Source organism: Triticum aestivum, chromosome 2B (genome assembly GCF_018294505.1).
Source record: "Triticum aestivum cultivar Chinese Spring chromosome 2B, IWGSC CS RefSeq v2.1, whole genome shotgun sequence".
Taxonomy (NCBI): Eukaryota; Viridiplantae; Streptophyta; class Magnoliopsida; order Poales; family Poaceae; genus Triticum; species Triticum aestivum.
The window spans coordinates 533,819,440-533,891,314 of record NC_057798.1 but is presented as its reverse complement, the minus strand read 5'-3'; the positions used below and the strand labels follow the sequence as shown (position 1 = coordinate 533,891,314).

The 71,875-nt window shown below is 45.1% G+C and overlaps 2 protein-coding genes, 1 long non-coding RNA gene and 1 pseudogene across 5 annotated transcripts; 1 reads left to right on the top strand and 3 right to left on the bottom strand.

Annotated features, from left to right (window-relative positions):
• Positions 1-34,467: 34,467 nt before the first annotated feature.
• LOC123039283 (protein NRT1/ PTR FAMILY 4.4-like) lies at positions 34,468-37,837 on the bottom strand (annotated as a pseudogene).
• An 839-nt stretch (positions 37,838-38,676) lies between these two features.
• Positions 38,677-43,576, bottom strand: LOC123045878 (protein NRT1/ PTR FAMILY 4.5). Of its 2 annotated transcripts, XM_044469105.1 has the most exons (7): positions 43,203-43,576; positions 42,515-42,558; positions 41,962-42,100; positions 41,610-41,827; positions 40,013-40,453; positions 39,787-39,911; positions 38,677-39,678 (listed from the first exon to the last, which is right to left on the bottom strand). In XM_044469105.1, exons 3-7 carry the CDS (start codon positions 42,047-42,049, stop codon positions 38,871-38,873), a joined length of 1,680 nt encoding a protein of 559 aa, XP_044325040.1. In that variant the 5' UTR covers positions 42,050-42,100; positions 42,515-42,558; positions 43,203-43,576; the 3' UTR covers positions 38,677-38,870. The 2 variants fall into 2 exon arrangements, with proteins under 2 accessions (XP_044325040.1, XP_044325039.1); XM_044469104.1 differs by lacking the exon at positions 42,515-42,558.
• A 452-nt stretch (positions 43,577-44,028) lies between these two features.
• Positions 44,029-51,725, bottom strand: LOC123045879 (protein NRT1/ PTR FAMILY 4.6). Of its 2 annotated transcripts, XM_044469106.1 has the most exons (5): positions 51,546-51,723; positions 46,740-46,954; positions 45,719-46,159; positions 45,231-45,349; positions 44,029-44,979 (listed from the first exon to the last, which is right to left on the bottom strand). In XM_044469106.1, the coding sequence occupies exons 1-5, from the start codon at positions 51,631-51,633 to the stop codon at positions 44,190-44,192; spliced, it is 1,653 nt and encodes a 550-aa protein (XP_044325041.1). In that variant the 5' UTR covers positions 51,634-51,723; the 3' UTR covers positions 44,029-44,189. The 2 variants fall into 2 exon arrangements, with proteins under 2 accessions (XP_044325041.1, XP_044325042.1); XM_044469107.1 differs by lacking the exon at positions 46,740-46,954 and having other exon boundaries at positions 51,546-51,725.
• On the top strand, positions 47,018-49,928 carry LOC123045881 (uncharacterized). Its single transcript, XR_006421636.1, has 2 exons — positions 47,018-48,530; positions 49,550-49,928. It is a non-coding gene; the product is annotated as an uncharacterized lncRNA (long non-coding RNA).
• Positions 51,726-71,875: the final 20,150 nt, after the last annotated feature.

The following is a 71,875-nucleotide window of genomic DNA, read 5'->3' as shown; positions in this document are numbered from 1 at the left end:
CAATACAATTTGTGCTCTATTTTATCAATTGCTACCTTGATGTTTTTTATTGTTCTTATTACAAAAATCAATACCTACTATCCATCTTACACTTGTATCACCATCTCTTTGCCGAACTAGTGCACCTATACAAATTACCATTGTATTTGGTGTGTTGGGGACACAAGAAACTTTTTATTATTTAGTTGCAGGGTTGCTTGAGAGAGACCATCTTCATCCTATGCCTCCCACAGATTGATAAACCTTAGGTCATCCACTTGAGGGAAAATTGCTACTGTCCTACAAAACTCTACGCTTGGAGGCCCAACACGTGTCTACAAGAATAAAGTTGCATAGTAGACATCAAGCTCTTTTCTGGCGCCGTTGCCAGGGAGGTGAGTGCTTGAAGGTATATCTTTAGATCTTGCAATCGAATCTTTTACTTTCTTGTTTTATCACTAGTTTGGTTTATAAAAAGAAAACTACAAAAAAATGGAATTGAGGTTGCATCATATTCTTCATCTTTGTAATGTCTTTCATGAAAATGATGGAAAGGAAAATTGTGCTCAATTGATAGAAGAATAATTCTATAAAATGTTTGACAAAAAACCTTTGAATTATGAGCATGATTGCAATGTTGTTGGTATGAATTCTTTGAATATCCATGATGCTAATGATATGCAAAGCCATAAGCTTGGGGATGCTATATTTGATGAAGATGGTATTTTTAGTTCCCGAAGATTTGATGTGTAAATTTTTTAAATGATTGCATGCCTCCTGTTTATGATGATTATATTGATGAAAGTGGATTTGGAGAGGACATGAGTTTATTTAATGATGAATCCACTATTTTGGAAGAGGTTTCAATTGACTATGATAACAAACTTGCTACCTATGATGATTATGGTGATGACATGTATGTTATAAATAATAATGATATCCATGAAACTTTTCATGGTGATTTTAATTTTCACTCTCATGATAGTTATTTTGTTGAGTTTGCTCCCACTATTATTGATGGGAAGAAATTTTCTTGTGTGGAGAGTAATAAGTTTCTATGCTTTTGTGTCATGAAAAGAATGCTTTATGTGATAGTTATATTGTTGAATTCATTTATGACGCTACTGAAAATTATTATGAGGGAGGAACATATGCTTGTAGGAATTGCAATAATATCACGTTTCCTCCCTATGTGTTCAAAATTTTTAAGTCACGCTTGTTCTGCCTTCCTATGCTAGTTGATTCTTGCTCCCATAAATTATTTTCTCACAAAATCCCTATGCACGGGAAGTGGTTTAGACTTGAATGTTCTTTCCATGTGATTCATGATGCTCTTGTTATGTTTCAATTCTTATCTTTTATGCAAGCATCATTAAAATCATCATGCCTAGCTTAAAAGGCATTAAAGAAAAGCGCTTTTGGGGAGACAACCCAACACTTTTACCTACTGTTTTTATGTGTTCACATGATTAATATACTGTATTAATCATGTTTAATTGCTTTTGTTTCAATAAAGTGCCAAGTAAGCCTTTGGGATAGCGTGGATGATAGTTGACTTGATTCTGTCCAAAAACAGAACCTTTTGCGCTCAGTCCAGGAATTTTGAAAATTCACTGGAACGTTATTTTGATTTGAATGTTTTATAGGTGATAGATATACAAATGCCCTACGTTGTCCTAATTTGTCAGAATTTTTGGAGTAGCATAAGTATGGTTGGAGTACAGATTTCTACAGACTGTTTTGTTTTTGACAGATTCTGTTTTCAATGCATAGTTTGCTTGTTTTCTAGTTTCTATGGCTTATATTGCTCAATATAAATTGTGGAAATGATATGCTACAGTAGGAATTGTGTGGAAAAAATTATGAATCTTGTCTTTGACAGTACAAAAGTGAAATGGTTTGCTCTTTATCGTACTAACCTATCTCACGAAGTTCCGTTAAGTTCTGTGTGATTGAAGTTTTCAAGTTTTGGGTGAGATATAGATATGAGGAGAATAAGGAGTGAAAAGACCCTAAGCATGGGGATGCCCAAGGCACCCCAAGGTAATATTCAAGGAAGATACAAGAAACTAATCTTGGGGATGCCCCGGAAGGCATCCCGTCTTTTGTCTTCAACATTGTCGGTAACCTCACTTGGAGCTAAGTTTTCATTCGTCACATGATATGAGTTTTACTTGGAGCGTCATTTTATTTTGTTAGGATTTTCTTGCTGTTGTTTGGAATAATGTTTTGCATCTTTATTTTCAATAAAAATGTCAAGGATAACCTTCACCATGCTTATTTTGCATGTATACATGTTGCTGTTTCAAAACAGAAAGTTTATCGTTGTTGCAAAAATTCCCTAGAAAAGTCAGAATGTGATAAAATGTTATTTTTTCTTGAAAAATAAGATCTGATAAATTTTCTATAGTGTGGTAAATTTTCATTAATTTTGGAGTTAAAGAAGTATTGATACTCTTGCCTTCTTTCCAGACTGTACTATTTTGGCAGATTGTTGTTATGTTTGCATACGTTTGCTTGTTTAATGATTCTATTTGAGGATAGGAGTATTAAATATGCATATACATTTAGTATGCAATGTTAAATAATAATTTTAGTGATTTGCTACAGTAGAGAATGATAAGGTTTTGCATTGGTTTATACTAACTTATCTCACGAGTTCTTGTTGAGTTTTGTGTGGATGAAGTTATTTAAGATTTAGGGAAATTGTGATATAAAAGAATAAAGGAGACACAAAAGCTCAAGCTTGGGGATGCCCAAGGCATCCCAAGATAATATTTCAAGAAGTCTCAAGCATCTAAGCTTGGGGATGCCTCGGTAGGCACCCCACCTTTCTTCTTCAACAATTATCGATTAGTATCAGTTGAGCCTAAGTTTTTGCTTCTTCACATGATGTGTGCTATTCTTGGATTGTCATTTTATTTTATTTTTCTTTTTTATTGATGTTTTAATAAAACACTTAGATCTGAAAGTTTTTTAAATAAAAGAGTGTCGGCGTTCTAGGAATGGGGGTACCCAGACTTGCCTGCCTGCGGCCTGATACGTCTCCAACGTATCTATAATTTTTGTTTGTTCCATGCTATTATATTACCCGTTTTGGATGTTTATGGGCTTTACTCTATACTTTTATATCATTTTTGGGACTAACCTACTAACCGGAGGCCCAACCCAAATTGCTATTTTTTGCCTATTCCCGTGTTTCGAAGGAAAGGAATATCAAACGGAGTCCAAACGGAATGAAACCTTCGGGAGTGATCTTTTTGGAACAAACATGATCCATGGGACTTGGAGTGGACGTCAAGCAACAAAGGAGGCGGCCACGTGGGTGCCCAGCGCGCCCCCCACCCTCGTGGGCCCCTCGATCATCCACCAACCTACTTCTTCCTCCTATATATATATCCATGGACCCCGAAAACATCCAGGAGCACCACGAAAAACTATTTCCACTGCCGCAACCTTCTGTATCCACGAGATCCCATCTTGGAGCCTTCACCGGCGCTCTGCCGGAGGGGGAATCGACCATGGAGGGCCTCTACATCATCTCCAAGGCCTCTCCGATGAGTTGTGAGTAGTTTACCACAGACCTTCGGGTCCATAGTTATTAGCTAGATGGCTTCTTTTCTCTCTTTGAATCTCAATACAAAGTTCTCCTCGGTCTTCTTGGAGATCTATTCGATGTAACTCTTTTTTGCAGTGTGTTTGTCGACATCCGATGAATTGTGGGTTTATGATCAAGTTTATCTATGAGAAATATTTGAATCTCCTCTGAATTCTCTTATGTGTGATTAAGTTATCTTTGCAAGTCTCTTCGAATTATCAGTTTGGTTTGGCCTACTAGATTGATCTTTCTTGCAATGGGAGAAGTGCTTAGCTTTGGGTTCAATCTTGCGGTGTCCTTTCCCAGTGACAACAGGGGTAGCAAGGCACGTATTGTATTGTTGCCATCGAGGATAAAAATATGGGGTTCATATCATATTGCATGAGTTTATCCCTCTACATCATGTCATCTTTCTTAATGCGTTACTCTGTTCTTCATGAACTTAATACTCTAGATGCAGGTTGGAGTCGGTCGATGTGTGGAGTAATAGTAGTAGATGCAGAATCGTTTCGATCTACTTGTCACGGACGTGATGCCTATATACATGATCATGCCTAGATAATCTCATAACTATGCGCTTTTCTATCAATTGCTCGACAGTAATTTGTTCACCCACCGTAATACTTATGCTATCTTGAGAGAAGCCACTAGTGAAACCTATGGCCCCTGGTTCTATCTTTTATCATATAAGTTTTCCATCTACTTTTATTTGCATCTTTTATTTTCCAATCTATATCATAAAAATACCAAAAATATTTATCTTATCATATTATCTCTATCAGATCTCACTTTCGCAAGTGGCCGTGAAGGGATTGACAACCCCTTTATTGTGTTGGTTGCGAGGTTCTTGTTTATTTGTGTAGGTGTGTGGGACTTTTGAGGAGCCTCCTACTGGATTGATACCTTGGTTCTCAAAATCTGAGGGAAATATTTACGCTACTTTGCTGCATCACCCTTTCCTCTTCAAGGAAAACCAACGCAAGCTCAAGAAGTAGCAAGAAGGATTTCTGGCGCTATTGCCGGGGAGGTCTTCGCTCAAGTCAAGGCATACCAAGTACCCATCACAAACTCGTCTCCCTCGCATTACATTATTTGCCATTTGCCTCTCATTTTCCTCTCTCCCACTTCACCCTTGCCATTTTATTCGCCCTCTCTTTCCCAATCCCCTTTCTCTTTCGCTTGCCTTCTTGTGTGCCTGTTTGCCCTTATGGCTTTTCCTAAGAACACCGACCTTCATCTTAGAAGGTTGGAAGAGATTGAATTAAACATTAGAAGCTTTATGACTTTACAATTCGAGCACAATAGTTTCTTTAGAAAAGAGCTTAAAGAACAAAAAAGTTTTATGGAATACATTAACAAAGAGCTTGATGATATGTCTAAAGAATTTTATGGTTTGAATCCTCAGATTGCTCGTCTTGAAAAATCAATAGCCCAAATTTCTGACAAGCAAGCCACCTTGGTCAATAAGATGGCTGCCAAACCAGAAGGGTTCGGGGAAAATAATGATGAAGATCTAAAAGTTATTGATGTATCCCCTATTAGATCCTTGTTTTTCAATATGAATCTTGATAATGATGGGACTGGAGATGAGTCAACTTCAGTTAAAAGGCGTCCCAATAATTCGGAGTTTTTAGATCTTGATGCTAAATTTGGTAAAAGTGGGATTGGAGAGGTCAAGACTTTCAATAGCATTGAACCCACTATCTTGGATTTCAAGGAATTTAATTATGATAATTGTTCTTTAATAGATTGTATTTCTTTGTTGCAATTCGTGTTGAATTCTCCTCATGCTTATAGTCAAAATAAAGCTTTTACCAAACATATTGTTGATGCCTTGATGCAATCTTATGAGGAAAAACTTAATTTGGAAGTTTCTATACCTAGAAAACTTTGGGTAGGAACCTACTATAAAGATTAAAATTAAAGATCACGAGTGCTATGCTTTGTGTGATTTGGGTGCTAGTGTTTCCACGATTCCGAAAACTTTATGTGATATTCTAGGTTTCCATGATCTTGATGATTGCTCTTTAAATTTGCACCTTGCGCATTCCACCGTTAAGAAACCTATGGGAAGGATCAATGATGTTCTTATTGTTGCAAATAGGAATTATGTGCCCGTAGATTTTATCGTTCTTGATATAGATTGCAATCTTTCATGTCCTATTATTCTTGGTAGACATTTCCTTAGAACGATTGGTGCAATTGTTGATATGAAAGAAGGGAATATTAGATTCCAATTTCCATTAAGGAAAGGCATGGAACACTTTCCAAGAAAGAAAGTTAAATTACCTTATGAATCTATCATGCGAGCTACTTATGAATTGAATGCCAAAGATGGCACTACTTAGATGTATCCTCGCTTTTATGCCTAGCTAGGGGCGTTAAACAATAGCGCCAGTTGGGAAGCAACCCAATTTTATTTTGTTTATTGCTTTTTTCTTCTATTTAGTAATAAATATTTCATCCAGCTTCTGTTTAGATGTGTATTCATGTTTTAATTAGTGTTCGTGCCAAGTAGAACCTATAGGATAACCTACGGTGATAGTTAATTTGATTTTGCTGAAAAACAGAAAATTTGCATGCACGAAAATAATCTATCTATACCTATACTAATTACAGACTCCCAAGAAATTACCATGTTAATTAGAATTTACGAGCCGTTCATCTGGTGGGGCCGAATTATTACGGTGTAGATCTACTGGTAAAATTGTGGTCATTTTTTCCCCTCGGTTGTAATAAAAACTGAAAAGAAAATAAGTCCCGTGTCAATCTAGCACGGTTGTACCTTGCAAAAGAAAAAAAATATCTCGCTTAAAAGCAGAAGAAAATAAAAACTACGATGTCAATCTATCTATAGCTTGGCTAACAGAAAATATGAACGCTAACAAACCACGTTCTCCTGATTTTCTGGATCTATACGCAGCGAGATCACAGAAATCCCGCGATTCCGCTGCCATCAACTCATTCGTGACGCTGAGGGTGGTCTGATAGGACGGCGCTTGGCCGCCAGTGCTGTCCATCATCGTGCCTCAATGCCTTCAGGTGCGCCCCGGCCCGGTGGCTGCTGCCGTTCAAGCAGGAGCAGCCCCATAGCCGCATCATAGGATGAGTGGATATTCCCATCGCAGATGACGAACTCAGATGACGAGTAGTTTTCATCGCAGATTACGAGCTCAGATTTATGTCAATATAATAAACATCATGCATGTAATGGATGCACATGCATATGTGTATAGTCTGTAGTGGTGTTTGTTGGATGCGGGCGTCCCTACTTTGTACATCTACATCTCCCAGTAGTACTAAAGCCTGTAATCAATCCAATGATTCAGCGTGCGTGCGTTGTGTGTTGTCTCTAGCCAGAATTGATCAATCTGATGGTTAGCTAGCTAGCTATTGTGTTTTTTATGTGTATTTTTTGTGGTTGGGCTAGCTATTGTGTATTGACGCAGTGCTGATCGACTAAAATAGATGGATTTTGCTTTCTAAAGGATTATATCAAAGAGGAACTGCCAGCTTGCTTCGTTGTCGTCATTGTCGCCCCACTTGAGAAAGTACTTACGTAGGCAAGGCAATGAATCGTGATCAGCAAACTAGGATTTCCTCCCGTGGGTAATTAGTTGCTGCAAACAATATCTTTCTACTAATAATGTATATATATGCATGGTCTACAATCTACGTGCACATGGTAAATTCTCCTGGAAACTTGGTATGATTTTGATCAAGAATTCTCATGTACTTTCATTTACGCTTACCTTATACAGTGGAGTCCCCAGCATGATAATGACCTCACCTGCTTTGACCTTGACATACATGGAGAGAAAGTTGTATCGAAGAGCACCCTGATACGCTGGTTTGGCTGCTTTGACCTATAGAGCAATGAGAAACTATACTGCAGTTGAAAAATTTGTCCACACAGACTAGATCATAGGATGACAAATAAGACTAGCGTCAACCAATAGCAATAACAGTTTATGCGTTATTTCTCATGCTTACACTGTTTGGCTAAGAGTTTTTTCCACTTCTGAATGTTGGGTACTTGCACAGAAATCTTATTGCAGACCAGATTCGGGATTATGTGCGGATTCAATGCTGTTATTTGTTTATATTAAAAAGCACCAAGGTGATTATCCTAACTGTTATAGTTACACTAGCAGAATTATCCTAGCAGTGGACCCATTTATTTTCTGGTGATTAGACATCATATTTGAGGTAGTTAATTATATTTGTACAGTTTACCATGCCAGGTTTTTAGTTTCTATGTCAAGATGGAACTTTGTAAGATGAGATATTATGGCCTGTATCGCTGTCAATACTAGAAGAAAGAGCCTCTAGGTTTTCATTCAGAATGCAGAAATTAGAGTATGTTCATCCTTTGATAACAGAATTATGAATATATGAGGTAATCACATGTTACAAATATTTGTGGTACAACCTATTCTCTTTTCTGATATAGTTGCGGATCATGTCCTAATATTATAGTCTCTCTGTAACTAAGTGCGACTATTTCAAATCGTGCCAGTCATTTATCACAAAATTCCAGGTAAACTAACATCTCCTCTTTAATTATGTGTATTACAAGCCCGTTCTATAAAAAGTTTTCCATTTGTCCTTAAGAATTTTTATCGGACTAGCTGAAACATTCGTTTCTTTCTGAATAAGATTTCTATCTATGGATTTATATAAATTTGAGATCAGACATAGTTGAATCAATATGCGGTCTTTTAGAATTGGAAAGGTAATACTTGTGTTGCAATTAAGCGTGCATCATTGCATTTTTGCGTGGTTTCATACTACTATGTTCTACGTCCACATTCAAGTCCAATCAAATATATTTTCTCACGATCAAGGATATGAATTCAGAATCTTCCCACTTACTGAGGTAATGTGTCTTTCAAGGGGAAAGATCTAAATGTTTGACAAAACATATTGAATTACAAAGTCATCAAAGCTGGGGGTTCTAATCGGAATGAGAAACAAGAGGAAGTAGCAAGGATGTAAATCCTCCTACTCTATATTGCATTTGTTTTGTTCAGATTGCACAAATCCATGCATTTTGTATATATTTTTAATTAGTTTCAGCCCTGCAAACATTTTCTCTTACTTGCGTATAATTGTCGACGAAACAGAGCTACCCTATGGAATAGTTTTAAAAATAAAGATGCCCGCCTATGTACCAGTCAGTCACATTTTTACTACTATTGTTGTGCCATTACATTTATTGGTACAAAAAAATTGGGCTATCCCGAAAAATTGGTACAAAAAAATTTACTACTATTGTTGTGGCATTACATTATTTACTACTATTGTTGTGGCATTACATTAATTGCTCCATTCTTGGGCATGATGAAGAATGGGAAAAAAGAGCTATCTTTTTGTTATGAAAGATTGGGAGCTGCTAAAGATTCTGCCAATATGGTATCAAAGACATCTAATGAAGAAGGCAATGTTCTCATGCTGTCCTTCCATATATCTAAGCTCATTTTCAAGTTCAAATCAGAAAATAAAAAAATAATCAAATTCAAAACATATAACTCTATCTTAGGCTGTATTTGCATTATAATATTGAACAAGTGTATACATTATCTTAAATTCACCTACAACCAATATTGCGTAAAATAATGTATCAAATAAAGTGTATATGCATAGATGTATAATATCATGAATTTGATAGGTAAACGACTGAAAAATGACTATCCCGTGCAGATGCACGGGTTGACGACTAGTTTTACTAATTCACAGAAACATGCTTTTGTGTTGATTCTTTTTGATGTAGATCAATAGAAAAATTGCCCAAGACTTCCTATTTTGGTAGGATTTTTAGAGTTCCATAAGTATTCTAATGTTACAGATTGCTACAGATTGTTCTGTTTTTGACGGATTCTGTTTTTCATGTGTTGTTTGCTTATTTTGATGCATCTATGGCTAGTATCAAGGGGTGTGAACCATATAGAAGTTGTAATACAGTAGGTTTAACACCAATACAAATAAATAATAAGTTAATTACAGTACCTTATGTGGTGGTTTTTCTTTCTTGCACTAACGGGGCTTATGAGATTTCCTGTTGAGTTTTGTGTTGTGAAGTTTTCAAGTTTTGGGTAAAGATTTGATGAACTATGGAATATGGAGTGGCAAGAGCTCTTTCGTGTTCGTCTATCGGTAACTTTACTTGGAGCAATATTTTTATTTGCCACATGATATGTGTTTTGCTTGGAGTGTCATGTATGATACGAGTCTTTGCTTTTTAGATTTCCACAATCATCCTTTCTGTACAAACCTTTTGGGAGAAACCCACATGATTTACAATTTATTAGAATACTCTATGTGCTTCACTTATATCTTTTGAGCTAGATAGTTTTGCTCTATGTGCTTCACTTATATTTTCTAGAGCACGGCGGTGGCTTAATTTTGAAGAAATTGTTGATCTCTCATGCTTCACTTATATTACTTTGAGAGTCTTTTAGAACAGCATGGTATTTGCTATGGTTATAAATTTGGTCCTAGAATGATGAGCATCCAAGTTGGGTATAATAAAAACTATCATAGAAAGTGCATTAAACACTAGGATCAATTTCATGCTTGATAATTGTTTTGAGATATAAAGGTGGTAATGTTAGAGTCATGATAGTTGGGTAATTATGAAATTGAGAAATACTTGTGTTGAAGTTGGCAAGTCCCGTAGCATGCACGTATGGTAAAAGTTGTGTGACAAATTTGTTGCATAGGGTGCTCTTTTAATTGTCTTCCTTATGAGTGGAGGTCGGGATTGCGCGATGGTTAACTTCTACCAACCCTTCCCCTAGGAGCATGCGTAGTAGTACTTTGCTTTGAGGGAAACTAGACTTTTGCAATAAGTATATGAATTCTTTCTGATCAATGTGAGTCCATGGACATACGCACACTCACCCTCCCACTTTGCTAGCCTCTATTATGCCGCGCAACCTTCGCCGATATCATGCACCCATTATTTACCTTCCTCAGAACAGACACCATACCTACCTATTATGGCATTCCCATAGCCATTCCGAGATATATTGTCATGCAACTCTTCACCATTCCGTTTATTATGACACGCTCCATCATTGTCATATTGCTCTTTGCATGATCATGTAGTTGACATCGTATTTGTGGCAAGGCCACCTTCATAATTTTTCATACATGTCACTCTTGATTCATTGCATATCCCGGTACACCGCCGGAGGCATACACATAGAGTCATATTTTGTTCTAAGTATCGAGTTGTAATTCTTGAGTTGTAAATCAATAAAAGTGTGATGATCTTCATTATTAGAGCATTGTCCCAAGTGAGGAAAGGATGATGGAGACTATGATTCCCCCACAAGTCAGGATGAGACTTCGGACTTTATAAAAAAAAGAGGCCAAAGAGCCCACCAAATAAAAAAATTGAGAGAAAAGAGAGAAGGGACAATGCTACTATCTCTTTTCCACACTTGTGCTTCAAAATAGCACCACGATCTTCATGATAGAGAGTCTCCTATGTTGTCACTTTCATATAGTAGTGGGAATTTTTTATTATAGAACTTGGCTTGTATATTCCAATGATGGGATTCCTCAAAATGCCCTAGGTCTTCATGAGCAAGCAAGTTGGATGCACACCCACTTAGTTTGTTTTGTTGAGCTTTCATACATTTATAGCTCTAGTGCATCCGTTGCATGGCAATCCCTACTCACTCACATTGATATCTATTAATGGGCATCTCCATAGCCCGTTGATACGCCTAGTTGATGTGAGACTATCTTCTCCCTTTTTGTCTTCACAACCATCATATACCACATATAGTGCTATGTCCATGGCTTGCGCTCATGTATTGCGTAAGAGTTGAAAAAGCTGAAGCGCGTTAAAAAGTATGAACCGATTGCTTGGCTGAAACCAGGGTTGTGCACGATGGGAGTATTTGTGTACTTAAAATGAAGCATGGCCTAACTATATGGTTTTGTAGGGATGAGATTTCTTTGGCTATGCTATTTTGATAAGACATGATTATTTGTTAGTATGCTTCAGGTATTACTATTTTTATGTTTTATAAGCTTTTATCTTGAATCATTTGGATCTGAACAATCATGCCACAATAAAGAAAATTACATTGAGAAATATGCTGGGTAGCATTCCACATCAAAAAATCTGTTTTTATCATTTACCTACTTGAGGACGAGCAGGAATTAAGCTTGGGGATGCTTGATACGTCTCCAACGTATCTATAATTTTTTATTTTTCCATGCTATTATATTACCCGTTTTGGATGTTTATGGACTTTACTCTACACTTTTATATCAGTTTTGGGACTAACCTACTAACCGGAGGCCCAGCCCAAATTGCTGTTTTTTTGCCTATTTCAGTGTTTCGAAGGAAAGGAATATCAAACGGAGTCCAAACGGAATGAAACCTTCGGGAGCGATCTTTTTGGAACAAACGTGATCGAGGGGACTTGGAGTGGATGTCAAGCAACAAAGGAGGCGGCCACGAGGGTGCCCGGCGCGCCCCCCACCCTCGTGGGCCCCTCAAGCGTCCACCGACCTACTTCTTCCTCCTATATATATATATATATATATCCACGGACCCCGAAAACATCCAGGAGCACCATGAAAAACTATTTCCACTGTCGCAACCTTCTATATCCGCGACATCCCATCTTGGAGCCTTTGTCGGTGCTCCACCGGAGGGGGAATCGACCATGGAGGGCCTCTACATCATCTCCAAGGCCTCTCCGATGAGTTGTGAGTAGTTTACCACAGACCTTCGGGTCCATAGTTATTAGCTAGATGGCTTCTTTTCTCTCTTTGAATCTCAATACAAAGTTCTCCTCGATCTTCTTGGAGATCTATTCGATGTAACTCTTTTTGCGGTGTGTTTGTCGAGATCTGATGAATTCTGGGTTTATGATCAAGTTTATCTATGAGAAATATTTGAATCTCCTCTGAATTCTTTTATGTGTGATTAAGTTATCTTTGCAAGTCTCTTCGAATTATCGGTTTGGTTTGGCCTACTAGATTGATCTTTCTTGCAATGGGAGAAGTGCTTAACTTTGGGTTCAATCTTGTGGTGTCCTTTCCCAGTGACAGCAGGGGCAACAAGGCATGTATTGTATTGTTACCATCGAGGATAAAAAGATGTGGTTTATATCATATTGCATGAGTTTATCCCTCTACATCATGTCATCTTTCTTAATGCGTTACTCTGCTCTTCGTGAACTTAATACTCTAGATGCAGGCAGGAGTCGGTCGATGTGTGGAGTAATAGTAGTAGATGCAGAATCGTTTCGATCTACCTATCACAGACGTGATGCCTATATACATGATCATGCCTAGATAATCTCATAACTATGCGCTTTTCTATCAATTGCTTGACAGTAATTTGTTCACCCACCGTAATACTTATGCTATCTTGAGAGAAGCCACTAGTTAAACCTATGGCCCCGGGTCTATCTTTTATCATATAAGTTTTCCATCTAGTTTTATTTGCATCTTTTATTTTCCAATCTATATCATAAAAATACCAAAAATATTTATCTTATCATATTATCGCTATCAGATCTCACTTTCGCAAGTGGCCGTGAAGGGATTGAAAACCCCTTTATTGTGTTGGTTGCGAGGTTCTTGTTTGTTTGCGTAGGTGGGTGGGACTTTTGAGGAGCCTCCTACTGGATTGATACCTTGGTTCTCAAAAACTGAGGGAAATACTTACGCTACTTTGTTGCATCACCCTTTGCTCTTCAAGGAAAACCAATGCAAGCTCAAGACGTAGCACGGCCCATGGTGTCCCGATACGGCTCAGCTTCAGCATCAACAACTCAAGACCCTTGCAAGGGGCCGAGCCTCACGAGGGGGACAACTTCAAGACCTCCACAAGAAGCGGCCTCCCCAGGCTGGCTCCCGAGGAGCAGAGATTCCTATGCAAGCCTCACCTCGCGAGGTCCGTATGACGTGAGCCATGATGACCAAGGCCAAGCGGGCGCCAGCAGGTGCAGGACATCAGTTTCCTCTTTGGTGCTAAAGAGAAAAGCACAGGTGCGGAGTCCCGAGGAATCAGCCAAAGGTTTCCATTCCGGTGCAACGAGACCAAGACCGCTAGGAGGCAGGATGGAGGTCTTCACCGAGCCCACCATGACGTCACGACCAGAGGCTTTTGTAGGCGAAGACTGCTTTTGTCAAAATAGTAGTACTAGTTGTCTCCCTTCGAATTTGGTCGTTGTGGGATCCCTTCCCGCCTTACATTTGGGAAGAGGACCAAGGCCACTATAAATAGAGCAGTAGCACCACCGTAGAGGGAGAGACTGGATCGGATCCATTCCATACTCACACTCACCAGCCCACTCGATCCCAAGAACACTCCTCCTCCTGAGGTTGTTCTCCCACTGTACTAGTTCATCCTCAACCCCTCGAGGCCAATCCACCACAAAGCAGGAGTAGGGTTTTACACTGCAAGGTGGCCCGAACCTGGGTAAATTCTTGTGTCTCGTTTCCTTCCAGTCCATCGAGCTAGACTGTGAGATTGGTGTCGGTGTCAAAACCGGCAGATCTCGGGTAGGGGGTCCCGAACTGTGCGTCTAAGGCTAATGGTAACAGGAGGCGGGGGACATGATGTTTACCCAGGTTCAGGCCCTCTCGATGGAGGTAATACCCTACTTCCTGCTTGATTGATCTTGATGATATGAGTATTACAAGAGTTGATCTACCACAAGATCGTAGAGGCTAAACCCTAGAAGCTAGCCTATGATTATGATTGTTGTTGTCCTACGGACTAAACCCTCCAGTTTATATAGACACCGGAGGGGGCCAGGGTTACACAATGTCAGTTACAGAGAAGGAGATCTACATATCCGAATTGCCAAGCTTGCCTTCCACGCAAAGGAGAGTCCCACCCGGACACGAGACGAAGTCTTCAATGTTGTAGCTTCATAGTCCAATAGTCCATCTAAAGTATATAGTTTGGCTGTCCGAGGACCCCTTAATCCAGGACTCCCTGAGTAGCCCCTGAACCAGGCTTCAATGACGATGAGTCCGGCGCGCAAATTGTCTTTGGCATTGCAAGGCGGGTTCCTTCTTCGAATACTCCATAGAAGATCTTCAATATGAGGATCCTGTTCGGCTCTGCAAAACAAATTCCACATACCACCACAGAGAGTACAATATTTCACAAATCTAATCTGCTGACAACTTTTCATAGCGTGACATCACGCCACGGCCCGATCATCATGCGAACCGTTTTTCTCAACCTGCCACCGCACATATCGCGAGGCGGTTTTATTGGCACGTCTTGTCGAAGCAGAGATCGTGTCCCCTTATCACGGGATTCTAATCAATACGGGTGTGGGCAACCCAACCGCGCCATCAGCGCGGCGCTTGGGGAATAAGCGAGTCTACCAGGCTAGTGGGGAGGCACAGGATCCCTGCTACCTTTATAAGGGGATAAGGACTCCCTTTTTCACCCATGCCTTCTTCTTCCTCTACTCATCCATTCCCCCTCGCTCGAGCCCTAGCACCCAAGTGTTCGTCTTCTCCGCCCAAAAAGGGTCTTCCGAAAATGTCCGGATCCGGAGAAAGAGGCAAGTGGATGGCCTCTACCGTCCGAGATAAGGATATCAAAAAGCTTCGGGAGGCCGGGTATCTGGCTAAGAAAATCGGCCACCGCCTTCCGACGTCAGGACAGATCGTCCCTACTCCGGAACCCCACGAGAGGGTTGTATTCCTCCCTCATTTTGTCTGTGGGCTAGGGTTTCCCCTCCACCCATTCGTTCACGGCATCATGTATTATTACAGGATCAATTTTCATGATCTATCCCCTAATTCCATTAACATCTCGACATTCATCGTCATGTGCAAGGCGTGTCTCCGCATCTTGACACACTTTGGCTTATGGCTGAAGGTTTTCAATGTGAAGCCCAAGGTAGTGAGCGGCGAGCACGCCAAGTGCGGAGGCGACATGGTGAGCAAGATGCCCAACATCACATGGCCAACAGGTACCTTCAATGATTCCGTCAAGGAGTGGCAGCAGCAGTGGTTTTACATCACTGAGCCGCGTGGCACAGAATGGGCCGCTGCTCCCGAATTCCGATCCGGAGCCCCCCTGCGGCTTACGTCCTGGCCCAAGAAGGGCCTGAACTGGTCTTCGTCCGACGAACTGTTGGTGCTCCAGACACGCGTCAAGGATATGGAACACAAGAATATCAAACTTGTCAATGTAGTCCAGGTGATGTTAGTTCGCCGGATTCTTCCTTGTCAACACCGGGCTTGCAATTTATGGGAATTCGACCCGGCCAAGCATCAGACCCTACTGGAGCTCTTTGGCTCCTCGCACAAGGACACCTGGAAGGTGCTTTTTAAGTCCGGCAAATCATGGCCGGACTCCGCCGGGGACCGCGGGTACCAACTGTCCCGACCTGCAAGTTCGTTAAGTCACTATTATGTTAGCAATTCGTATGTTTTATTCGCATATCTTGAGGAAAATGCTTAATGTGTTTTCCACAACTCTCCTAGAGCTAGATGAAGAAGGCGGGGCAGATCTACTGTCTGGCCCCACTGCCAAAGGAACCGGCCGGCCCACTTCTGACGAAGATGCTGGTCCCGGCGCCTTACCAGGTGCGGAAGAAAAAGACCGAGAAGGAGGTCAAGAAGACCAGGGGCGGCCTCCGTCGCCGCGGTGCCTCGGACCCAAAATCCGAAGACTCCAATGCCCGTTCTTCCTCCGAAGAGGACGAGGAGGAGGAGGAAGACAAATCCCCAGCGGGGGGGAAGAAAGAAAAGGACGGCCTCCACATCCTTGGAGGCCGAGTCGCCTAAGAGGGGAAAAGTCCTCTTCAGGAGGAGTCCACCGCCGCCGTCGATAGCAGCCTCGAGTGGGATCCCAGGGCCCAGCCCCTGGTGAACTCATGAGTATATAAAATCCGAACACACTTATGCTTCCAGGCTTGTGATGGCATAATATTTTAATCTGAGCCATACTTTTTTGTAGTCAGGCGAGGTCCCGCATCGAACAATCCTCGTCGGAGGATTTACTGGGTTTGGATGCTATGGAGAGTGGGACACCATCGAAGGCCCCTTCCCCCAAACATGTGAATGACGCCGAGGTTTCGTCCCAGGAGGACCCAGGCGAAGGAGGGGGGAAAAGATCATAAAGGTGGCGCCAAGAGGTCGAACTTCAGGGGCTGGACATATGGGAGAGAAGGCTCCCATGGACGGCGGTGGCGGGGGCGATCTTGAATTCAGCCCCCAGCCGGACGCAATCCCAGAGACCAATACGGCTCCAGAATTAGGCAGACGGCCTCCCTTGGCTGGAGGGGGTGTGCCTATTCCATCGGCAACCTCTGTCCAACCAGAGGTGCTGGATACTTTATCGGTGGCGCTCAAAAGCGCCTCCATCATTCATGAACATCGTGCCCTTATGGGTGCGGTGATTGAGAAGATTCGGTCCGCTGAGAGTGGACTGAATGAATCCTGTATCAGCCTTATAAAAGGCTTTGAGATATGTTTTATGAGGTTTCAAAGAGTGTCATAGTATGGATAGTAGCCCCTGATACACTGTTCGGTGAAAGAAAGAACCAGACAGAGGATCAAATTTATGTTCGCAGGAGACTCACTTGATGACATCTATCTCTCTTCTTTTATAAGTAGGCGTCTGTAGCGACTGCCGCCTCTCATACTGCGGAAGTATCTGGACTGAGGCAGAGTCTAGAGCGGGCTGAAGGAGAACTTGGCCGAGTGAAGAAGCAGTTGGAGGATAACCAAGGTATGCAGAAACCTTGTTCATTTAGCACAAATGAATAAGTGTGCATGATGAAACTATTTTTATGATGTGCTCTAGGGGTGACGGCCGAAATTGAGGCTCTTAAGAAGGTTGTGGCCGAAGTCGAGAAGAAGCTAGCCGCAGAGCAGGCTCTCCGCGAAAAGCACGAGGCCAGGGCTATTGAAGTTGAGTGAGAGCTTCAGGAGGCCGTGAAGAAATGCGAGACCTTGGAGCAGAGATTGTCAGGGAAAGAATACGAACTCTCCCAAGCTTGCCAAGCTGCAAGTGATGCCCGAGGGGAAGCCCAAGGTGCCCTGAAGGAAATCCAGGAGGCGAGGAAGAATGGGCTGGTAAGGCTTTTTCTATACAAAGCAGGTATTTGAAAGGAGAAAATCAAGTTGATAATTTGAATTCTGATTTCTCCAGGGGTGTTTGTGGAGCTGCCACGCAGCATATCTGATGCCGCCCAATTCTACCGAGCCGAGGAAAAGAGTACTGCGGAGAAGCTCTTCTGGTTGCAGTATTTGGCGCCAAATTTTCCGGTGCCATTTTCCGATCAGTTGAAGCAGCTGATCGAACTGCATAAGGTGACCGAACTAGCCATGAAGGATTTGATTATCTGGCTATGGCCCGCCGAGCCAATTCCAAGCAGTTATTTCGGGCTCGTGAAGTGGCTTGTGAGTGCCTTCCCTCGACTTGAAGTTATCAAGCGGTCGGTCTGTATGGAGGGTGCGCGAATGGCCTTTGCCCGTGCAAAGGTGCAATGGGGGAAGATGGATGCGGAAAAGCTGATGACCGAGGGACCGCCGGAGGGGAAGGAGCACCGCAAGCCCGAATTATATTATGATAGTGTCCTGAAAGGAGCCCACCTTGCGGCGGAGCAATGCACCAAGAACATTATATTTCCATGAATACAGTCATGCTGTCCTTTGTAATGTTGAACAAGGGCATTTCTATTATTTATTGCCTGTTATTTGAAAGTTTTCCCTCCTGTGCGACCGTTTTATATATTAATCCTGAGAGTTGGCCAGTCGTCGGCTTTTGCCCCCACGTAGGAAGTACGGGGGTGTTCGGGATAAACCTAAGCACTCTTTACCCTAGTTTTGGGTCCTTGAAGGAGGTGTTCAGCACAACGAACCAGGCAATCGGACTATAGGGCTTTATCACTCTCACTTAGCCATAGGAGTTTGACAAAAGGAAGGTAGGCGCAGCCCCTGGTGTTCGTAAGACCGCACGAGGGGATCTATAAGCACCTGGTCGGAAGAAAAGCCTATCCATCGCACGCTGCATTAGTTATGGCATTATGCGGAAGAAATCCTTCAAGATTTTACAACCTCTCGAATAGCTGACCAGCTCTCGCCGTATCATGACAGTCAATTTTTGGCTTTCTCTACTGAGGTGCTCGTCCGGAAGAACCGGGACACAATCGCAGTAGTTCTCCCTGTGCTACCTTAGCCTATATAGTGGAACGTAAGGTACCAAAACATGGGAGCCGGGCAAACCCAACTATTGACCCCAGACATGATTCGGAGCTGATGCATATAATGTTATAAGTTCGGGGTGTCGAACTACCGTGAAGGTATTCGGACTTTGTTGCCGTATTATGGGTACAATGAAGCCCCTAGCATATTAAGGCATATCTCAATGTACAGATGCCGGTTTTGACGAAGGGTGTCTGTAAGAAACAATAGCAGATAAGCGTCATATAAATCTACATGTTGTATTTGAGTAATACGTCGATGCGTATAGGTACAGGAAATGTTATAAAAATAAATATGACTGTGGAACCTGCTGGGACCAGGCGGGAAGAAGCTGTGTGCGGATCCGGAGTGTAGTCGGATGGTTGTCAAGGGGTATCTCTAAGGATTCCCTTACGCATTCGGGCCGCTTCCATGCCACCAGTCCTGGCCTACGCAAAAGTGAGCCTGCAAAGATAGTGTAAAAAAGATATTTATGTGCTACGTGCAGTTAAGCCGCATTGTGTGGCTTATCCTAGTTGTGCCTCCATTTACTGCCGGAGTGTTTTAATTGAGGTCCGGAAGAGCCGGGCTATCCTGCCGCAGAGTAGTTCGGACTCCCTTGACGGTGTCCGGGAGCTTGGTCGTCGACTCGAGGTTCGATTGAAAGACACATTTCGTTGCTTCTACTGTCAAGGCGGCTGTACACTCTTCGGCGCAGAGGTGGAGTTCGGCCTTGCCATTAACCGTTATGATGTCACACGGACCGGGCATTTTGAGCTTACGGTAGATAGTGTGGCACCACGTTGAATTGAGCAAACGCGGTTCGTCCAAGCAGTGCACGATAATTACTGTGGAAAGGGACGATGTCGAAGACTAATTCTTCGGTACGGTAATTGTTCGGTGATCCAAAGACTACTTCCAGAGTGATGGAGCCTATACAATGGGCCTCCACACCTGGTATAAAACCTTTGAAGGTAGTTTTAGTGGGTTTGATCATCGAATGATCGATACCCATCTTGCCCACTGTGTCCTGATACAGCAGGTTTAGACTGCTGCCTCCATCCATAAGGACTCGTGTGAGGTGGAATCCGTCGATTATTGGGTCGAGGACGAGTGCGGCTGAATTACCTTGATTGGTATTGGCCGGACGATCAGTATGATCGAAAGTGATCAGCCATAGCTTATATTGTGGGGCGACTGGCTCCGTTAAGTCGACATCCCTAAGAGTGCACGTTCGTTCCCATTTGGGGATGTGGATGGCATTTATCATATTCACCGTTTTGATTTGTGGGGGAAATCTCTTTTGCCCTCCTTTGTTTGGTGATCGGGGCTCCTCGTCGTCGTCATCGCTTTGAGACCCCTTCTCCTTGTTTTCGGAACCTGGCCTACCGGCTTGTTTGAAGACCCAGTATTCTCTGTTGGTATGATTAGCTGGTGTTCCTGGGGTGCCATGAATTTGGCATGGACGATCGAGGATGCGGTCTAGACTGGATGGGCCTAAATTGTTGTTTTGGAATGGCTTTTTCCGCTAACCGGACTTAAAGCCACTGAATCCGGCGTTGATTGTCGTGTCTTCGGCGTTGTCGCCATTGTTGCGATGCTTGTGTTTGATGCATCGGGGCTTGCTGTTGCTATCCCTGGCTTCTGATGTGCCAGGATTGCTTGCTGTGTTGTTGCTACAAGCCAACCAGCTGTCCTCGCCCGCGCAAAAGCGGGTCATGAGTGTCGTGAGGGCTGCCATGGACTTCGGTTTTTCTTGGCCGAGATGTCAGGCAAACCACTCGTCACAGATATTATGCTTAAAGGCCGCTAGGGCTTCGGCATCCAGACAGTCGATAATTTGGTTCTTTTTAGTTAGGAACCGAGTCCAGAATTTCCTAGATGACTCTCTTGGCTGCTGGGTTATGTGACTTAAATCATCAGCATCCGGTGGTCCCTGGAAGTTATCCAGGAATGCGTCTGCCAGGCTCTCCCAACTTCCGATGGAGTTTGTCGGTAAGCTATTCATCCAATGGCGAGCCGGTCCCTTGAGTTTTAGTGGGAGGTACTTGATGGCGTGTAGATCATCCCCGCGGGCCATGTGAATGTGGAGGAAGAAATCTTCTATCCATACCGCGGGGTCTGTAGTACCATCATATGATTCAATGTTCACGGGTTTAAACCCTTCTCGGAATTCATGATCCATTACTTCAACAGTGAAGCATAGGGGGTGTGCGGTGCCTCTATGCCAAACTACATCACGACACAGTTTAAATGAGTCTGTTCTGTTTTATTCGACCCGGTCGGTTTTGTTTTCAGTATATCCAGCATGAAAGTCATCGTCACGTGTTGGAGCGCGCCCCATGATCCGTAGATCAATCTTGATTATCCTGCTTTGTTTTTCAATTTGTCTTGCTGGTCATTTGCGGAGCCTCGGGCCTTCATGTTTTTGCTTTTTTGGCGGCGGGGTGCTGGCTGGACTTCGGGCTGATACGCCGCTTTATATCGGCCACGAGGTGGTTGGTCAGCCGCATCATGTGCTGGTAGTGTAGGATTTGATGTCCATCTATCAGTTAGCAGGTCTTGATCAGCTTGAAGCTGCTGCTGCTGTTTTTTCAGGCTTTTTGCAGTGTCTATAAGCTGGCGCTTGAAGAGCTCCTGCTCGACGGGATCTTCAGGCACGATGAATTCTTTGTTTCACTTCGTCTTCGGAGAGGGGCATGTAATCGTCATCCTCTGATTCTCCATCTATTGCATGTTCCTTAGGGCTAGCTTGCCCATCCTCCCGCTCGGCCTGCTCGAAGCCTGGCTGGGGCGGGGTTTTTTTCGTCTTCGGCACCATCCGGATTGCTATCATCTCTTGTGCCGTTATCGCTATTTTTGCTATGGCGGGGCTTAGAGCGGCGCCTATGACGCCGGTGCTTAGATTGCTTCTCAAGGGGATTATCCTTCGTTGCCTCATCGCCATCGCCTTCTTTTGGCATGTCCACCATATATATATCATATGTTGAGATGGTAGTCCAGCGCCCTGTGGGCGGTGGTTCCTATTCTTCTCCTGCATCGTCGTCCATACCGTTGATGTCCTCAGAGTCGAAGTCAAGCATGTCGGTTAAGTCATCGACAGTGGCTATTAAGTGGGTGGTGGGTGGAGAACGAATTTCTTCATCGTCCGTTTGCCACTCAAGCCGGACATAGTTCGGCCAAGAGTCTCCTGATAGAGAGAGAGACCTCAATGAATTTAGCACGTCGCCCAAGGGTGAGTGCTGAAAGATATCTGCGGAGGTAAACTCCATGATTGGTGCCCGATCAGATTCAATAGGCATGGATGCACGCGGTTCGGAACCTATGGCCGGAGACGAGTCCGAGTGTCCGATGACACAGATATCTTTGAAGGTGAAGTCTGTGTTTGGCTCCAGCGCCGATGAATGTGCATCCTCCATGGCGGGGTCCATCCACCCGTCCTCGGATGGTGTGATATGCTCCAGATTAAGAGCCGGGGCAGCCGCAGGTGCGATCTCCTGAACACCGTCCGATGGCAGATCTGAGTCATGCCTGTCGTGACCGTTCGGCGCTCCTGACATGGGCTCGAATCCGTCGAAGATCAAGTCTCCGCGGATGTCAGCAGTGTAGTTCAAGTTTCCAAACCTGACCTGATGGCCAGGGTGTAGCTGTCGATCTACTCCAGATGGCCAAGTGAGTTAGCCCGCAATATGAAGCCACCAAATACGAAGATCTATCCGGGGAGGAAAACCTCACCCCGGACCGCATCGTTGCAGATGATCGAAGGAGCCATCAAGACTTATCGTGACGACACACTGGAACTCTCAATGAAAGCACCAATGTCGGTGTCAAAACCGGCGGATCTCGGGTAGGGGGTCCCGAACTGTGCGTCTAAGGCTAATGGTAACAGGAGGCGGGGGACACGATGTTTACCCAGGTTCGGGCCCTCTTGATGGAGGTAATACCCTACTTCCTGCTTGATTGATCTTGATGATATGAGTATTACAAGAGTTGATCTATCACGAGATCGTAGAGGCTAAACCCTAGAAGCTAGCCTATGATTATGATTGTTGTTGTCCTACGGACTAAACCCTCCGGTTTATATAGACATCGGATGGGGCCAGGGTTACACAGAGTCGGTTACAGAGAAGGAGATCTACATATCCGAAATGCCAAGCTTGCCTTCCACACAAAGGAGAGTCCCACCCGGACACGGGACGAAGTCTTCAATCTTGTATCTTCATAGTCCAACAGTCCGGCTAAAGTATATAGTCCAGATGTCCAAGGACCCCTTAATTCAGGACTCCCTCAATTGGCGAGTAGGTAGACTGGGGAGGTTGAGTTCTTCGCATGCACCCCAGAGTCCGAACCTCTCAAGGGTCTGCGGAACCCGAAATCCAACATTTTGCGCGCCAGGTAGGGGTGCGTCAAAGGTCCGCCTCCCTATCCGCTGAGCTCTGCGGCTCGGCTCTCATGGCAGACGCTCCTTCATCGACCAGATCGACACGCCCTTTCGGGGGAGCTGATGGCCTCCAAGCTTTCACCCCCTGCTCTACGGCGGGTGCAGTGGCCACCCAAGTTCAGGCTGGAGCAGCCGCCCCGATACAACGGAGCGGCGGATCCGGCAGGTTTTCTCCAGGCATACGAGGAGGCGGTGTTGGCAGCTGGCGGTGACGACAAGGCCATGGCCAACCGACTTCCCATGGCCCTCGCTGGCGTGTCGTGCACCTGGCTGCTTAGCCTGCCGGTATCTTCTATGGCCTCCAAGGAGGAGCTGCGCAGTCTCTTCGTCACGCGCTTCGTGCAACCGGCGCCCCACGCCTTCGCAGCCCTCCTCGGTGGGTTCGCAGGTGCCACCCTCGAACCGCCACGTCAAGCAGTTCTTCCGCCAGGTGGGTGCCGCACATGTACAACAGGGAGCTCCTTCGGGCTGGGCGGCGCCTAAGGCTGACCTCACCTTTGACTCGAGGGACCACCCCGCGACCACTGTGGGTGCCGGCACACTCCCAATGTTCTGCACCCCCACCATCCGCAACGTGGCAGTCACCAAGACCCTCATCGATGGTGGAGTCGGCCTCAATGTGCTCTCTCTGGAAGCTTTCGGCTTGCTTCACATGCCCCATGGCCGGCTCCGCCCCACCAAGCCCTTCTCCGAGGTCGTCGACAGCTCCACCTGCCCCCTGGGGCAGATCCGCCTCCCCGTCACCTTCGGTACCTGCGACAACTACCGCACCGAGCTTATCAACTTCGACATTGCTCGTATCGGCCTCCCATACAACGCCATCCTCGGGTACCCGGCCTTGGCCAAGTTCATGCCAGCAACTCACCTAGCCTACAATCTCATGAAGATGCCGGGAAGCAGCGGCATCCTCACCGTGGCAGGGGACACCAAGGAAGCATTGACAACCCTCAAGCTCGCCTTCAGGGCCGCGACGATCGCGCGGACGAGTGAGGAAGGAGCTCCTGAGGCTCCGGAGGCTGCGCCTACGAAGAAAAATCAGTTGTTCTCTCAAGATCGTGACGAGACGAAGCATGCACTGGTTGACAAAGACGGGGCATCTGGTGCCACCTTTACCATAGGTGTCAACCTCCCCCCGGAGCAAGAAGAGGTGTTGGTCAGCTTCTTGCGTGCGAACAAGGATGTTTTTGCATGGGGGCCTAAGGACCTGGTTGGGATCCCAAGGGGGATAATCGAGCATCACCTGAGGGTATGCCCAAATGTGCGGCCAGTGGAACAGAAGGTGCGGCAGCATTCCACAGAGAAGTAGTCATTCATCGTCCAAGAGACCCCGCAAACTGCAAGAGGCTCATGTTATTCGGGAGGTGCGGTACCCAGAATGGCTGGCAAACCCGGTCATCGTACCCAAGAAAGCGGGAAGGAGCGCATGCGCGTCGATTTCACCAACCTCAACAAGGCTTTCCCTCAAGACACCTTCCCTCTCCCACGCATCGATCAGATCATCGAGTCCACCGCTGAGTGTGATGTACTGTCTTTTTTGGACGCCTTCTCCGGCTATCACCAAATCAAGATGGCGGTGCAAGATGTTGAGAAGACAACCTTCCTGACTCCATGCGAGGTGTATTGCTACACCTGCATGCCATTTGGGCTGCGTAACACCGGAGCAACCTTCCAGAGGCTGATGCACATCGCTCTGGGACACCAGCTTGGGAGGAACACTGAGGCCTACGTCGACGACATAGTGGTGAAGTCTTGGGAGGCAAGGACCCTTATTTAAGACCTGGAAGAAACATTTGCCGGCCTGCGCAAGCTTGATCTGTGGCTCAATCCAGAGAAATGCATGTTTGGCATCCTCTCCGGCAAACTGCTGGGCTTTCTGGTGTCACGAAGGGGAATCAAGGCCAACCCAGAGAAGGTCAAGGCGATAGAAAGGATGAGTCCGCCACAAACCCTCAAGGAAATGCAAAAGCTGGCAGGTTGCGTGACCTCACTTGGGCACTTCATCTCCAAGCTGGGGGAACACGCCCTCCCGTTCTTCAAGCTGATGAAAAAGAAGGGGCCATTTGAGTGGACTCCGAATGCTGACGCGGCATTCCAAGACCTCAAGAGATACCTCACCAGCCCACCGGTGATGATAGTGCCATGTCCTCTTGAGTATCTGGTGCTCTACCTAGCCGCCATGCCTCACTCTGCCAGCGCAGCGCTGCTGGCAGTCCGAGAGGAGCGCCAGGCCAAGGGCTGCCAAGCGACGCCATGCATCCGATCAAGATGCCGCAACTTCAGGATGGTGCTATGAGGCCTTGGCTGCCCCAGCAGATGGCCAAGCTCCTCAGGACGGCACTCCTGAGGCCTTGGCTGCCCCAGCAAATGGCCAAGCTCATGAGGTCCTCCATTCTCAGGAATTGCAAATCCCGCCAACGCTCCTGCCCTCATCGAGCACCTGGTGTACTTCGTCAGCATGGTGCAGCATGATGCGCGAGCACGCTACCCCATGCCGCAAAAGCTCTTGCTTGCACTCCTCATCGCCTCCCGCAAGCTGCGCCACTACTTCCAAGGCCACCCCATCAAAGTCGCCTCCCACCCCGCAGTAAGCTGGTGCAGTTGCAAGCAAAGCATCGTGGCAGGATCTACATGTGAAGCGGAGTACATGGCAGCCTCAGAGGCAGCGCATGAAGCAATCTGGGTGAAGGAGTTCATCACCGACCTAGGAGTCATACCCAATGCATCGGGACCGATCAAACTCTTCTGTGACAACACTGGAGCTATTGCACTTGCCAAGGAGCCCAGGTTTCACAAGAAGACCAGGCACATCAAGCATCGCTTCAACTCCATTCGTGAAAATGTTCAAGGTGGAGACATAGATATTTGTAAACTACATACAGACCTGAATGTGGCAGATCCGTTGACTAAACCTCTCCCTAGGGCAAAACATGATCAACACCAGAATTCCATGGGTGTTCAATTCATCACAATGTAACTAGATTATTGAACTCTAGTGCAAGTGGGAGACTGTTGGAAATATGCCCTAGAGGCAATAATAAAATGGTTATTATCATATTTCTTTGTTCATGATAATTGTCTGTTATTCATGCTATAATTGTATTATCCGGAAATCATAATACACGTGTGAATACATAGACCATAACATGTCCCTAGTGAGCCTCTAGTTGACTAGCTCGTTGATCAACAGATAGTCATGGTTTCCTGACTATGGACATTGGATGTCATTGATAACGGGATCACATCATTAGGAGAATGATGAGATGGACAAGACCCAATCCTAAGCATAGCTCAAAGATCGTGTAGTTCGTTTAGCTAGAGCTTTTCCAAATGTCAAGCATCATTCCCTTAGACCATGAGATTGTGCAACTCCCGGATACCGTAGGAGTGCTTTGGGTGTACCAAACGTCACAACGTAACTGGGTGACTATAAAGGTGCACTACGGGTATCTCCGAAAGTGTCTGTTGGGTTGGCACGAATCGAGACTGGGATTTGTCACTCCGTATGACGGAGAGGTATTTCTGGGCCCACTCGGTAATGCATCATCATAATGAGCTCAATGTGACCAAGTGTCTGGTCACGGGATCATGCATTACGGTACGAGTAAAGTGACTTGCCGGTAACAAGATTAAATGAGGTATTGGGATACCGACGATCGAGTCTCGGGCAAGTAACGTACCGATTGACAAAGGGAATTGTATACGGGGTTGTTTGAATCCTCGACATCGTGGTTCATCTGATGAGATCATCAAGGAGCATGTGGGAGCCAACATGGGTATCCAGATCCCGTTGTTGGTTATTTACCGGAGAGGCGTCTCGGTCATGTCTGCATGTCTCCCGAACCCGTAGGATCTACACACTTAAGGTTTGGTGACGCTAGGATTGTAGAGATATGAGTATGCAATAAACCGAAAGTTGTCCGGAGTCCCGGATGAGATCCCAGACGTCACGAGGAGTTTCGGAATGGTCCGGAGGTAAAGAATTATATATAGGAAGTCGAGTTTCGGCCATCGGGAAAGTTTCGGGGGTCACCGGTATTGTACCGGGACCACCGGAAGGGTCCAGGGGGTCCATCGGGTGGGGCCACCTATCCCAGAGGTCCCCATGGGCTGAAGTGGAGGGGAACCAGCCCATGTCGGGCTGGTGCGCCCCCCCTTGGGCCCCCTGTGCCTAGGGTTGGAAACCCTAGGGTAGGGAGGGGGCGCCTCCACTTGCCTTGGGGGGCAAGCCACCCCCTGGCCGCCCACCCCCCCTAGGAGATCCCATCTCCTAGGGCCAGCGCCCCCCCTAGGGGCCCTATATAAAGAGGGGGGAGGGAGGGCAGCCGCACCCTTGCACTTGGCGCCTCCCTTCCCCCTTGCTACACCTCCCCCTCCCGCAGACGCTTGGCGAAGCCCTGCCAGGATCCCTGCTGCATCCACCACCACGCTGCCGTGCTGCTGGATCTTCATCAACCTCTCCTTCCCCCTTGCTGGATCAAGAAGGAGGAGACGTCTCCCTGACCGCATGTGTGTTTAACACGGAGGTGCCGTCCGTTTGGCGCTAGGATCTCCGATGATTTGGATCACGACGAGTACGACTCCCTCAACCCCGTTCCCTTGAATGCTTCCGATCGATCTACAAGGGTATGTAGATGCACTCCTCTCTCTCGTTGCTAGATGAACTCATAGATTGATCTTGGTGAAACCGTAGGAAATTTTTTATTTTCTACAACGTTCCCCAACAGTGGCATCATGAGCTAGGCCTATGCGTAGTTCTCTTTGTACGAGTAGAACACAATTTTATTGTGGGCGTAGATGTTTTCAACTTTCTTGCCACTACTAGTCTTATTTTGCTTCAGCGGTATTGTGGGATGAAGCGGCCCGGACCGACCTTACACGTACGCTTATGTGAGATAGGTTCCACCGACTGACATGCACTAGTTGCATAAGGTGGCTAGCGGGTGTCTGTCTCTCCCACTTTAGTTGGAGCGGATTCGATGAAAAGGGTCCTTATGAAGGGTAAATAGAATTTGACAAATCACGTTGTGGCTTTTACATAGATAAGAAAACGTTCTTGCTAGAACCCTATTGCAGCCACGTAAAACATGCAACAACAATTAGAGGACATCTAACTTGTTTTTGCAGCATATGATTTGTGATGTGATATGGCCAAAAAGTTGTGATGAATGATGAATGATATATTGTGATGTATGAGATCATGTTCTTGTAATAGGAATCACGACTTGCATGTCGATGAGTATGACAACCGGCAGGAGCCATAGGAGTTGTCTTAATTATTGTATGACCTGCGTGTCAATGATTTAACGCCATGTAATTACTTTACTTTATTGCTAAACTGTTAGCCATAGTAGTAGAAGTAATAGTTGGCGAGCAACTTCATGGAGACACGATGATGGAGATCATGATGATGGAGATCATGGTTTCATGCCGGTGACGAAGATGATCATGGAGCCCCGAAGATGGAGATCAAAGGAGCTATATGATATTGGCCATATCATGTCACTGTTTAATTGCATGTGATGTTTATTATATTTATGCATCTTGTTTACTTAGAACGACGGTAGTAAATAAGATGATCCCTCATAATAATTTCAAGAAAGTGTTCACCCTAACTGTGCATCGTTGCGAAAGTTCGTCGTTTCGAAGCACCACGTGATGATCGGGTGTGATAGATTCTAACGTTCACATACAACGGGTGTAAGATAGATTTACACATGCAAAACACTTAGGTTAACTTGACGAGCCTAGCATGTGCAGACATGGCCTCGGAACACAATAGACCGAAAGGTCGAACATGAGTCGTATGGAAGATACGATCAACATGGAGATGTTCACCGATGATGACTAGTCCGTCTCACATGATGATCGGACACGGCCTAGTCGACTCGGATCATGTATCACTTAGATGACTAGAGGGATGTCTAATCTGAGTGGGAGTTCATTAAATAATTTGATTAGATGAACTTAATTATCATGAACTTAGTCTAAAAACCTTTGCAAATATGTCTTGTAGATCAAATGGCCAATGCTCATGTCCACCTGAACTTCAACGCGTTCCTAGAGAAAACCAAGCTGAAAGATGATGGAAACAACTATACGGACTGGGTCCGGAACCTGAGGATCATCCTCATAGCTGCAAAGAAAGATTACGTCTTAGAAGCACCGCTAGGTGAAGCTCCCATTTCAGAGAACCAAGACGTCATGAACGCTTGGCAGTCTCGTGCTGATGATTACTCCCTCGTTCAGTGCGGCATGCTTTACAGCTTAGAACCGGGGCTCCAAAAGCATTTTGAGCAACACGGAGCATATGAGATGTTCGAAGAGCTGAAAATGGTTTTCCAAGCTCATGCCCGGGTCGAGAGATATGAAGTCTCCGACAAGTTCTTCAGCTGTAAGATGGAGGAAAATAGTTCTGTCAGTGAGCACATACTCAAAATGTCTGGGTTGCACAATCGCTTGACTCAGCTGGGAGTTAATCTCCCGGATGACGCGGTTATTGACAGAATCCTTCAGTCGCTTCCACCGAGCTACAAGAGCTTTGTGATGAACTTCAATATGCAGGGGATGGAAAAGACCATTCCTGAAGTATATTCAATGCTGAAATCAGCAGAGGTTGAGATCAAAAAGGAACATCAAGTGTTGATGGTAAATAAAACCACTAAGTTCAAGAAAGGCAAGGGTAAGAAGAACTTCAAGAAGGACGGCAAGGAAGTTGCCGCGCCCGGTAAGTCAGCTGCTGGGAAGAAGTCAAAGAATGGACCCAAGCATGAGACTGAGTGCTTTTATTGCAAAGGGAAGGGTCACTGGAAGCGGAACTGCCCCAAATACTTAGCGGACAAGAAGGCCGACAACACTAAAGGTATATGTGATATGCATGTAATTGATGTGTACCTTACCAGTGCTCGTAGTAGCTCCGGGGTATTTGATACCGGTGTCGTTGCTCATATTTGTAACTCAAAGCAGGAGCTGCGGAATAAGCGGAGACTGGCGAAGGACGAGGTGACGATGCGCGTCGGGAATGGTTCCAGAGTCGATGTGATCATCGTCGGCACGCTACCTCTACATTTACCTACGGGATTAGTTTTACACCTCAATAGTTGTTATTTAGTACCAGCTTTGAGCATGAACATTGTATCTGGATCTCGTTTAATACGAGATGGCTACTCATTTAAATCCGAGAATAATGGTTGTTCTATTTATATGAGAGATGTGTTTTATGGTCATGCCCCGATGGTCAATGGTTTATTCTTAATGAATCTCGAACGTGATGTTACACATATTCATAGCGTGAATATCAAAAGATGTAAAGTTGATAACGATAGTCCCACATACTTGTGGCACTGCCGCCTTGGTCACATTGGTGTCAAGCGCATGAAGAAGCTCCATGCTGATGGACTTTTAGAGTCTCTCGATTATGAATCATTTGACACATGCGAGCCATGCCTCATGGGCAAAATGACCAAGACTCCGTTCTCCGGAACAATGGAGCGAGCAACCAACTTATTGGAAATCATACATACGGATGTGTGCGGTCCAATGAGCGTTGAGGCTCGCGGAGGATATCGTTATTTTCTCACTCTCACTGATGACTTGAGTAGATATGGGTATGTCTACTTGATGAAACACAAGTCTGAGACCTTTGAAAAGTTCAAGGAATTTCAGAATGAGGTAGAGAATCAACGTGACCGAAAAATAAAGTTCTTACAATCAGATCGTGGAGGAGAATATTTAAGTCACGAATTTGGTATGCACTTAAGGAAATGTGGAATCGTTTCACAACTCACGCCGCCTGGAACACCTCAGTGTAACGGTGTGTCCGAACGTCATAATCGCACTTTATTAGATATGGTGCGATCTATGATGTCTCTTACCGATTTACCGCTATCTTTTTGGGGATACGCTCTAGAGAGGACTACATTCACTTTAAATAGGGCACCGTCTAAATCTGTTGAGACGACACCGTATGAATTATGGTTTGGGAAGAAACCTAAGCTGTCGTTTCTAAAAGTTTGGGGATGCGATGCTTATGTCAAGAAACTTCAACCTGAAAAGCTCGAACCCAAGTCGGAAAAATGAGTCTTCATAGGATACCCTAAGGAAACCATTGGGTATACCTTCTACCTTAGATCCGAAGGCAAGATCTTTGTTGCCAAAAACGGGTCCTTCCTGGAGAAAGAGTTTCTCTCGAGAGAAGTAAGTGGGAGGAAAGTAGAACTTGATGAAGTACTACCTCTTGAACCGGTAAGTAGAACAGCTCAGGAAGATGTTCCTGTGGTGCCTACACCGACTGGAGAGGAAATTAATGACGATGATCAAGGTACTTCGGATCAAGTTGCTACTGAACTTCGTAGGTCCACAAGGACACGTTCCACACCAGAGTGGTATGGCAACCCTGTCCTGGAAATCATGTTGTTAGACAACGGTGAACCTTCGAACTATGAAGAAGCAATGGCGGGCCCAGATTCTAACAAATGGCTTGAAGGCATGCAATCCGAGATAGAATCCATGTATGAAAACAAAGTATGGACTTTGACAAACTTGCCCGATGATCAGCGAGTGATAGAAAATGAATCCATGTATCAACTGCTACCTTGTTGTTTTTATTGTTCTTATTACAAAAATCAATATCTACTATCCATACTACACTTGTATCACTATCTCTTCGCCGAACTAGTGCACCTATACAAATTACCATTGTATTTGGTGTGTTGGGGACACCAAAGACTTTTTATTATTTGGTTGCAGGGTTGCTTAAGAGAGACCATCTTCATCCTACGCCTCCCACAGATTGATAAATCTTAGGTCATCCACTTGAGGGAAAATTGCTACTATCCTACAAAACTCTTGGAGGCCCAACACGTGTCTATAAGAATAAAGTTGTGTAGTAGACATCAAAATATAAAAAAATTATATCACAACTTTATATATAAGAAAAATCAAGGGGATATATATAACATAATATGGGGGTTCAGCTGAGAATATAATACTCAGACAGGCTCACGATTCTGGACTTTGGGCCATAGGCCGGTGGGCCTGCATGTTTGGAGGGCCATGTGTTCTAACTCGGCGCATTTCATATTGCAAGCGATCGGTATGGCGCTGGTTTTAGATGTTGTCGCAAGGCGAATATAAAAAATTAAATAAAGCACGACAGCTGTTAGAATGAAATCGAACAACAGTTCCTAACCAGCAATCAGGGTTGCAATTCTTTCACGATATCCTACGTGATAAGTAATACTGTCGTACTACTTATACACACATGACACTTGTTTCACCATGCCATATTATTCCATCAAAAGCTCTCGGAGGATAGATTAGTTCAGTAGTTGCATGTTGCTACTGAAGAATTTTAAAGTTGATTTGGACCAGCTCTCTTTGCCGAGAAAGTTCGATTTTGACATCATCCCCTACGGCAAGATTCATTTTAGTTTTGAACCTTGACTGTCCTTTAGCATCAATCATCATGCGACCATCCTTTGTACTTACGGTATATTGAGCAGGTTCATTCACACCAAGGCTGTGCATGGTAAGAGAAACTTGCCCACGATCGCCCGAATTATTGAACGACTCCCTCGTCGACAGTTCCTAACCAGCAATCAAAGTTGCAAATTCTTCACGATATCCTACGTGATAAGTAATACTGTCGTACTACTTATAGTCACGGGACACTTGTTTCACCATGCCATATTATTACATCAAAAGCTCTCATAGGATAGATCAGTTCGGCAGTTGTGTGCTGCTACTGAAGAATTTTAAAGTTAATTTGGATCCGCTCTCCTTGCTGAGAAAGTTCGATTTTGACATCATCCCCTACGACAAGATTTGATTTAGTTTTGAACCTTGACCATCCTTTAGCATCAATCATCATGTCATCATCCTTTGTACTTACAGTATATTGAGCAGGTTCATTCACAACAAGGATGTGCATGGTAAGAGAAACTTGGCCACGGTCGCCCGATTATTGAACGACTCCCTCGTTGCTCTAGGAAAACCGGCCCATGAAAACCAACTAAAAATGCGCGCTAGACAATGATCGAACCCAGGATCTACGGCTGCATATACGCTGGAACTACCAGTTGAGATACCGACTATATTTGTTTAAATATAGCAACACAAAACAATATACTTCTAACAAAAAGCAACACAAAACTATATGAATCAACACCAGATTCGAATGTTTTTTTAAATTTTGAACGCAAAAAAATGTTTTGATTCTTTTTTAGTGTTTATGAACAGCGACCACTTTTCAAATTTGTGAACAAATTTACGAAACTAAATTTGGAGAATTCAAACAAACTTTTGGAACATGCACATTTTTAAAACACCAAAACAAAATTTGGAAAATGAACAGTTTTTAAAATGCGCTAACTTTTGAAACGGGAATATTTTTTTAACTCCTGATTTTTATTGAAAACACGGACATTTTTAGAATTGTATGAAATATAGGAATATTTTTTGAAACTCCAGAACAAAATTAGAACACACGAACATTTTTAAATTTTGTGAAGAATTTTTGAAACCAGACCAATTTTTGAAATCACAAAGTTTTCTTTAAAAAGTTGTCAAAATATGAAACAAAACATTCTGAAAAAAATTTCCTAATAAGGAACAGTTTTTAAAATTCCCAAATAATTTCATAATCTGGTTCATGAATAACTTTATATTCTTTCCAGAATCTGGTTCACGAAAATACACAATGAACATTACTGTGATGTGCGCTGAACAATTTGAACATTTTTTCATATACGCTGAACATTTTTAAGTACATAATGAACATTTTCTTAAATATATGATGAACATTTTCATAATACATGTACAAATGGAAGAAAAAGGAAAACGAAAATGAAAAGAAAGAAAAAACAAAAGAAAAAGGCAAAAAGAAAACCAGAAATAAAAAACCTAAAAGTTAAAATAAAACAAAAGGTCAACAAAAGAAATGAGCGAAAAATCAAAGCAGTGAACGGCCCCGCATAATGGGCCGGCCCACCCGCGGGCATAGCCACTGCTGCGGGGGTCAAATAGGTTCAGCTACCAATCCCGGCCATCCTTTGCAATCCCTGTTTGGCAAACGATTCCAGGGTTTGATTTAGACCGGGATTGCATAGTTCAGGGTGTAAATGACATGGATTTGGACTTTTAGGGTTTGATTCGCCGAACCTCTACGAGTTCAAGATTTAAAATGGATTTTTTCCTATCTCGAACTAGGCTTTTGCCCTGCTTTATAAATAAAGCGAACATACATACAATCAAGTGACGAACATGAAGGAAGATGCAAACAGTTGGGGCCACAGCACAAGCATGCCCAAAAAACTGGAGAGAAAACATAAAAGGCCACCTAGTGGCAAGCTCCTAAGGAAGTCTATGGAGCCGAAAGACGCCGCGCCGAAGCCACCAGCGCATCCATCATCAACCCAAGCTGCTCGCGATCCCGCCGCCTAGCAAGCGGGTGCCAGTGCTGTAAAAAGGCCAGAAATTTGAAGAACGAATTAGAGGCCTGTCGCGGGAAGATCCGCTCAATCACCATTTTATTGCGAGTAGTCCAAAGGGTCCACGTCAATGCCGCAAATATAAGCCAGAATAGGCGGCGCTTGTGCCCAGTCTGGGTCGCCCTGGCCTGCAAGAATTCCGCCAGGTCTCCGGCCTCCCAGTCGGGCCCGAGTGCGTCCCGCCCAAAGCTCCACAGCGCCCTAGCCGCCATGCAAGAGAACATGATGTGAGAGCCCGTCTCCGGGACACTACAGAGAGGGCAAATGCCGTCGCCCGGGCCGTTGCGCTTACGGGACTTCTGTCCCCGAGGGCAAGCGGTCCCGAAGCAAATGCCTTGTGACCATATTCACAATTTCCACCAGGAGTGTGGCCATCAATGACGCAAGCCCTAGATCACACCAGAACAAGGCTGTGGCAATTGACTTCATGCCCCGTGGCACCTCGGTGTTGAAGAATTCAAGGAGCCCGGTGAATGATGTCACATCTGACACGCCAAGCAGCAAGAACTGTGGTGCAAGCCAGAAAAGGGACATCTACACTGCATCTTCCTTTCTCTTTTTGTCAACAACCGCTGCGATGACAGATGCGAGTATCATGGTGGCGAAGCCTGTACCGATGCGTTGCAAATGAGTGATGCCACCGACATAGCCTGTGTGTCTACGCAAGAACGGCACAAGAAATTGGTCATAGACAACTAGCATTACCATCTGGAATGTGGTGGGGATGATAAAGAGGATAAACCATCTGGAATGTGGTGGGGATGATAAAGAGGATAAACCATCTGGAATGTGGTGTTGCTGCGCTCAGCGTCTTTGTATCCTGCCTTGGGTGTGTGCGTGTGTTGCGGTGGCACGTGTTTGTACTGGGTGCTTGTTGATCAGTGCTTTATATATAAAGCGGGGCGAAAGCCTTTTTCGGTAAAGAGTGTCTTGCCCAGCCTTGTGTTCGTCATGCCACCTTGCTGCACAGTGAATGTGAAGAGGATAATGTCCGACACATATCCACCAATCATGCAGCTAATGAAGAGAGGAAACACATGAAGCACAATCTTCGTCTCCTCCACCTTCGTTGTATTGCAAACTGACCAGGATCCATTTTTGCCATGGTTTATGCAAGCTTTGTCGAGGAATCTGGCAAGATGCATGAAAGAGTTTATAGTAGGGAACACTATTATAATTCTAGAGTGCCTACAACTTCTATTTTCAAACGAAACAAATGACCACGCTCCACTATCAATGAGAAAATGGAGTAATAAAAGGTTTCCCAGCATCCCCATGCCAAAATATGAAAATAGTCCACATAGAAGCGAGAAAATGTTACTGTTTCAGTGAATCTTACTTCAGACTGTTTGTTTGAGTGTGGCAACAGAACTAGTCCTTGTTCTAGTGCAGCTTTCCTGTGCTTCTTCCGGTTTCTCAGGAAGTACAAGCTTCCTGTTCCTGAATGCGACCACAAGAACCTGGGAGAGGCAAGATTGTAGTTAACTAATGTTTCTAACACATTCACTGAAAATTGTGATGGCACATTGTGTTTTAAGCCAGGAATATGAAGCACACTGCACAACCTGCAGTATTCGAGTTAGAGGACTTCCTTCTGGTACTTGGTTGCGGTAGAAAGGGAGACCAGCAGCAACTATGAGCAATCCGAGCAGAATTAGGCTGGTACACACCCCAAGTCCAATATCCCACCCTTTGTAATTTTCAAGCCACGCTATGAGAATCAGCCCTACAAAACTCCAAAGGAGATTCCGAAGGTATACCAATTGAAGAAGCTGGACTGTTGACGGGACTCGGAGGGATCTTCATGGTCAAATTGGTCAGCTCCGAGGGATGGCAAGCAAACACGCATAGAACCATCACCAAGTGCGCTCATATACAAGACTATGTACAGTAAGGTAGCATTCCAGCCATGGACCTCTTTGCAGTTGTTTACCTCTGCTTCACTGTTGCAAGGTGGTGGGTGGAGTGAGGGAAGGTAGGCTTGCAGTGCGAGCAATCCGTAACCCAGCAAAAAAATGCATGTTTGATTACACTACAATGGCACAATTGCGTATAGAAGGTGCAAAAATACTGCTGTCAGCCAGCTCTCCACAAATGCATGTTTGATTATACTACAATTGCCTATGGAAGGTGCAAAAATACCTGTCAACTAGTAAGAACTTGGTGTTAAAATCTAAGCCTGTTTGAAATCCTTATGAAGGAATTTCAGAAGCTAAGAAAACTATTGCGTAGCATAATTAATACTACATTTTTTACATGTCAACATCGTAAACTGTAACGTAAGGCTTGATAGCATACAACAAAGAAGAAGATGCTAATACTAGCATTTTACACTAAAAGGTATCCCTTCATATCCACATCAAGTGGATTTTATGTAAAGGATATGCCAGAGTAGGTATCATATGTTTGTTAGGACATGAGCTGTATTAAACCACCACAAATTGTAAGGTAGTTCTCAGTTTTAGCATTTGCTCCATATGTAACAGGCGCATAGCTGTTTGAGTTAGATATACTGAGAGTCCATTCTCACACTTACGCCATATGATTTTGTACACCCATACATCTCAACATTGGGAAATTACTTCTTCACTGCAGATAACGCTTCTCCCTAATTTTGGTCAGACCACATCACAATGACGATAAATACAAGAAAATAAATTTTATGAGAAAAGATGCAAGAATAAAAGAATAGTTCCGTTGGATCGTGTTAGAAAATCAGAAATCATGTAGGTAACCGAACAGACTAAAACACACATTACCAGAAACATAAACGGACCAAAGAGGAGCATAGTTCTAGAGCGAGTAATGTAGGAGTCCCAGAGGAAAGCTCCTATCAGTGCAAAGCCAGATGTGGCTGTAATTGCAGAGCCTGAGACCCCCATGTGCATTGTTCCGTGGAGGTAAGTGACCAGATTCAGCAGGTTTGGGACAAGAACCACGTTGGTTACTACAGTCAGAACTGCAAGGGGGATCATACAAAAATGCTTCGATATTTTGAACTCGGAACAGAAGCTTCAAAATGGCAACAGTGAGATAGTGCATATGCCCAGCCCACGCATATGCAAATATGTCTGCAGAAGGATTTGGTGCATAATGACTTACCGTACAAAAACCAAGCTGCTCTGACTCCGCCATGCACCTCTTTATTAATGGTGTTTCCCCTCCAATCCACGAAGCCTCCAGGTGCCATGGTGCTTCTTCCTTCGGATTACTGCCTGTGGCATCCCTAAGTAATTGACAGGGGTACAAATTAGCAGATGTGGATGCTCATATTCAAAGGAGACACAACATCGACAGGAAGAATCATTGATTCTTGCCATTTGTTGGTAACTCCTACTGACTTGGATTTGGACATTATAAAAGACATTCACTAATGCCAAAGCAGAATAAAAAGATTAGGGACATGTAAGATGAGATTATAGAATTCTACAAGTACAAACATGCAGATATGGATATCAGTGTGTCATCATCATGAAAGTGACATTTTGTAAGTCCTTTTGATAAGATAATTTCCTTCAAAGTAGAGCATCCTCACTTGTACTGGAATGCTCATGTCCGAAAGCAACATGATAACCAAGTATATAAAAATTCAGAAGTACAAAAAAATAAATTATCAACCACTGCCCAACACACTGGTCCATAGGACAAAAGGCATACTCCCTCTGCTTCTTTTTTTGCGAAATAGCATGCTCCCTCTGTTTGGAAATGAAAGGAGTAATATGACTGTCCAAAGGAAACTGATGATCCGAGTTTAATCATTAGACTCAGCTAAGTAAATGGATTTATGGGAGTAAAGCAAAGCTACCGTATAATGAATATGACTAATACATACTGAAGGTGAAACGTATACACACCTTCTACAGGAGTAGTAACCGATGCTGAAACATAACCAAAGACCATAACTCACTGTTCGGAGAAGTAAGCTATTTGCCCTTGGATATTATTTTGACATGAACAATCCACGTTAGGTAGTGTTATGGAGAAAGCCATTTCTTTTGACAATTTCACAAATGGAGTATCAAGGATGAACCTAACCAATCAGCACAGCACATCAGAGCAGAACACAGGTTACAGGCTTCTACATTGCTTTGCAAACTTAACTGATCAATGTCATGGTGAAGACATGTTACATTTTTACTTAAGTAAAAAACAACGGGTATGTAATATTTCAAGGTGAATCCTGATCAACCGATGTCTCAACGATGCGTGGATTGTGCTGGTACACATACTTCTTGGCCCAGTACAGGTAGTTGCATAAGCCAAGCAATCCCACAACAGCCACAGCCCAGTAGAACAGGTCAAGATGGCTGTTGTTCAAGCTTGTACCCTCGAGCCAGCCTCTCTGGTGCCCATGCCTTGTGGCCTTGTTCACAATTTCCACCAGCGTTGTGGCCAGCAAGGACGCGAGCCCCAGAGCACACCAGAACAACGCTGTGGCAATAGACTTCATGCCGCGTGGTGCCTCGCTGTTGAAGAACTCAAGGAGCCCGGTGAATGATGTCACATCTGCCACACCAAGAAGGAAGAATTGAGGTGCAAGCCAGAAGAGGGACATCTGCACCACAGCTTTCTTTCTCTTCTTCTCAACAATTGCTGCAATGATTGACGCAAGTAGCATGGTGACGAAGCCTATACCAATGCGTTGCAAATGAGTGACACCACCAACATAGCCTGTACGTCTACGCAAGAATGGCACAAGGAACTGGTCATAGACAGCAAGCATTAGCATCTGGAATATGATGGGGATGATAAAGAGTGTCGCGGGGGAAACATGGATCTTGCCCAGCCTTGTGTTCGTCATGGTGCCTTGCTGCACAGTGAATGTGAAGAGGATAACGTTCGATATATATCCGATTATGGAGCTGACGAAGAGAGGAAGCACACGGAGGATGATCTTTATCTCCTCCACCTTTCTCAGACTACAAACTGACCAGGCTCCACTTTGGCCACTGTTGATGCAAGCTTTGTCGAGGAATCTGCCAAGATGCATGAACAGTCTATAATCTCGTACACTACTCTCTATGCCAACTTGATAAGTAGTACACACAAAAGTCAGAAAAAGGTATTATTTCACTGAATCTTACTTCAGACTATTTGTTTGAGCGAGTGCATCAACAGAACATGCCCTTGTCCCAGTGCAGCTTTCCTTCGCTTCCTCAAGTTTTTCAGGAAGTTCAAGTTTCCTGTTCCTGAATGCAACCACAAGAACCTGGGAGAGGCAAAATTGCAGTTAAGTAATGTTTCTAACACATTTCCTGAGAATTGGGATGGTATATTATGTTGTAAGCCAGGAATATGTAGTAGCACAACCTGCAGTATTCGAGTTAGAGGACTTCCTTGTGGTACTTGGTTGCAGTAGAAGGGGAAACCGGCAGCGACTATGAGCAATCCTAGCAGAATTAGGATGGCACACACCCCAAGTCCGATATCCCACCCTTTGTAGTTCTCGATCCCCACTATGAGAATCAGCCCTACAAAACCTCCAAAGGAGATTCCAAAGGTATACCAGTTAAAGAAGCTGGACTGTTGGCGGGACTCAGAGGGATCTTCATGGTCAAATTGGTCTGCTCCGAGGGATGGCAAGCAAACACGGATAAAACCATCACCAAATGCAGTCATATACAAGGCTGTGTACAATAAGGTAGCATTCCATCCATGGACCACTTCACAGCTGTTTAGCTCTGCTTCAATGTTGCAAGCTGGTGGACGGAGTGAAGGAAGGTAGGCTTGCAGTGCGAGCAATCCGTAACCCTGCACAAATGCATGTTTGATTAGAACACAATAGCATTATATATATAATTTCCTATAGAAGGTGCATAAAAAGCTGTCAGCCAGTGACATTTGACTCGTGGACATCCGTATAATGGAATTTTAGAGGCTGAGAAAAATACTTTGCATAAATTATATACTCCCTCCGTCCGGAAATACTCGTCATCAAACTGGATAAAAGGGGATGTATCTAGATGTATTTTAGTTCTAGATACATCTCCTTTTATCCATTTTGATGACAAGTATTTTCGGATGGAGGGTGTATTTTTTTACAAGTAAACATCATGAAGGGTGTTAATGTAAGGCTTTATAGGATAGGACAAAAATGAAGATGGCGTAGTAGCCTTTTACACCAAAAGGCATCCCTAAATATGTCATATTCACATTAAGTGGATCTAATGGTCCAGGATATGCCAGAGTAAGTATTATTTGTCAGGAATTGAGCTGTACTAGAGCATGTTAAGTTATAAGGCAGTTCTCAAGAACTGAGCATCATCCAGTTAACTATCGGCTTCTGTGCTCGGTCAGCCCACTCAGGTTCGAGGCCTGGTCTCCCAGCGGTGCCTCACGGTTGTTGTTCTAAATATAAACACCATGGGTGCTAGTTCCTGTTGGTTGATTTTTTTTCTATTATTATATAAGGCAGTTCTAGGTTTTAGTATTTTCTCCATATGCTAGAGAAGCATAGCTGTTTTAGTAATATATTTAGTTATTTACAGTCCATTCTCACCTCACCCCTTCCAATTTTGTACCATACATTTCAGCTCCTGAAAAGTCTTCATCAAAGCAGATAACAGTTTTACTCATGTTTGTGGGTTCACATCACAATTAGGATAATTACAATACAAGTATATCAAAATTATGACAAATTTGCAGCAATTTTGTAATCATTTTTAGGACCAATCCAAGGGTAGTAAGATGGTAGGATTTTATATTCACTTCTTTAGGTGACATAGCTACTTGTGTTTAAAAACTATTTGATAAAGCCCAACAGGTATTATTAACACTCTCTAATCTCTATCATGGGCACAATTCTTGTTACAAAAAGAAAGAGAACATGTAGGTAACAAAATAATAATTGGATCATAAGGAAAATCAGAAATCGTGCAGATGACTGAACAGAGGAAGATCATATTACCAGAAACATAAATGGACCAAAGAGGAGCATTGTTCTAAAGCGAGTAATGTAGGAGTCGGAGAGGAAAGCTGCTATCATTGCAAACCCGGATGTGGCACCAAAAAAATTAGTGGTTGTAGTTGCAGAGGCCGAGACCCCCATATGCATTGTTCCATGAAGATAAGTAACCAGATTCAGCAGGTTTGGGATAATAACCACGTTGGTTACCACAGTCAGAACTGCAAGGGAGATTACAAAAAAATGGTTCAATGTTTTGAACTCAGAACAGAAGCTTGAAAATAGAACAGTGAGATGTTGTTTGGCCACACATATATAAATGTCTGCATACTAGATTCGGTGTATAGTGAATTACCGTACAAGAACCATGCTGCTCTGACTCCACCATGCACCTCTTTCCTGATGGCGTTTCCCCTCCAATCCACAAAGCCTACTAGTGCCATGGTGCCTCTTATTCCTCCTACTCACTGCCTGTCTGCCTGCCCGTAGCATCCCTGACCATAAGAGGGGTATAAATAAGCAGGTGATATCCATATTCAAAGGAGTGACAGCATCAACAGGATTAATCAAACATTCTTAAATATTTAATGCCATTCTTACCAACTATCAACACTAATTTGACTTCCATTTTATCAACCATCAACAATAATTTGACTCCCATTGTTCATAATTCCTACTAACTAAAAATTTGGGAATTACAAAAGACATTGAGCAATGATGAAGTAGAAAAAAAAAGATTAGGTGCATGTACAATGAGGCTATTGAAGTCAATAAGTATCAACAACTAGCAGATATTGATATCAGTGTGCCATCATCCTGATAGCAACATGTTGTAAGTTAGCTCCTTATTCATTAATTGTTTCGAGAGTAAGTCCTTTGATAGGCTAACTTCCTTTAAAGTAGTGCACCTTAGCTTATGAACTGGAAGGCTTGGCTCGCGTATGAAAGCGACCTGACAACAATGTAATAAAAACTCAGACGTAAAATATTATCAATCCGTGCTCAATGCATTGAGTCAAGACAAAAATCATACCCCCCCCCCACCCTGTTTGCAAATGTATGGCATAAGGTATCAACTTTGTGTTCACACTGCTGTACTGCTTGCTGGTCAGAGCTTGAGCTTGGACAGTCAAACTACGCCGTACACTTCCAAATGGAATGAGCTTTGTGGTATATTCATCATCCCCGCATCATTTTCATCCATATCCAAGTATCCATCTAGCTTGTGAGGTTATGGTGTACTGCTGATGTCGTGCCTACTACAAGAATGCGTATGCTTGTGACATGTGAGAGTTTTTTTTCTGATAAAGGGCACTTTTATTAACTCAAAATGTAGCATCAAACGGATATAAAGCATGATAAGCAACACCCGGCCTCTCCATAGTGAGGATGCACACAGCCAAGCACGAACAGTCCGACAAAAAAAACGACATATCGGCAACAGTAAAGTCATGTGTGAGAGTTGAAAGCTAAGAAGAAAGAGATACAGTTGTTGAGTTCTTAACCATTATCCACATGGTCATGTTGTACATGCCGCAACAAGAATCTGCCAAAGCAATGCATGTCAAGTTTGACACGCATAAACTGAAAACATACCTTCCCCATTCTCCTGGGGGCTGAATTCTCTCCGCGGCATCTCCGCCTCAATCTGGGATCGATGGGAAGAATACGGGGCCTCGGAGGCAGGGCGAGTGGCCGCCGGGCGGGCGCCGGTGGCCAGAGGCTGGCTCTGAGTGGGTTAAATCCACCGAGTCCCTCCATCGCGCTGCCGCAGCCAACGGCTCAGCCGCCGCCGCCGCCGCCGCCGCCACGGTCCGCATCCGCACTCCTTGTCTGCCCTCAGACGTAGATTCTGCCCGCGCCCTGCCAACCCTGAAAACTGCCGGGCGGTTGTGATTGATTGGTGAGGGGGAAGAGCCGAACAGGAAAGGAGAGAGAGAAAGAGGAAGAGGAGCAAGAAGAACATGCTGACAGGTGGGACCCACTCGTCGGTGTGACAGATAAGCTGGTCCCAGCTGACGCAGTAAACTGGACTACCCACCTGCATTTCTTCACGCCGCCGCCGTCCCCCGCCGAGCCGAGCCGTCCACCTCGCCGTTTCGGTCCCCGCATTGTCCGACACCTCTGGTCCCCGCGCGCTTCGCCGGAGACTCGCCGCGGTAGGTTCTCCTTCTCCCCATCTGAACTGCTTTATCCCTTTTACTTTCCGGCCACCGCGTTTCGTGTTTAGTTTGGGGTGCCGCCGCGGTGAGGCCTTCAGCGGGGAGGCTGCGAGGGTATCGACTTGGGAACATGGCATATACAATGGTTCTTACCCAATTACTCCCATCTACCATGATTCCACCTTGATGTTCGACGAATCTATCGATGACTTGGTGAGATGACACTTCTTTTTTTTCTTTTCAATGAAAGGTAACGTATCTGTATGACACATTTTATCGATCACTGCTGAATATTGATTGGTGGATATTACAGTATTTCTCAGTTACAGTATGTATAGCACTGATACGCTAACTAAGACAATTCATCAAAAAATATTTGGTCTATCACCTATTGCCTATGTATCTCGCTATGCTTGGCTATTTAGTTTTCAGAGCTATCACCAACTAATCCAGCACCACTGCTCCGTTGCGTCTTGGCATATCTCCTCGCCCAGAAAGCATAGTTGATGAGTGCCACCAGCTCGATGGCTGCCAGCAACAAGAAGAAACGATCAAGGCGTGTCCTGTTGAAGTCTGCTCCATCTAGCCACCCTCTTCCACCATTGCCGTGTCGCGACGCGTTGTTCGCTAGCTGTATGAAGGCACTTGCTAACCAGGCTGCTATTCCAGCAACGATGGACTGCGCTGCCGGTGCTATCAGCTTCATTTCCGGAGATGACTCGCTCTTTATGAACTCAATCAGTCCACTGAAGGATGCTGCATCCATGATGCTTAGCAGGAAGAATTGCAGAACCAACCAGAACACGGACATCGGGACGCCTGCTCCTGTCGATGTTGGCCCATGCTGCTCTGCGACTGTCAGCCTTCTTGTTTCCACTATCGCCGCAAGGCATGCTGCTGCTACCCCGCACGCCGAGCCAGCACCGATACTCTGCAGTGGGGTGATTCCGTGTGTGTGGCCTGTAAATCTTTCTAGCAGTGGCGTCAATATCTGCCTGTAGAATGGTTGCATAAGCATGTGAAATGCTGTTGGGATTGCAATGAGAGAGGCGGAAGGTATCTGGATCGTGCCTATCCCTTTGTCCATGGTGCTGCCGACTTGTATCGTTAGTGTCATTAGCAGCGTGAAGGGCAGGTAGATGAGCAAGCAGCTGATGAAGATTGGAAGCATTCGGGTGATGGCCTTTGTTAACTCCTCGATCTGAGTGGTGCTACAGAATGAAAATAAATTGTTACCTCCATCAAATATATTCTAGATTTTTCCAAGAATATGCTAAAAGGATTATAGTTGAGTACTTGAGTTAATATCACGATATTGCTACGTCCGGGCATTTCTTTTACTCTTTAAATTGTTGACATCCTAGGATGTAACACTTCTACTTATTTTCAGAAATATAAATGTACTAACAATTAGCTAAACAGAAAGCAAGAGTTAGGGAATATTGACCACTAAGGAACTTACCCAGTGCTCTTGCTGTCAGATTTGCCTTCCCCATCAACACTATCCGCTGCTCCTATCTCCTGCAGCTCGATAACATCTATGGTAGCAACCTGCCTCTTCTTTGATGAAGTGACAAGAACCTGGAGAATATAACTTGAATGTTGAGAACCATTTGCATCTTCAGTTTTTCTTGTTTTAACTTAATAGATGCAGGATGAGACACATTCAATTTTTGAAAATTAGCGTGTTGGTTCCTTTATTGCTTGATGAGTAACTAATATGCTAGTTAGGGATGGGACATGGTGACCTTTCAGGATTAAGATTATAAGAATGACTAATACAGTGCATTGGGATCAAGCAAAATTCTGTTCGACCCTGTAAAACTTGGACCGGATAGTCTAGAATTGTGTTGTTCACTTGGAGTAGGATGAAGGAACGATGACATGAGAATAATGAGTACTGGAACCTTCATAATTAGCATGCATACTGTGCTCTGTATGAAGTTTTACCTGCAATATTCCCTTTAGAGGACTTCCATTAGGCTTCTGTGTTCTATAGAAAGGCAGTCCACTGGCTGCCACAAACAGCCCTACAAGTACAATAAGTGCAGATATCATAAAGCCAAGGGCCCAGCCCAAATTGTTCTCGATCCAGACTAAGAATACCAATCCCATTAGTGCTCCAACAGAGTTTGCAAACTTGATCCAGCTCAAGAACGTACTCTTGAGATGTGTTTCTTTTGGATCATCATTGCTGAACTGATCTCCACCAAGCAATGGTATGCAAGCGCGCATGCAGCCTTCTCCGATGGCAAACATTAATAAGCTCAAGTAGAGCAGTGTTAAGCTCCAACCTTTAGCTGACTCACAGTTGTTTGGTTCTTTGTTTATCTCACAATCCAGAGGATGTAGTGAAGGCAAGTATGCCTGCAATGCTAGCAACATATAGCCCTGTGTCGTTCAACAGAAAATATTTAGAATTCAGGATTTGTCATCTACTTCCACAATCACAATTATTAGATACCTAACTGATCTGATAGTAGTTACTGTTAAGTACTCCCTCCGTTCCATACAATGACCGCCCGTTGACAAGAATTATGGAACGGAGTATATGGGACCATGATCATACACTGATACAGATGGTCAAAATTGTCTAAGTTGTTGGCAGATTGCTCAATCAACGGGCGGTCACTCTCTTGAATTGGTCAGTTACTGAAACAAAATAGTATCAACCCTTGGTTCATGCTCTTATGTTTATTGTCTTTATAGAAGACTAAAATTGTATATCTTATACAATACTTGCAGTAGTCAGTAACAAAAAAGAAGGGAACTAAATTCTAGATAATATGCTTCACTACAGCATCTCTACTTCAACCTGGTAGCCTAAATAGAAACTTAAGAAGCCAAAGGGAAACATAAAGCTTTACAGTTTACTTGATAGTACCAAGATAGTGAAGGCCATTAAAAGTTTGCTGCTTCACTATTAGGCTTGATTGACTCTTACAGGGAGTTTAATGGGCAAGGGGATTACCAGGACTGCAAGGGGACTGAATACAAATATAGCAGTGGTTCGCTGGATATATGCGCCAGCGATAAAGTTCATCAGGGCAGCAAAGAAGAATATTGCACCGACCAGATAGGTGATCACAGCTGAGGAGGTCACAATATCCAGATGTAGTATCCTGTGGAAATAGGCTACAAGGCTGAAGTTTGCACTGTTGGGGCAATTTCGCAGCACGGCCAAAACTGCAAAGAACATAGAATTCAGCTCCGACAGATTGTTCGATTCTGGTTCAAGATGCATGCAACTATATTATTTTAGGATCAGCAAGAGTGAAGCAAATCATACTTTTCAGGCTAGGCTAAGCCATTTGATTCCTACAAACAGATCTGTGTGGACCAATGAGATTCACTCAGTTTTACCAAGCTGAGTTGTAGATGCCCAATTAATAGATATATCATGCTTGAACAAACACAACTAATCTGAATTCAGTTGGGCCCAGACTTTGCTTTGCCCGAAACTGAGTTGCTGGTAATACCGTCTGAGGTTGACCATGCTGTGGCAAATCTTCCAGATATTCAGTATAGAGTTATTTTGCACATGCAGCATGCCTCTTTCAACCAAAGGGAGGTTGTTCTTCTACTTATCCATGGTACGTACAAAATGTTGCAGCTGTACAGATGATCTTTACCAACATTTTGTCAGAAGTGGCGTATTTTCATTGTATTTCAATATTCACCATGACAACGTCTTTTCATTCATTTATTTATTATCCTTTTTCTTGTTTGAGAGAAGTGTAAGAAGAAGAGAAAGGGATCATTGATTATTCACCATGAGATTTTTCAGAATTTCTCATTATCATGCATGATCAACACGAGGATTTGCCTGGTTCTTCAACTTCCTTACCCCATTTCTTGTTTAATGCTTGGAAGTCATAAACTATGTCCTGAGATTTCGTTTGATATTCTATCTTGGTAGATACATGCTCAGTGAAGGGAGGTTGTTCTAGATGTAAAACTTCTACTTATCCGTGGTACGTACAAAATGTTGCAGCTTTACAGACGATCTTTACCAGCATTTTTCCAGATGTGGTGTATTTTCATCGTATTACATGACAACGTCTTTTTTTTAATTTATCTATTTTCCTTTTTCTTGCTTGAGTGAAGCGTAATAAGAAGAGAAAAGGACCATTGATTCAATTTGAAAAGAAAAAAAAATCAATGTTCCTTTTCTCTTCTTCTTACACTTCTCTCAAGCAAAAAAAAGGAAGATAATAAAAGGACCATTGGTTCTTGACCATGAGGTTTTGTCAGAATTTCTCATTATCATGCATCATCAACGAGGATTTGGCTGGTTCTTTAACTTCCTCACCACATTTCTTGTTTAATGCTTGGAAGTCATAGACTATGTCCTCAGATTTTGTTTGGTATCCTATATATCTTGGCAGATATATCTTTTTGCTGCAGCAATAGGAGACATGACAACACCTTTTCGTTTATTTATTTATCTGTTTTCCTTTTGCTTGCTTAAGAGACGTGTAAGAAGAAGAGAAAAGGAGCATTGATTCTTGACAATGAGATTTTGTCAGAATTTCTCATAATCATGCATGATCAACGAGGATTTGGCCGGTTCTTCAACTTCATGGCCCCATTTCTTGTTTAATGCTTGGAAGTCATAAACTACATCCTGAGATTTTGTTTGATATTCTATCTTGGTAGATGCATGATCAGCGAAGGGAGGTGGTCCTCGGAGGTGGAACCTTACAATTGTTCATATGGTGGAGAGTCAAAATTTGAAATGTAAAACTTCTACTTAACCATGGTAGGTGCAACATGTTGTAGCTGAACAGATGATCTTTATCAGCATTTTGTCAGATGTGGTTTATCTTCATCCTATTTCAGTATTAGCCATGACAGCGTCTTTTCGTTTAGTTAACTATTGTCCTCTTTCTTGCTTGAGAAAAGTGTAAGAAGAGAAAAAGATCATTGATTCCTGACCATGAGATTTTGTCAGAATTTCTCATGACCATGCATGATCAATGAGGATTTGGCTGGTTCTTTCGCTTCCTCATCCCATTGGTTTTTAATGCTTGGAAGTCATCAACTATGTCCTGAGATTTTGTCACAATTTCTCATGGCCATGCATGATCAACGAGGATTTGGCTGGTTCTTTAGCTTCCCCATCCCATTTCATTTTTAATGCTCTTGGAAGTCATAAACTATGTCCTGAGATTTTGTTTGATATTTTATCTTGGTAGATGTATCTTTTTGCTGAGGCTATAGGAGATCCTTTTGCTGGGGCGATGATAAGAGGTCCTGTCATAGACTTCCAAGTGTAATATCTTGTACATGTCACTCTAGTTAAGAAAACCCATACTCTTAGAGGTGGAAGCTTAGAAATTGTTCACGTGGTGGAGATTGTGTCAAAATTTGAAGTGGCAAATTTCTAGTTACGCCCATGGTACTTGCAGCCCACAGACGATCTTTACCAACATTACACCGTCTTTTTATTTATTTATTTATTTATTTTTCTTGCTTGAGAGAAGTGTAAGAAGAGGAGGGAAGGACCATTGATTCTTGACCATGAGATTTTGTCAGAATTCCTCATGACCATGCATGATCAACGAGGGTTTAGCTCATTCTTTAGCTTCTTCATCCCATTTTGTTTTTAATGCTTGGAAGTCATAAACTATGTCTTGAGATTTTGTCAGAATTTCTCATGACCATGCATGATCAACGAGGAATTGACTGGTTCTTTAGCTTCCTCATCCCATATCGTTTTTAATGCTTGGAAGTCATAAACTATGTCCTGAGATTTTGTTTGATATTTTATCTTGGTAGATGTATCTTTTTGCTGAGGCTATAGGAGATCCTTTTGCTGGGACGATGACAAGAGGCCATGTCATAGACTTCCAAGTGTAATATCTTGTACATGTCACTCTAGTTAAGAAAAAACATACTCTCTCAGAGGTGGAAGCTTAGAAATTGTTCATGTGGTGGAGATTGAGTCGAAATTTGAAGTGGCAAATTTCTAGTTACACCCATGGTACTTGCAGCCGCACAGATGATCTTTACCAACATTTTGTCAAATGCATTTCAATATTTGCCGTGATGCCGTCTTATTTATTTATTTATTTATTCTTGCTTGAGAGAAGTGTAAGAAGAGGAGGAAAGGACCATTGATTCTTGACCATAAGATTCTTTTCAGAATTTCTCATGATCAGGCATGACCAACAAGGATTTGGCTTCTTCTTTAACTTGCCCTGTTTCTTGTTTAATGCTTGGAAGTCATAAACTAGGTCCTCAGATTTCGTTTGATGTTCCATTTTGGTAGGAGATCATCTTTTTTGCGTGCGACAGGGGTGGGGGCATGCTGTCATACAATGGCAGGTGTAATATATTGTACATGTCACTCTAGTTTAGTTGACTTTTATTCATGCAAAATTCGAAGTTTATGAGATTAAACTTCTACCTCCGCTTGAGCTCTAGCCCTGCCCTATGGAGCTATACCTCCCCCATATGTTTCTCCTCTACTTCGGCGTGTGCTTCTCACGACGTATGCTATGATGTGGCAAGTTCATATGTGCCAGCATGGACGAGGTCAGGTGACAAACTGGGTAAGGAACCAAGTTCGCCGGGTTTAGAAAAATGAGGGACCAAAGATACATGACCAGAAAATGATAAAGGGACAAAGTGAACTATGTGCACAGTTGAGGCACCAAACTCATACATATCTATCCCTACACTTTATATGTGCTGTGCCCCCAGCACATGTGCTGTGCTGGGGGTTTGTTGTGCCGTGCCCCCAGCCAGACCTATTTTTTCTTTCTTTTTTTTATGTTGCCCGTGAACATTGAGCTCGTGGATTGGTGGTATGTTTTATAATATAAAGCGGGAGGAAACCCTATTTCGTTACACTTTACATGTTAGTTAAGAGAGAACGTGACCAAATCACTACGCATGCATGCAAGGGGCATCTTCATCCAATGCAACAAAGCACCTATTTCTAGGTCCTTGGATCGTTGCATTATCAATCCTTAGCATGTACTCCCTCCGTAAATTAATATAAAAGTGTTTAGATCACTACTTTAGTAATCTAAACTGTCGTATGTTAGTTTACAGAGGGAGTAGATAGTATTGGTACAATTGTCGTGTTAGTCTTTCATGTTCGCTACCATAGATAAATATTAAGGTAGACAAGATATTGATGCTGGCACATAATATTTGCCCAGTGATGCTACATCGACGGACTTCTGCGGGGTTTTATAGGGGTCAAACTGTGACTGGACTAAGGGGAGATTGGGGCCCCACCCACCTAAAAATCAGGGGGGCATGTTTAGTTGGTTAGGAAGGAGCCTATAGAAGCTTGTAGGGCTTTGTACGTCTAGCATTTTTGATATTTACCTCCTGTATAACTTAATACCTGGGCATGGAAAGTGCGTTTTTCACTATATTTCTGATGCGAAGAACACTACTCCCTCCGTTCCGATTTACTCGTCGTGGTTTTAGTTTAAATTGAACTAAAACCACGACGAGTAAATCGGAACGGAGGGAGTACTTTTATTTCCAACTGAACTATAACCCCATGGAGCTCTGATCGATCGTGTAGCAAGAAGCCTGGAAGGAAAGAAACATCGACCGGAGGCTGGCAAACAGTAACACATTGTTCATGTGTAATATTATCTCGAGCAGTGTGCGGTTTATATACGGAAATGAGCTCAGACAAGCAGAGATCTCAAAAACAATCTCAGGTGCATCATCACACAGAACCTTATTCATGCGTGCCCCCAGGCTAGCTAGAGTATGGCAGAAACAAGCTATATGGTTAGTTGCTCACCGTAGAGGAAGATTGTAGCCTTGATGCCTCCATGCTTCCTTCGATCCACAGCATTCCCTCTCCAATCTACACACCCTTCAAGCTCCATGGGTATATGCTTCTTAACTAGCCCAAGCTAACCAGCATATGCTCCTCTACAACCCTGGCTAGTTCTGTTCCTCTCTCATATGCATGGATGGCTCGACACAAGCACAATAGCTGGCCAGCTCCCTCGTATATATATGTAGGTACAAGTTGCAAACTCATGGACAGTGTTTCTCGGAGGCACAATAACAAAAGAGAAGCAAAGCACTCCAGAAGTCAACTGATAGCTTAATCTATAGATCATTCACGTGATTCCGCTTAAATGTGTGTCTCCCGTTTCTCTAGGTGATGCCGTGTATAGACCGCGCGGCGGGGGACGTGGCGGGGGCGGGGGGTTTGTTTTATGGAGCTGAGATCCCGCCGATCGTGTCATCTAGTTCCAGTTAAGATGGAGAACCAGCCCAGCCATAGCCCCAGTTTGTCGATCGCTGATACCATTGTGATCAGATCTCTTGGCTGGTTTGGACTTTGGAGTAGTCTCCCACGTCGATCGATCGATCGGTGTTACTGTTCCTGTTCGCGTCAAGCAGATCTTGTGTGCAATTAAAGATGCAACTAATAAGAATATTGAGAGCTGGTAATTGATTAACTGGCTACAATATGAAACTGCGGATGTATCATTCTAGCTTGCAAATGGGTGCATTTTGTTTTGTCTTGAAAAGTCTTCTGCAGTACTACATGCTGAGGAGACTGCGTAATATATTATCCTGCACTTGCTGCAGGGGTGTATCTATCTGTTTACAGCTGTTTGTAGATAATTACAGGGTACGGCACGATTTGCAGTTAAAAAAATTCTTTTAGCACGCATAGGGGATGATGCACATGGCGTTTGAACATCCTGTGTTTAAACAACTCCCTGCTGCCACAGGATCCTTCATAGTTTTAACAATGATTTTGTGCCCTCCGTCAAACAAGCAAAAACGATGGTTTTGTGCCAATCTGTTAGGTCAGGCAATGCATTGTTTGATCCATAAAATGTGTTTTTAGTTTATACACTATTTGTTGTGTTTGAGTCAGAAGATCATCTGACCTGGTGGTTCCTGCACATTGAGGCAACAATTTAAAGATATGCGCGACCGCAGAAGACGCGCTAGCTTCTCCTACAAGAGATTCACAAACGTTGGGAAAGAGCAGGGTTACAATCAGCGTACTATACGGTACAAGAGAAGAATCAGAACATGCTTTGTTCTGCATGGGGACCTGTAGTACATGGAGCAGTAGCGCTTTCTCCTGAAAGTGCGACCTCTGAACTCGGATATCCTCCTGTCCAGATCAAATCATGCCGATGCGCGTATCTATACTGACTTGTTTTCTGCGTGCAGGCATGTAGGATTTGGTTAATTCAGGAAGTCAAAATGGGTGGGGGCGGGCCGCCCCTGCGTGGCGTCACGTGCCTGCCTTGTGTGTGTACCACGGTGCCAGAAAGGGACGTGGGCCGCCGCACCAGAACCGCTCCCGGGAGGCCATGCGCCATCGCCCGTGTCTTTCTGTTGAAAAACTCGTACCCGAGCGCGTACGCACGCACCGCAGCGCTGGCCGCCGCGCCGTGCCAACGCGCGGGCGGCGCGGCGCGGAGCGCGACACTCCGAGCAACAGTCCACTCGTCAAGGTCAAGCCATCGAGCGGCGCCACGTACCGACGTTCACGGCCGCCGCCGCCGCCGCCGCCGCGGATATGCCGCGGGCGCAGCCGGCAGGGCGTCGGTTCCGAGGCGCGCGTGTTGTGTGCCTTCTCCCGGGCCCGTGTCTCACGTGGATCCATGCGCGGCCGGCCTTTGGAGGACCTGGGGAGCCACCTGACTAGCAGCGCGCCCTGTCGCTGCGTCTGTTAACCTACGCCATACGGGCTACGGCGTGGGCGCGCCCATGCTTTGCTTCATCATTCAACCCGATCGGTTGTTCCAAGTCCAAGTGACCTACGTCGTCGTCAGTCCTCTGACAACAGCCCCCCGGCATGGCCGGTTATGATAAAGCACAAGGGCTGCCGTGCTTAACACGATCGGTACGCGCGGCCGCCATGCACGCATGCTCCCGCCAGGGCACGGCACGGCAGCTAGCGTTTTTGCCTCCACGGCAGCCCGGTCGATTAGTACCACACCGGTAATCGAGGGGAACATCGCGTCGCATAAAAGGTGGTAACCAGGTGCCTAATTCACCGTGCGGCAAGCACGGTCAAAGCAACAACATCTATTTGACCGCACAGGGCCTCCATGCTTAGAGGCCCTGCTCACGATTCATGAATTCTAACGAAATATTATCTGTCTTTGCAGGAGGTGGCCTTTTTTTTATTACAAAAGCTTACAAAAAACATCCTGATTATTTCCAGAAATCAAATAAAAGTTGAACTATTATATATTCTACAATCCCATTGTTACATCTTAGCCAAAGATGGAGCCTTCCCAGGGCATTGGATTTTCGGCCGTCGGATTAGTTGTCCAAAATGATCCATGCTGTCGGATCTTGATGTGAGATGATACTGGCCTTCGGATCGAACTGATGTGACTAGCAATGAATAGTGCGTGATTTTTCTCCCCTGATCTGTAGTCGTCTCTGTCTATGGAAGGTGGGGTCAGGAGGTGGTGGGCCGTGCCCGTCAGCGACTGCAAAAGCAAGTGCTCCCGGTGTTGTCTACATGCGGCGAAAAAATCACCGCGCGAAATTTTGGCCACCCGCGAAGAGCAAAACTAGAATTTTGTGTGGTTGTATAAAAACACCAATGCCCTAGGTTTCTCCCGGTCGGCTTCCTCCCCTCCATGTTTTAGTTCCTGTTTGAGGAGAGTCGTCGCCGCTGCCCGCATCATCTTCTCCTCCTCCCCATCCACGCGACCTCGCGCCTCAGCATCCACACCCTGTCCCCGTCGCCCCTCATCTCGAGCCGCTGGCTAGCGCTCTCCAGAGTGACAGCTGCAAGCGCCCCCAGCCCCCCTCCCCTAGGCGCCGTCCAAAGACGGCGACGGAGGCATAGCAGAAGCCGCCGGCTCGACCTGGGAGAGGTGAGGGCAGATGATGCGGCGCTCAATCCTTCTCCCCCATCCCACGAGGTCTTCCGAGCTGCCGCCTCTGCTGGATCCTTCTCGTAGGTGGCCGTTGCTCCTTCACCGAGCCCCCGGCTCCGTCGTGCTCGGCACGCGCGTCGCACTAGGGTTTCTAACCCCTAGCACATGGCACCACCAGAAGGCGGCGGCCAGTGCTCCGCTCCTTCTTCCTCGTCGGCGCTCAACAGGCTGAGCGTGAGATGTTGGCAAGGAGACATCGACGAGGTGGGCGAGCTGCACGTCCCCAGGTATAGCAGATTGTCATAACTTCATTTTCTAATTTTTTTTACATAGAATAAGGATGAACACACTGAGTTCAGTCTGGGTACATAAGCGGTTCATTCTTCTCCAATATGTTTTTTTATGCTTCCTGTGATTCAACATGGATTTTTTGTTCCTATTGGTTTACATGTTATTCTAATGGAACTTTAGTAGCAACGGGGTAGCATACTTGGCAGCTTAGTTGGGAGAGAGGTATATTCTCTTTTCCTTATTACTTATCGAGCATTTTCTTGCTGTTATTCCATTATTAGGATTATTGATTTTCTTGCTGTTATTCCATTATTAGGATTATTGTTTTCCTTACTATAGCATCTTAAGTGCAATATATGGTGCATAATCGGTTCATTTCCATCTTTGTGAACCGTGTCTTATTTTCACATTTACTAGGGCCAGCGAGTCAAATATGAAATTGGACATCATTTGAACTTATTATGGAATTAGGGACTAAATTTGGACACTTCGTTTGAGGCAAAAGAGGTAGATCTCCCATTTACTTAAAATACCCTATACAGTCTTGAAAATAGGTGTCCTGAAGGGATGCATGTGAATTAAAACATTTTTTGAGGAGGAGTTCAATCCATGCATGTTTTTGCTATCTAATTTTAGATTCTTAGATGCATGGAAATGATACTTTTCAGTTCCCTGTGTTGTTATGAAAATAATAATTCCAAAGTGTTTATAGAGATTGGGAATCTATTAATGTTAGTTTATATGTGTTTCTACTAAAAATGCTTGAGCTATGATTAGTGATTTTTTTTATGTTGCGGTAGGTAATTATGGTATTACTACGACATTAAACAAAGAAGTTCAATACATTGATATATTTTCTTGGTTATTGTTTACACTAGAAAATATAATCAGTTGAACTCATTGCAGGATGTCCGACACAATAGTCAACATATCCTGGCCCATAGTAGATGTTCGTGCTATCGTTGATATGCTACTCCTATTGTACAACAAAGCAGGGTCATCTAATAGGTAAATCATGATATAGTTCCAGCTCATTTGATAACTACAGTCCTTGCCCATTTTGTAGATCCTTTTCCCCGCCTTGAGCTTCTTTATGTCGGGGTTGGATACCGTAGGCTTCTATATTAGCATATGGTTTAAGGCTTTCCTAGAATCTTCCCTCCCAGGTTGGTGACAAGCCTTTTCATACTAAATCAGTTGCAAGTTTTCTTCCTTCCTACTGCAAAAAATATCCTTTCTACCGAGCTTTTGTGTTGTAGCAGAATTAATGGTTGACTGCTCTATTTTACTTAATGTCAGTTCCATCTATGTATGTCCACTGGCTAGCTATTACCATTATGGATTGCACTCCGATTGTTGGAGATATGACTATTGGGTATGACCCGCCCGGGAGGGGTCGGGTCATACCACCAGCGGTTCATAATAAGAAGGCCCAAGAAGACGTTGAAGATGGTGGTTCATGCAGCAAGCTTAATGAAGGTCCAAGACCCGGAGGCGACTTGAGGCCCACGGGTATAAACCGCCATATGTTTAACTTGTATGTTAAGGAAAGTTTAGTTTTTTCACCGAGCCGGACACATTGTGTATGAGCCGGCCGGGACTCTGTAAGCCGCCGAGCATCAACCTATGTATATAAAGGGGTGACCCGGCGGTGGGTTAGGGCAAGAAACAATCAATCAAGAACTAGGTCAAGCGTATTCTCTTCCTGATAATCGAAACCCAATCAATACAACTAAAGCAGGACCTAGGCTTTTACCTCATTGAGAGGGGCCGAACCTGGGTAAAGCTCTGTCCTTTGTCCCATTTAACCCCTTCAAGCTAACTACGTTGCGATGGCTCCACACCTATGTCCTCATGCTAGGGCATCTGCCGTGGCAATCCCACGACAGTTGGCACCACCGTGGGGCCAGCACACGATGTTTTTGAGTTCTTGAAGGGCAACTTCGTAGGGCTCAAGGGATACGTTGTGGGCCGGATGACTAAGAGTCGTCTCGACAAGCTCTACATCAATGATGCAGGTTGGGGCCCCGAGACCGGCTCAATCGAGTACGGGTACCGGGTCCCCTTCGGCGGAATTCATGTCTTCATTGGCAAGATTGGTGAATCGGAGGCTGAGCCGGACACCTACGCCGATATCGTCGAGACGGCTCAGCGTGCGCCCCAAGGTTCAAGCCGCCCCGAAGCATGTCTTTGTCGGCTTTACTCAAGGAGTAGATCTGGAAGGAGGATCTGAGTCTGGTGGTGAGACGGTCGTCTATTCAGGCGATGAGTCCTCAACTGGCGAGACCAACTCCATGTATCACGTTCAGGATGATGGGCTTGGGGGCTGTTCCGATGGCGACAGTATTCTGAACCCCTATGAGCCGCGAAACCGGGTTACAATCTTCATGGCTAGTACGCAGCCAGGGCCGAATTTTTCAATTGCGGCAGCACGACAGTTGGGGCAGGAGGCCCTGTGCGCCTGCCAGCTCAAGTTTTATCTGAACTGTTAGAGGCTCTGGCAATGTTGTTGACGGCAGAGGTGACCTCGGCAAACCAAACACAACAGAATGCGGACATTGCAAAATTATGTGATGAGATAGCTCAAGACAAGGAGGATCTAAACACTGAGGACGCCCAGATGGCCACGGATCGAGCCGCTTTGGAGAGGGAGGCAGAACGACTTCAAGCAGAAAATTTTCGCTTGATCTTGGACCGAGACGCATCAAACACTGTCTTTAACAGAAGGCTTGTGAGTCGTCCGGTTTACGATGCGAGAAATCTTTTCAACACGCTTGGGGCAAGAACCAGTAATCCACCTGTTGTGGATCGGGTCGTTGAGGCACCAGCGGCTGGAGCATCGGTTCAGCCATGGACTGCATACCCCCCATGTTTGAATTTGACCCCTCCTCAGTATGTTCCAACACCTCCAGGTCACTATTCTAATCCTCTGGATAACATGATAGCGGCGGCTACTCGATTGGCGGCTCTCCCAGCTCAGGATGAGTCACCAGCTGTGATGGAAATACGGCGAGCCAGAGAACTTCTTCAGACGGTTGTGGCTCAGCAGGCGGCTTATTCATACAGTCATGAACGGATTCATTCAACCTCATGTCTGAGTTGGAGTTATAGCAGACACATTGATGAACCGACTGTATCAAGTAGTGGGCGGCACCACAATCAGCCTCGTACGCCTGACCCGCCACGTGCTGGTAATGATGCTCGGGCTTTAGTGGACCAGGGCAGGGCGCGACATGAGACTGACTTGGCGGCTCAACAGCAACCTCCGGTTTATCCATCAACATCTGTGGAGACAGGGGTGACTTCTAGAACCTTGGGCGTGCCGTGTTTAGTGCCGGCTCTATGCAACGAGCGCTTGCCTAAAGATTTCAAGGGCCCCCGTAAGGTGCCTAACTACACAGCGGATCAACCCCCGGAGGCTTGGATTGAAAGCTGTGAGATGGCTATGGAGATGTTGGATGTTAGTGATGTTGTGTGTGCTAAGTATTTCACCATGATGTTGGATGGGCCGGCTCGTACTTGGTTAAAAGGGTTGCCCGCTAACTCCATCAGATCATGGGCAGAGTTGAAAGCACGTTTTATCCAAAAATTTAAAGACACGTGCAAGCAGCCTATGTTGATTCTGGACTTGGATTCTTGCTCCAAGGTGAAGGAGAGTCAACAACCAATTGGGTGCGCCGGATCTTAGTTGCTATACACTCATCGGACAGTATCAATGCCGGTTCAGCAGTCCTGATGTTGGAGAGGAATTGTCGGTTTCTTCCCCTTAAGAAGAAATTGGGGTGGCTTAAGCGCAATTGCAATGATATGGGGGAGCTCATGGCGGCTCTCGTCAAATATGCCAACTCTGATAGCACAAAAGACCCTGAGTCTGATGAGGAGAAAGCTGGTAAAGGGAAAAGGAGTGGTAATACAAAATGACAGCATAACATGGCGAGTCAAGGTGGCAATGGTAAGCGCAAGGCTAATGGCGGTTTAGACTTTGTGGCTAACACCAATACGCAGAGTAATAACCAACATCGTAAGGGGAAAACGCTAGCGCCCCGGTTTGGAGGGCCGAAGTTCAGCCTTGAGGCCATGATGAATCAGTCTTGCCCAAAGCACGAAACCCAGGAGAAGCCGACTAGTCATCTGTGGAAGGATTGATTCATCATGAGGGAGTATAGAAACTCTAATTTTTTCCAGAATAATCATGGCCCGCATGGCGGTTCAGGATCCGGCTCTCATGGACCTAGGTTTGGAGGTGGTGGTTCAAGCTCTGGTTTTCAGGGCCAAGGCAATCAAGGCGGTTTTAATCAACAATCTAGCCAAGGGAATCAGCAGCAGCAGTCTGTTATCAAAGAAACCCAAAGCAGTTGAATAGTGGTCAATATCATGTGTTCACTACAAGTATGTGCAAACGGGATCAGAAAATCCATAAGCGGGTGGTAACCCACAAGTGTAGGGGATAATTGCAGCCTCTTTCGATAAGTAAGAGTGTCGAATCCAACGAGGAGCTAAAGGTAGAACAAATATTCTCTCAAGTCCTATCTGCCACTGATACGATTCTACGCACGCTTAGTGTTTGCTTTACCTAGAACAAGTATGAAACTAGAAGTACTTTATAGGTGTTGTTGGATAGGTTGGCAAGATAATAAAGAACACGTAATTAAAAAGTAGGGGCTGTTTAGATAAAGAAGCAATAAAGTAAATAAAGCGAGTGTGGAAAAGTGGTGGTCGGAGTTGTGAAATTGTCCCTAAGCAATTGACTACTTTACTGAACCGATAGCAAGTTTTATGTGCGAGAGGCATAAGCTAACATACTTTCTCTTCTTGGATCATATGCACTTATGATTGGAACTCTAGCAAGCATCCGCAACTACTAAAGATCATTAAGGTAAAACCCAACCATAGCATTAAAGCATCAAGTCCCCTTTATCCCATACGCCACAACCCCCTTAATTACTCGGGTTTATGCTTCTATCACTCAAGCAACCCACTATAAGCGAATCATGAACGTATTGCAACACCCTACAGCGGGAATCCCTCACGCTTGCGCGACACGGAGGGCACAATAGGACAGAAACATAACCACAAGAAAATTAAACCAATCATAGCAATTCATCAATCACTGGTAGGACAACAAAAATCTACTCAGACATCATAGGATGGCAACACATTATTGGATAATAATATGAAGCATAAAGCACCATGTTCAAGTAGAGGGTACAGCGGGTTACGGGAGAGTGGACCACTGAATATAGATGGGGGAAGGTGATGGAGATGTTGGTGAAGATGGCGGAGGTGTTGGTGTAGATCGCGGTGATGATGATGGCCCCCGGTGACGTTCCGGCGCCATCGGAAGCAAGGGGGAGAGAGCCCCCTTCTTCTTATTATTCCTTGACCTTCTCCCCAGATGGGAGAAGGGTTTTCCCTCTGGTCCTTGGCTCCCATGGCGTGGGAGGGGCGAGAGCCCCTACGAGATTGGACCTGTCTCTCTGTCTCTCTCTGTTTCTGCGTTCTCGGATTCTGCCCTGGCACCGTTCTTTTATATCCGAAGATCCGTAACTCCGATTGGATTGAAACCTTCACCCAGATATTTTCCCAAAAATTAGCTTTCTTGCGGCCAAAGAAGAGCAGCAAGCACCTTACGAGGGCCCCACGATAGTCAGGGACGCGCCTAGTATGGGTAGGCGCGCCCCCTGCCTCGTGGCCACCTCAGGCACCATCTCGCGTTGGTTCTTCCTCCCAAAAATCATAAATATTCCAAAGATAAGATCCGTCCGTTTTTATCCCGTTTGGACTCCGTTTGATATGGGGTTTCTATGAAACATAAAACATGCAACAAACAGGAACTAACACTGGGCACTGGATCAATATGTTAGTCCCAAATATAGTATAAAAAGTTGCCAAAAGTATATGAAAGTTGAATAATATTGGCATGGAACAATAAAAAATTATAGATACGATGGAGACGTATCAGCATCCCCAAGCTTAATTCCTGCTCGTCCTCGAGTAGGTAAATGATAAAAAAATATTTTGATGTGGAATGCTACCTAGCATAATCTTGATCAAATATCCAATCATGGCATGAATATTAAGACACGAGTGATTCAAAGCAATAGTCAATCATTTGACATAAAAACGATAATACTTCGAGCGTACTAATAAAGCAATCATGCCTTTTCAAAACAACATGGCCAAAGAAAGTTATCCCTACAAAATCATATAGTCTGGCTATGCTCCATCTTCATCACACAAAATATTCAAATCATGCACAACCCCGATGACAAGCCAAGCAATTGTTTCATACTTTTGACGTTCTCAAACCTTTTCAACTTTCACGCAATACATGAGCGTGAGCCATGGATATAGCACTATAGGTGGAATAGAATATGATGATGGAGGTTTATGTGGAGAAGACAAAAAGGGAGAAAGTCTCACATCGACACGGCTAATCAACGGGCTATGGAGATGCCCATCACATGATGTCAATGCGAGGAGTATGGATTGCCATGCAACGGATGCACTAAGAGCTATAAGTGTATGAAAGCTCAAACTGAAACTAAGTGGGTGTGCATCCAACTTGCTTGCTCATGAAGACCTCGGGCATTTGAGGAAGCCCATCATCGGAATATACAAGCCAAGTTCTATAATGAAAATTCCCACTAGTATATGAAAGTGTGAATATAGGAGACTCTCTATATGAAGAACATGGTGCTACTTTGAAGCACAAGTGTGGTAAAAGGATAGTAACATTGCTCCTTTTCTTTTCTTTTCTTTTCTTTTTTCTTCTTCTTTTTTTTGGGCGGGCTTCTTTGGCCCCCTTTTTTTTATTTAGGCTTCTTTGGCCTCTCCTTCTTTTTTTATTTTTTTATGTTTTTTTATTTTTTTTATCGGGCAATGCTCTATAATGATGATCATCACACTTTTATTTGCTTACAACTTAATATTACAAATCGCTACTAGAACAAAGATATGACTCTATATGAATGCTTCCGGCGGTGTACCGGGATGTGCAATGATCTAGCGTAGCAATGACATCAAAAAACGGACAAGCCATGAAAACATCATGCTAGCTATCTTACGATCATGCAAAGCAATATGACAATAAATGCTCAAGTCATGTATATGATGATGATGGAAGTTGCATGGCAATATATCTCAAAATGGCTATGGAAATGCCATGATAGGTAGGTATGGTGGCTGTTTTGAGGAAGATATAAGGAGGTTTATGTGTGATAGAGCGTATCGTATCACGGGGTTTGGATGCACCGGTGAAGTTTGCACCAACTCTCGAGGTGAGAAAGGGCAATGCACGGTACTGAAGAGGCTAGCAATGATGGAAGGGTGAGAGTGTGTATAATCCATGGACTCAACATTAGTCATAAAGAACTCACATACTTATTGCAAAAATCTATTAGTCATTGAAACAAAGTACTACGTGCATGCTCCTAGGGGGATAGATTGGTAGGAAAAGACCATCGCTCGTCCCCGACCGCTACTCATAAGGAAGACAATCAATAAATACCTCATGCTCCAACTTCGTTACATAACGGTTCACCATACGTGCATGCTACGGGAATCACAAACCTCAACACAAGTATTTCTACAATCCACAACTACCCACTAGCATGACTCTAATATCACCATCTTTATATCGCAAAACTATTGCAAGGAATCAAACATATCATATTCAGCGATCTACAAGTTTATGTAGGATTTTATGACTAACCATGTGAATGACCAATTCCTGTCATCTCTCTAAATAGATATAAGTGAAGCAAGAGAGTTTAATTCTTTCTACAAAAGATATGCCCATTCTCTAACAAATATAATTGACGCAAAAGAGCATTCTACAAATGTCAGTTTTCTATATGAGAAACAGACAATCCAAACTTCAAATGATATAAGTGAAGCACATGAAGCATTCTATAAAGCCATACTCAAAAGATATAAGTGAAGTGCAATGAGCATTCTATAAATCAACCAAGGACTATCTCATACCAGCATGGTGCATAAAATAAAAGTGAAAACTAAATGCAAAAGACGCTCCAAGACTTGCACATATCGCATGAGCGAAACGAATACGAAAACATACCGATACTTGTTGAAGAAAGAGGGGATGCCTTCTGGGGCATCACCAAGCTTAAACACTTGAGTCTCCTTAAATATTTACTTGGGGTGCCTTGGGCATCCCCAAGCTTGAGCTCTTGCCTCTCTTCCTTTTCCTCATATCGAGACCTCCTCGATCAAACACTTCATCCACACAAAACTTCAACAGAAAACTCAGTAAGATCCGTTAGTATAATAAAGCAAATGACTACTCTAAGTACTGTTTCAAACCAATTCATATTTTGTTTTTGCATTGTGTTTACTGTAATATAAATTTTTCATGGCTTAATCCACTAAAAGAAATTGATAGTTTCATCAAAACAAGCAAACTATGCATCAAAAACAGAATCTGTCAAAAATAGAACAGTCTGTAGCAATCTGAACATTCACCATTGAGGGAGTCCCAGATTAGGGGGTGTCCGGATGATCGGACTATAACCATTGGCCGGACTCCTGGTCTATGAAGATACAAGATTGAAGACTTCATCCCGTGTCTGGATGGGACTTTCCTTGGCGTGGAAGGCAAGCTTGGCGATACGGATATGTAGATCTCCTCCCATTGTAACCGACTCTGTGTAACCCTAGCCCTCACCGGTGTCTATATAAACCGGAGGGTTGTAGTCCGTAGGACGAACAACAATCATACCATAGGCTAGCTTCTAGGGTTTAGCCTCTCTGATCTCGTGGTAGATCTACTCTTGTACTACCCATATCATCAATATTAATCAAGCAGGAGTAGGGTTTTACCTCCATCGAGAGGGCCCAAACCTGGGTAAAAACATCATGTCCCCTGTCTCCTTTTACCATCCGCTTAGACGCACAGTTCGGGACCCCCTACCCGAGATCCACCGGTTTTGACACCGTCATTGGTGCTTTCATTGAGAGTTCCTCTGTGTCGTCACCCTTAGGCCCGATGGCTCCTCTGATCATCAACAACGATGCGTTCCAGGGTGAAACTTTTCTCCCCGGACAGATCTTCGTATTCGGCGGCTTTGCACTGCGGGCCGATTCGCTTGGCCATCTAGAGCAGATCGGAAGCTACGCTCCTGGCCATCAGGTCAGATTTGGAAGTTTAAACTACACGGCTGACATCCACGGAGACTTGATCTTCGACGGGTTCGAGCCACAGCCGAGCGCGCCGCACTGTCACGAGGGGCATGATCTAGCTCTGCCCCCGAACAGTGCCCAGGAGGCCGCCCCAGTGTCCGCTCCGACCCTTAGCTCGGAGCCGACTGTGCCAATCGAGGACGGGCGGCTGGACACCACCTCAGGGGCTGCAATCTCTGCGGCGATTGAGCCGAACACCAGCCTTGTCCTTTGCGAAGCTCGTGACTCCAAGGTGCCAGACTCCTCTCCGGACTCCAAACCTTCCGCGCCCCGGCCGATCGAACCCGATTGGGCGCCGATCATGGAGTTCGCCGCCGCGGACATCTTTCAGCACTCGCCCTTCGGCGACATTCTGAATTCACTAAAGTCTCTCTCTTTATCGGGAGAGCCCTGGCCGGACTATGGTCAGCAAGGATGGGGTGCGGATGATGAAGAAATTCAAAACCCACCCACCACCCACTTCGTAGCCACTGTCGACGATTTAACCGACATGCTCGACTCCGACTCCAAAGACATCGACGGTATGAACGATGATGTAGGAGACGAACAGGAACTAGTGCCTATAGGGCACTGGATAACCACCTCATCTCACGATGTATACATGGTGGACACACCTAAAAGCAGCGACGACGAGGAACAAAGGGACGCAAAGAGGGAGCGTTCCCTCGAAAAGCAGTCAAAGCGGCGGCGTAAGCACCGCTCCAAACCCCACCTCGACAGAGACCGCAGCCATACAGACCCAGCCACAGAGCAGGGCGAACCAGCAGACAACGAACATGCCAACAAGCAACCGTCCGAACAGGGCAACTTGGATAAACAAACCAAACAACCTGTCCCCGGCGAAGATAATAGTCCGGACGGCATCACACCGGACAAGTTGCTGGAGCAGAAGAACCTCCACAAAAGGCTTGTTCCCACTGCGCGTAGCCTTAAAAAGCAGAAGCGGAAGCTCAAAACAGCGGAAGATGCACTCAGAATCAGATGGAGGAAAGTACTCAACACCGCAGACAAATACGGTGACAGTCGCCGCACAAAAAGCTATCCGAAGCGAAAATTACTGCCGGAATTCGATGAGGGGGCCTTAGAGCCCCTGCAATCAAAAAAATAAGGAAGCCACCCGGTCGGATAAACAACCCCATGGCCAACATAGAGCGGCGAAAGGCGCCGCACACAAGCCGGCACGCGATCCGCACAAGGATTCGCATTAGAAAGACGGCCCAGCCAGATCTATCTACGGGCCAAGAAACCAAGCTCTAGTAAGCAATGCAACACAACAAGTATCCGAACACCACAGCACACCCAAATATAGGGGTGTCGCACACCCCCTATGTTTCACCGATGAGGTGCTGGACCATGAATTTCCAGCGGGATTCAAGCCCGTAAACATAGAGGCATACGACGGAACAACAGACCCTGGAGTCTGGATTGAGGATTATATCCTCCACATACACATGGCTAGAGGAGATGACCTCCACGCCATAGAATACTTACCCCTCAAGCTCAAAGGGCCAGCCCGGCATTGGCTTAAAAGCCTTCCCGAAAACACCATTGGAAGTTGGGAAGAGCTCGAGGATGCTTTTCGGGCAAATTTTCAAGGGACCTATGTCCGACCTCCGGACGCAGATGATCTAAGTCATATAACTCAACAACCCGGAGAGTCAGCCCGGAAACTCTGGAACAGATTTCTTACTAAAAAGAACCAGATAGTCGACTGTCCGGATGCCGAAGCCTTATCAGCTTTCAAACACAGCGTTCGAGATGAATGGCTCGCCAGAAACCTCGGCCAAGAAAAGCCAAGAACAATGGCCGCATTAACAAGCCTCATGACCCGCTTTTGCGCAGGAGAGGATAGCTGGTTGGCAAGAAGCAGTACCAGCGACCCACATACATCCGAAGTTAGGGATGGAAACGGGAAACAGCGACGTAGCAAGGACCAGCGCTGGACCAAGGGAAACAGCCCGAAGAGCACGGCAGTCAACGCCGGATTCAAAAGCTCTCGGCAGAATCAGAAAAAGCTGCCCCTCAAGGATAACAGGGACGAGCTATCCAACCTACACAAAATCTTGGACAAAATATGCCAAATCCATAGTACTCCCGGGAAGCTTGCAAACCATACCCACAGAGATTGTTGGGTCTTCAAGCAATCCGGCGAACTCAACACCGAACACAAGGGGCTCGACATACCTAGCGAGGACGATGACGAACCCCACAAGCAGAGCACGGGAGAACAAAAGAAGTTCCCACAAGAAGTCAAAACAGTAAACTCACTTCACGTGACAAAAGGGAAAAACAGAGTGGCGCCCATAGAGATACGCACCATACGGCCTGTCCCAGAGGAGTCCCGCCATTGGTTGTTAAAACCAATCATCTTTGACCGTCAGGATTACTGTAGAAGTATCCAGAACGCAAGATGGACTGCCTTGATATTAGATCCGATAATTGACGGACTCCACTTTATACAAGTCCTAATGGACGACGGCAGTGCTCTAAACCTGCTATATCAGGACACAATCCGCAAAATGGGGATAAACCCAACAAAAATTCGCCATGGCAACACTTCCTTTCGAGGGGTAACGCCAGGCCCAGATACCCATTGTATGGGTTCTCTCCTGTTAGAAGTTATGTTCGGTTCCCCCAACAACTTCCGCCGCAAAAAGCTAACCTTCCACATCGCCCCATTTACAAGTAGCTATCAAGCAATACTGGGACGCGAAGCTTTCGCCCGCTTTAACGCAATACCACATTATGCATCCCTTACGCTTAAAATGCCCGGTCCGCGAGGCATCATCTCATTAAAGGGAAATATCGAGTGTTCCTCGAGCGCGGAAGACTGTGTGGCTGCCTTGACAGCCACACATTAAACCGGCTTCACTAATCAAAGCACCTATACAGGTCGTTCAGACCCCGGACATGGCTAGACGAGTCCGGCGTAAACACACAAGGGCTTACTAGCCGCATACCCCCGTACACGGGGCTCCGCGCGTGTACAACAAGAGACAATAAAGCTCAATTTTACCCATTTTCTGAATTATACTCTGTTTATTTAATATAACATAGATTTTCGCATGATCTTTTTCAACAAAGTTCCTCTCTTTTACAGATGAACACCGTGCTACGCCCGTCCAGGATACGGCACAACGGAGACACAGGCGCAGACGTGCAGTAGGGACCCGTTCCAAGGATTCTTTTCAGATTAAGACCCTGCGTAAACCTTTTTCACTGTCTCTTGTTGATACACATCCCCCGGTTTCTTGTTATAACCGAGGAGGAGGCTGGCGTCTTGGCATGTGGCCACGTCAGAATGTTGCGCGTACCTAGACACCAGGGGCTTCTTACCAAGGGCGTTGTTTAGCCCGTTTTCACAAAGACCGAATACCTTAGGGAGTGTTCGGCGTCGCGAGTTTGGCCTTATATGCATCAGCTCCGAATCATGTCTTTGGTCAAATGTTGGGTTTGCCCGGCTCCTGTGTTTTGCTGCCTTATGTTCCGCTCTATCGGCTAAGGTGGCACCAGGAGAACTACTGCGATTGTGCCCCGGTTCAGCCAGGCGAGCACGTGAGTAGAGAAAGCCGAAAACTGACTGTCATGATATAGTGCGAGACTGGTCAACCACTTGATGACCCGCCGGAATCTTTAGGATTCCTTCGCATTAACGAAGGGCCGTTTCCCGGCCAGGCACACACGCGCCCCGAATTCGGATAGCCCCACTGTCAAACTCCTATGGCTAAGTGAAAGTGATAAAGCATTATAGTCCGGTTGCCTAGTTCGCTGCGCCATCACCTCCTTAATAGGACCAAGATGTTGGATCAAGTGTGAAAATGCGCCTTCTGCGAACACCCCTGCATTATATGCGTGGGGGCTGAAGCCGAGGACTGCCATCTTTCAGGTTATATACACATATACATTAACGGCCGCACAGGAGGTATGCTAATTCTTGAAGGCACAAGTATAAAAAGCTTTTATATTCCATCAAAACATTGTTTTACAATAATACATGTTATTCGAACATAACATCCTTCGAGCACTGCGTCTCTATTAAACGAGCGCCTGGCAGAACTTCCTGAAAATAGTGCTCGGCAGGTACTCGGCTTTCGTCCAAATCTGGGGATGCAACAGTAGTGGCCTTCATCTCCGCCCAGTATGTCTTGACACGGGCAAGAGCCATCTGCGCACCTTCTATGCATGCTGACCTCTTCATTGCATTAATATGCGGCACTGCACCGAGGAACTGCTGCACCAAGCTAAAATAACTCTTCGGCTCAGGCCTTTTCGGCCATAGATGACTGACGACATACTTCATGGCGAGTCCGGATAACCTATTCAGCTCCGCCCATGCGGCCAAACGATCGGTTAATGGAAGCGGGCGCTCTGGATTGTGGAACTGCGACCAAAAAAGCTTTTCCATTTCGTGGTCCTGTTGATCGCGGAAGTGTTTGGCCGCGTCCGCGGCACTCGCCGCCAAGTCCAGATAAGTGTTCACCGCACTCCACTGCCTGTCTAAAGGAGCATATTTAGGATCCCCGAACTTCATCCGCAACATAAAGGGCTTTCCAGCCGTGATACCTCCGGCCTGACGTAGCTCCTCCTTCATAGCTCTCATCGTAGAGCGAGTATCCTTGGCCTCGGTAGTGACCTTCTCCAGGTCCTTCTGTGCCACCCGATCTTCTTTTTCAAGAAGCTTGCAGCGTTCGACAGCATTCTTCAACTTTATAGCCATTTCGGCCATTTCCTTCTTGCTTTGGTAGTGAGTAGCCTGTTTGGCTTTCAGCTCTTCAGCCGCCTTTACGGCAGCCGCATCGCTTTTCCTGGCCTGCTCCTTGGCTCGGGCAAGTTCCGCCCGAATGTTCTCCATGGCAGCGGCACCATCTGCATCAAGCAAACATATTGTAACGTACGAGCATCAAGATCCTCTTACCAGGTGTCTTCGGAGAAACTACATACCTTGTGCCTTGTCAAGCCGCTTGTTGACAAGCGTGATATCAGCATCTGCCACGTCAAGTTGCCGCTTTAGCTCGGCAAATTCATCAGTCCGGCCAGCCACCGGACACTTCGCCACCTACACAAGAAAGGCGTAATACTATACTTGCGATTATGATCCTTGGCGCGCCGTCATTTTTGATAACACACTGAGTCTCAAGGGCTACTATCTATACAGGGCGCATCTTATATATGCGGATCTGTCAAAAGGTACATCATTTCACGTACCTCAAAACCTGTCAGTAAACTCCTGATGGCCTCGTACAACCCGCTCTCCGCGGATGAAATCCTTCCAATCATCTTATCCATTAACGCGCGGTGTTCTTATGAGATAGACGCTTGCCCGAGTAGATCCTTCAGCTCCTCCGACCATGCACCGGACGGTGCCGGACTCGTCCGATGGCCTTTTTCGAAGGCCGGACACGGAGGGCCTTGGGGGGCCATAAGACTGCCTTCCGGCCTTGCCGGATTCGGAGAAACCCTCCGTGACGACACCTCAGGGTCGCCCGACTCGCAAGGCGGCACGACAGGGGGAGGTGTTCCGCTCTCCATCATCTCCAGACGAAGATCCCCTGAAGATGAGCTCTACTGTGAAGGGCTGAGATCCGAACTACAAGGTAAAATTTCAGTTATCTTCCTCAGAAATAGAACAGGGATGTCTCTCATTTTAAAACTCCCTTCTTTACGTACGGCTCGATGGAAGGCTGATCCCCTGGGGGCACAATGCGACCGAGGCATCCCCTGGTGCCGGACCCTCCGACGAAGATTTCTTCCACCGCTTTGAGAACATGGTCTCCGGGTCTTCGGAGGCGGTCCTCTTCTTCCCCTGGTTAGAGGAATTCTCGATTCCTCCTTTCCTGACAGCCTCCTTCGGGGAGGTGGTAGCTTCCTTGTTCCCCTCTCTGCCTTCTTCCAAAGGCGCAATTTCCAGCATCCTGGTTAGTACGGGGTCCGGCGTAGTCTCGGGGAGGGGGGCCGGACACCTGATTAGCTTTGATTTTGCTATCCACTCATGTTTAAGGGACCGCTCTTTTAAGGGCAGGTTTATGATGAATATACGGATAGCGTGTCTGGGTACAGGGCTACTTACTTGAGTATCCAGGCGATTGCAGCTCAGACCTGCATCCTCGGACGAGTCCGGACACATTGCATGTGATCCGAAGAACAATTTGTACATCTCCATGGGTGTCGCGCCCACAAAATGTTGGAGGGCTCATGGTCCTTCCGGATTAAACTCCCACAGGCGGAGGGGACGACGTTTGCAGGGCAGGATGCGGCGAATCAACATAACCTGCGTCACTACTGCCAGATTGATATCTCTTTCTAGGAGATCTCGAACGCGGCCCTGCAACAAGGGAACGTCCTTGGACGGCTCCCAGTTAAGCCCTTTATTGACCCATGACGCTAGTTGTGGTGGGGCACCCGAGCGAAAGGCAGGCGGTGCCACCCATTTGGTGCCCCTGGGAGCTGTGATATAAAACCACTCTCGTTGCCATAGGCTGAACTCCTCTTGAAAAGAGCCCTCATGCCATGGAGTGTCGGCATTCTTGCTTATAACAGCGCCTCCGCACTCTGCGTGCTGACCCTCGATCATCTTCGGCCTTACTTTGAAGGTCTTAAGCCACAATCTGAAGTGAGGAGTAATACGGAGGAAGGCCTCGCACACGACAATGAACGACGAGATATGGAGGATGGACTCCGGAGCTAAGTCGTGAAATTCCAGCCCGTAATAAAACATGAGCTCCCTCACGAAGGGGTCCGTCGGGAAGCCTAGCCCCCGAAGGAAGTGAGACGCAAACACCACACTCTCACCTGGCTTGGGAGTGGGAATAACCTGCCCTTGAGCAGGCAGCCTATGCGAGATTTCGCCGGTTAGATACCTGGCATCTCTTAGCTTTAGCACGTCTTCTTCTGTAATGGAGGAGGGCATCCACCGGCCTTGAAATTCGGAGCCGGACATCATCGGAGGTCCGAAGCGCCTGAATCTGGAGCTTTGGGTGTTGGAACTCAAGGTGAGAGGCGGATTTGATTGAGATTGAAAGAGAGGAGTCGAGCCTTGGTCTCTTTATAAAGAGGTTGAAATACTAAGAGCCCTCCCCGTGGCCGTTTGGGACTCGCCTTCGATCGAGGAGACATACCAACAGGCACGTTTGGGTTACCCGTGCCCGTATTGATGAGAAATCCCAGAATAAGGGGACGCGATCTCTACCTTGACAAGACGTGCCAAGGAAACTGCCTCGCTAAACGTGCTGAGGTGGGACAGTAAAATGATTCGAATAAAGGCTTGGCCGTGGTGTGATGTCACGCTGCAGAATACGTCAGCAGATTAGATTTGTGTAAATATTATTCTCTCTACGGTGGTATGTGGAACTTATTTTGTAAAGCTAGACACTATCCTTGTGTTCAAAATCTTCCATGAAGTATTCGGAGGAGGAACCCACCTTGCAATGCCGAAGACAATTTGCGCGCCGGACTCATCGACATTGAAGCCTGGTTCAGGGGCTACTGAGGGAGTCCCGGATTAGGGGGTGTCCGGATGACCGGACTATAACCATTGGCCGGACATTTGGTCTATGAAGATACAAGATTGAAGACTTCGTCCCGTGTCCGGATGGGACTTTCCTTGGCGTGGAAGGCAAGCTTGGCAATATGGATATGTAGATCTCCTCCCATTGTAACCGACTCTGTGTAACCCTAGCCCTCACCGGTGTCTATATAAACCGGAGGGTTTTAGTCCATAGGATGAACAACAATCATACTATAGGCTAGCTTCTAGGGTTTA

What these genes read in the sequence shown, in the direction of transcription:
- LOC123045878 (XM_044469105.1), bottom strand. Translation starts at nt 42,049, where the DNA reads ATGGCACTAGTAGGCTTTGTGGATTGGAGGGGAAACGCCATCAGGAAA. An exon ending in CTCTAACTCGAATACTGCAG is followed by an intron (nt 39,912 to 40,012) that starts GTTGTGCTACTA and finishes TGCCTCTCCCAG; the next exon opens with GTTCTTGTGGTTGCATTCAG. An exon ending in GCTCAAACAAATAGTCTGAA is followed by an intron (nt 39,679 to 39,786) that starts GTAAGATTCAGT and finishes GCATCTTGGCAG; the next exon opens with ATTCCTCGACAAAGCTTGCA.
- LOC123045879 (XM_044469106.1), bottom strand. Translation starts at nt 51,633, where the DNA reads ATGGAGCTTGAAGGGTGTGTAGATTGGAGAGGGAATGCTGTGGATCGA. An exon ending in CTCTAAAGGGAATATTGCAG is followed by an intron (nt 45,350 to 45,718) that starts GTAAAACTTCAT and finishes TATATTCTCCAG; the next exon opens with GTTCTTGTCACTTCATCAAA. An exon ending in TCTGACAGCAAGAGCACTGG is followed by an intron (nt 44,980 to 45,230) that starts GTAAGTTCCTTA and finishes TTCATTCTGTAG; the next exon opens with CACCACTCAGATCGAGGAGT.